This window comes from Corvus kubaryi, unplaced genomic scaffold (assembly GCF_017639235.1).
Source record: "Corvus kubaryi isolate FWS band 111438036 unplaced genomic scaffold, C.kubaryi_AGA036_p1.0 split3-37296, whole genome shotgun sequence".
Taxonomy (NCBI): Eukaryota; Metazoa; Chordata; class Aves; order Passeriformes; family Corvidae; genus Corvus; species Corvus kubaryi.
The window spans coordinates 2,561,467-2,630,051 of NW_024582086.1; the positions used below are offsets into that span (position 1 = coordinate 2,561,467).

Consider the following 68,585-nt stretch of genomic DNA (forward strand, 5'->3'; position numbering starts at 1 on the left):
GGGGCGGGCGGGGCCGCCCCGGAGCGGAGCGCGGCGCAGGCGCACCGAGGGCCCGCGCCCCCACCGCCTCTCCCTCCGCGGCGCCTGCGCAGTGCGGCGGTGCCGAGCTGTGGCGTGGGTTCGGCTGCTCGCCCCGGTGCAGGGGAACACCGCACCCATCACTCGGCATCGCTTGGGTTGGAAAAGACTCCGAGGTCATTGAGTCCAACCTGCGACCCAACATGACCATGTCAACTAGACCATGGCACTACGTCCACTCCTTCACTAAACACCTCCCGGGACCGTGACTATACTACCGCCCTGGGCAGCCCATTCCAAAGTTTAATAACCTCTTCTGTGAAAAAATTCCCCGTAGTGTCCTCCCCTGGCACTGCTCGAGGCCATTTCCTCGTGTCCTGTCGCTGGTTTCCTGGAAGAAGAGACCGACCCCGACCTGGCTACACCCTCCTTTCAGGGAGCTGTAGAGAGCAGTACGGTCTCCCCTGAGCCTTCTTTTCTCCAGGCTAGACAACCCCAGCTCCCTCAGCGGCTCCTCATCAGACTTGTGCTTCAGACCCTTCCCCAGTTCCATTTTCGTTCTCTGGCTTCCCTCCGGAACCTCCGCGTCTTTCCAGCTCAGAACTAAAAGCAGGACTTGAGGCATGGCCGCACCAGTGCCCAGTACAGGGGGATGGTCACTGCCCTGGTCCTCTTGGCCACACTGTTGCTGGTACAAGTCAAGACGAAAGACACTGTCCTTTTTGGCCACCTGGGCACACTGCTGCCTCATGTTCATAATCCGTCGACCGGCACGCCCAGGTCGTTTTCTGCCACGCAGCTTCCTACCCACTCCTCCCCCAGCCCGTAGCGCTGCAAGGTTCAGGGGGGCAGCCACAGGTCAGGGCAGCTGCCACAGTTCAGGGGCCCCGCCATCCCTCGAGGTCCCCAGTGTCCTGCCCTTTCCGCAGACAACCTGGGACAGCCAGGACAGAGGGAGAAAGACGGCCGCTCACCCGGGGCCACCAGGCAGGAGTCAGGGGCCAGCCCCGAGCTGAATGCTGGTCATGTGTCTCTCTCTCCGTGTGGCGCAGCCTCAGCGGTGGCTGTTGCGCTGTCCGTGTCAAAGCTAGACATGTGGGTTTGTAAATTCGCTGAGCCATATGTTAAGGAAACTTCGTTACATGACCGGGAGCCACTCTGGCAGTCACTCCTGCACCACCTGAGCTGGGACCGAGGCCCCTTCACACCCCCACACTCACACAGTCACACCAGGTTTCCTCACCATCTCGACCCCAGGCTTCCCACAGCAGGGTTTCAGACGTCCGCATCCTCTGGGGTGCAATAACTAAACAACAAAAGAACAGCTCGAGCTGGTGCCTCTGAAATCCATAGGTGGGACAGTGGGCAGATGCCTGGTCCCCTGACTGGAGGGTAGAGCTCCTGAGTGATGCTGGGCAAGGCCTCGTGACATACTCGTGGCTGTGCGTGGGTCAAGTGAGCTGCGTGTGCATCCTGCACCCTAGGAGTGGGCGCCCAAGGGCAGGAGGTGCCCTGGAGGTACCAGGTGGAGACATCCGCTTTTCACGTATCTGCAAGGAATTGTGTTCCTCTGGTTATGTCCTGTGTAGGGTGGACTTTGAGGACTTCCCTGAGCTAACTCCTTTTCTGGACTATGTCGTTGAAGAAATGTGCAGCCTCAATCAAATGGATGACAGTCACATGACAATTCTTGAATGTCCTGTGAGTCTGATAGACTTCACTCCTAAGAATATAGGAATATTTACAAGTTTGCTTTTCCCCCACAAACTACAGGAACAAGACAAATCATCATGATCAAAGAAGTACTTTGGGGAGTAATCGTTTGAAAAAAACCCTGAATTTTAGTCATAACACAAGGCTCAAAAATAAATTTTAGACTTAACAGCAGACTCAGAAAAGATTATATTTGAATCAGTTATTATGAGAAAAGGAGGTGAGAATATATATGTATCTCTTTTAGATATTCTAATATGAGAACATACATACACATATGAGAATATGCTGATATATTCATTATTTCTAATGTATTGGAATATATTTTTTATATGTTAGTAATTAGATTTTTTATACATACATAAATTTAAAAATTAAGGATTTTTGAGTCCTTTGAAAGAACTTTTCTTTAGAGGTCAGATTGTGAAAAATGACATACAGTTTCATCCCTTAGCACACATGTTTCTTGTTACAAGTTAAATATACAATGTAATTTAAAAATACTGTAAGGGTTCTCCTGTAATTGCTCTGTATACTATAAAAATAGAAATAAGTGCATTTTGCCAGTAATCTAGACTTTGCTGCCATTGAAGAATGCTTTTAAATTAACTTCAACTGCAATTCACAAAGCCAATAGAAATTTTGATAGATAGTTATAATAGAAAAAGAAAATAAATCCTTTGTGATAGGGCCTGTGAGCTGGTTGCTAACACAAGCAGGGAACAACAGAAAGGAAGAAAACTTTGATCATTCCCTTCCTGGGAGGCAAGGAGTGAAGGGGAGAGAGATAAAGATAATGTGAGGGAAAACACTTCTAGGAAGCAAACTTGAGCTTTGGAAGTTATATTTCTACTTTGCCTGTCACACTTTTAGTTGTGTTTTGTTTGTTTGGGGTTTGAAGGTTTTGTTTGTTTGTGGCTTTGTTTGTTTGTTTTTAATTGGTCTACTTATTTTTAATAATTTAATTTTAATTGTATTAATTTATTTTCTGCTTGCTTCCCTGATTGGTTATGTCTGTTGCTTTTTTTCTCATTAATTTAAACTGTATTCTTCCTGGTCTATGTCAAATTCATGTTTCTTGCAACTTTAGGGAAGTCGTGGTGTTGTGCTGTCCATAAATTAGGTGCGTGTGATTGTGTTGAATGGATGTGTTGTTTCCAGCTGCCTCTTTTATAAGGACATATAAACTGAATGATGGTCTTGTTTACTTTAAAGAGGTATATAGTGTAATTTAATTAAATAGAACTTCGAGGAAGAACAGAGATCTGTATGCACAGATCCAATTATAGCATCAGGGCCTGGGTGCACAATATTTTGTCTGCTCAGCATACAAATACAATTTGACAGATGCAATTAGTCAACCTGATCTATTTTAAACAAACTATGTTTATCTGTTTTTAGCAGCACAGTATTTTACCAAAAATTACTTGTCTTTGATGTTATTCTATCAAGTTTAAAGAAACAGACACCTACTGTGCTTTTCTCCTTCATACGTTATTGATATTGTTGTTGTCCATATTGCTAACATTTGCTTATACTATGAAAACAAACCAAAAAAAATTTACCTGTTTTTCTGTTTTGCAGTTGTGATTATAATTTCATGGGTTGGAGTATTTATGACATAAATTAGTATTTGGCGGCTAAAAGGTGTCTTCTAAGCCACTCTCTGTTCAATGAGGGCCTATTATCCATTTTATGTAGCTCCTGTTTACTCAGAATAATTCAATTCATTGTTGTTTTTCAGGTAATTCTCCTATGAAAACTCCAGTTCTTTGTATCATATTATGTTTATGTAACCAGATAAATTATGTTTCTCAGAATACTACACAGTACCACTTCTAGTAGGAACTTCTTTGTTTAGTTTCCTGGAAAAAAACCCTAAGAGATTTCTTAGCAGGGTAGTCATTGACTAGGTCATTTAACTTTGATCCAGCCTGACAACAAAAGGCTTTCAAGTGGAGACTGTAGCTCAAGAAATAACAGTCCTGATTAAACCGATTTGCTGCAATTTTACCAGCGCCTCAGCTCTTCTGGTGCAACTGAATTGTAAGGTCATTCCACAAGCTGGATTTAAAAAGGTAACTTCCTCCACCTTTTTGGTTAGGATTAGTACACTAGTGTAGCAGAGCAGACATCTGGAGAGAGCTGCCATGGACTTCCATGGTCCAACCCCTCTCTGGTTTACCATGCTCTGTACAGGCTGGCAGCTCCTGGTAGGCTATGGCTACTCCACTAAACTGCTCCCTGCACTGATAGTCAGAAATACAAGCTGCATCTTTGACTCTACTAATCACTTCTGGAGAGAAACTAAAGTAGATGCTTTCTCTGACCAAACCAGTTCCTTTAAGTGAACCACTCAAAGTCACATTTGGATATCATGATTTAAAATTCTGTGTCTTCCACTAAGGGGCCTGATGCATTACAGAAAACTGGGTACAGAATTTTAGCAGAATTTTACTGGCAGCGAAGAAAAGGGAAAAATTGTTTTGCTAAGCTACTAAAAGCTGTATTTATCAAAAACCTGAGTTCAGTTCAGACTGAAATCACTATGTGGCCATGGTTCAGCAGCAGCTGTCTTTGGGGAGGTCTGAGGATGGGAGAGGTTGGTTGGTTTTTTTTCCTGAGATAAACTCCAGAAATTTCTGTTCAGGTGAGTGTGAGAATGTGTTATATGTGCTCTTGCTGTAGTCAAAGATCAAGTTACTATTAAAGAATTTAGCTACACTGTCTGTAATATCCTTACATGAGGAAAACGGTTTTTTAGTTAGGACTCACCTACCATTTGAGACTATGTTTTATCTCCTGATTTTAATGCAGAATCATTCTAAGATCACAGTAAACCTAAATAGCATTTATTGGCAAATGGCAACAAATTAATATATGTCTATCTCATGGAATACACTAACTAAATTACCAGTGTTGGAAACAACATAACTAACCTGTTAACTGTAGCCTAATCAATTTAGTCCAGAGCTGGCAAGACCCTTGGATGCTTTAGCAGGTGGCAAAAGATCAGGTGAGCACAATAAAAGGCTTTGGCAGAGTTTGGATTTCAAGAGCATTGAAATGGTATGTAATATTTAGGAATGGCAGAAATTGAAAGATATTATAATTGTGCCTGTTGGTATAAAATTTTAAATTGTTACCAGACCTTAAAGTAAATACTGATATAAAATCTAGCAAATTTGGGATGTAAAATTACACTCCGAAATCAGTATTTGTGCATAGAACTGACAGAATCTGTAAAGTTTGGAACATGCAGCCCCCACCCCCAGTGAAGTAAATACATTTTGTTTTTAAAATAAATATTTGGCATTGGCCAGTTCAGAGGAAACCCAGAATATCACCCCAAATCCATGTTTAAGCTCAATGGTAGCCATTTGAATCACAGAGAAGAGGATCAGTAGACAAAAGACAGGCACGGAGCAAGAGGAGAACTTGCTCTTTCAACTCTCAGGATAACCATTTCTCAGTGCTGATAAGACAATACCAAACACTTCCTGTTGTGTCTGACCATTTTGAGACACCCTTTGTCCTTGAGAAAAAAAAAGTAGAAAAATTTAATAGGAGTCCACACAGTAAATATGGCAGCAAAGATCTAACTCTTAGTCCTTTTCATTGCCCTTCTCCCAGGATCCAATTGGTATGGATCTTGGGTATGTATGTAATGCATCACTAATGAGGTGGCTGTTTTGAGGGTGCATCAAAAATTTTGGTATGTTCTCACTCTAATACATAATACATAATACATACTTGGAGACAGTGAGGGAATATTACATCTTGTTTCCTATTGCATTTTTATTATGCTGAATTGAGTTACTCACTGCCACCATTTACAAACCTTTTAGATGTTACTGGATGTAGCAGATGGGAGAAGCATTTAAGGACTGTTATTAAGGAGGGCTTGCAGAGGCTGAAGTTACTATCCTATTTGTAAGGACAAGTGGGACTCTTTTAGGAAGCCAAGTCTCTTTTTATCATGGGATGGTCAGGTAGCAGCAAGAAGAGACTGTTTCCCAAAAGAAGGCTTGAGGAGAGCAGCCACAAGGCAGGCCAGGCAGCGCCCTCGGCAACAGAGCACTGTCCCCTGGCACCAGAGGCAGGTGAATCCAAACAATGATTCAGGCACAGAAGGGGCAAGTGTACCTATGATGTAGCTAAACAGAGACTGAAGGCCCAGGCATGAGGTTAAATGGAAGCTCCAGTCTGAAGGTGTAGATGGAGGCTCTGGGAGAGGCTTGTCAGGGCAACCAAAGCCTATTTCTCATCAAGGTTCCTGTCAGGGACGTAGTGGGTGTGGGCTCTCCCATTGACTGTTTATTTCAAAGGCAGAAAGAAGATGGGATATCAAGATGAAGAAAAGCCAGAAGAAAGGTTTTCATCTTCACTAGTGGTGAAGGGCTGTTCGGAAGAAAATTAATGGTCAGAGTTTCTTTTGAGCAGAATGTCTGTTGGAAAAGCAGACATTGCTTTTGAATGAAGAAATATTCTTACTTTTTCTCCCTTGATGGGACACAGAGTAGTGATAGCATCTTCTATTGAAAGAGATTCCGGCCCCAAGCCTTCTGGATAACATCAAAACACTCTGTCTCATGTTTTTCTCTCTTCATTTTTTCCCCAGATGGGGAAAAAAACACATTATTAGCTTTGTATTTTAACAGTACTTAGAGTTATGATGTAGCTAATGTAGCTAATGAGAATATCCTCAGAATGTAATAATTTTGGTAATGAAACTCTGAACACTGGAGATCATTTGGCCTAGGTTTTCTTAGCTGACTAGGTTGTTGACTGAAGAGAAACACCTATCTTGCCTATTTTAACCATCTACTTTTTAGGACATACACTAATTTATTGTACTTACATCTTGACATTCTGTGACATGGATTTCTGGTACAGCTCCTCTTCTGTAAAACTCTGTAAGTTTTCTCAATTTTTATTCCACTGAGGCTACTGCTGTGCCTAATAATGGAGAAATGATCACATCTTTTCCATAGAGAAGCCTTTGTACTTTATTGTGTGAACAGCACCACATGGGTATAACAGGTTTTTTACCTCCTTCATGTGCCTTCCTGCTACATCTTGACATAACACCTGTGTAATAAATTTGTTAGCACCTCCAGGTGCCTTTCTTTTACAGCTTGACATAACAATACCCGCCAGTGGTAAGCTTTGTTTGTTTATAGCATATTTGGAAGTGTCAGGGAAATGGCAGAGCTTCCAAGATGGTTAATTAGCTGGTAAGTGTTAGAGCGTAATATCATTGTCACACAGCACCTTTTTTTTCTCCCTGAAGAATTTTCTTGACATTCTTCCAGTGCTATCGATGAGTTTACAGTAGCAAGTTTCAATAGTGGACCAAATTTCCCATCAGGGCATGGCTCTAACAAATTGAAGCAGATCTTTATTTTACATGTCTAGCACACTTGCATTATTTTTTCTTTCCAAATATTCAAAGAATCTATTTTTGGCAGGTAGCAGCCAATTGCGATTTTCTTACTATGCGTATTGTCTCTTACAGACTTCGATCAATTTGAAAGAGTATCATGTTTACAACTTGGTTTTTTCTATACATCTGTCATTGGTCAGTTGTCCCTTAAGATGCTCCAGTATGATTTTAGAGTTCATTCCCACATTATATTTAACAAATTACTATTTCCAGCTCTACAAGCTTTGTTCCACAAACAGATACAGAAGCACTATCTTACATGAACTTTGTAAATAACTGAGCGTACCAGCATATACATGACTGGGTGAGGAGTTTTAGGCAGGGAAACAACTGCTATGTTTGATTTCTGGACACCTGGAGTAAGGATCATTTGTAACTGCACAGTGTTACTTGTTAAAGCAGTATGTATTTCTTGACTACAGTTAACAATTCTATTCCACAACTCTTTGGAATTACTTGGTACCAAAGAGTTCCCAGAGTCGCAGTTTGAACTCAATTTTGCTCATGCATTTTGATCATATGTGGTCACAAACAGGCCACAGTTTCCATGTGGGCAATTTCTGAGATTCCTGGCATGAAGATTAATCTCTCTACTTGCAGTCCCGTGGGTCTAAATAATATTTAGTTTCTAGACTAAGCTGTTTATGCCAAAACTTTCTAGGCTGTAGCATAGTGTCTGTGTCTTTTATCAGGTCATGGTCTAAATGCCTAGAAAAGTGCTGAAGGACTGAGACCAAATCTGGTAATTTTGTGGTTGGTCTTACACCTCTTCCATCAGAAGAGCTTTTAATTGCTGCTCATAACAGTTTGTACCCTTAGACTTAAACCTAGGCTTTCTTTAATATATCAAACTGTTCGTAGACTCTCCTGAATGATCTTTTGATAAGACCTGTCCTCTCTGCTTAGGGAGCCATCCATATTTTTGGCAGATTTACAGGGCTACATCTGCCTATGTGAAGAGGTATTTCCATTCATAGTTCTCTTCTGCTTTTTTTTAACTAACTGTCGGGTGAAAAAGAAAATTGCAAAATGAACATGAGGAGTTCTTTTGCCTTTTAGGCTGAACTAGAAAATAATATGAAAAAGGTGCCCTTAGTTTTATTTAAGAAGACCGCTTCTGTCAGCTCAGATTAGTCCCATCTTACAAACACTTGACCTAATAGCGCTTAAAGAAAAGGTGATAGTCTAGCAGAGGATGAAGTGAGTGTGGGGAACTGGAACTGACCAATAGAGATTTGGCACAGCTTTTAGGAGAATCCTTTTCCACTCTCTTTTTTCTTTCTTAATCACTCCTTTTTCTCCCATAGTTCTAAGGAATGACTAATCAACTTTGTGTATGACTGTACTTGAACACAGGTGGGATAAGATGCTCATTTGGGAAAGCTGGGTATCTCTGATAATGCTATCAAAAGGTGGTGGACATCTGTCAAAATCATGATTTATAAAAGAGTTACAACAGCTCTTCTAATGACTACATTGTTGGTTTGCTCTTTCATGTACCCAACCTCTTGCTTCTCTTTGGGTTGCCCATTCCTCAGAGCAGGACTAGTCATGCACTCTGTGTTTGCCTAGCAACTGGCCCACAGGACTCAGCCTTTAGTATATTACAGATAAGCAACAAGAGGGAATAGACTAGACTAGACTAGACTAGAATAGAACAGAATAGAATATTTTCTTTGGAAGGAACACACAAAGATCATCCTGTCCAACTGCCTGGCCCCTTCAAGGCTAACCAGAAGTTAAAGCGTTTTGTTAAGGGTGTTGTCCAAATACCTCTTGCCTGGGGAATCTACGACCTCTTTGAGAAGCCTGTTCCAGTGTTTGATGGGATAAGGTAGGTTAGTGAAGCAATCCACCATTCTCCTAACAGATTTTTATTTTTGCTTCCTCAGGAGAACTCTCTGACAACTGAGAAAATTCATCAAGCAGTTGCAGTATGCATTCTCTTTATACGTTTCTTGTGGCATTTCTTTGTGTTCCTCCTTCTGGACAGCTCAGAGTAGGAATACCTGGTAGTATTTATTCCCCATTGTTTTCAAGTACAAATATTCTTTGACATAGTATGAAGAGTTCAGATTTAGAGGAGGTGCCTTATTTCAGTTAAAATATACTGGGATATTAAGAGCCCTTTATAGTTGGATGGAATAAAAAATGTTGTATAAAAGAGTGGCCTACCATATTTGGCTATAAATAGAACTTAAATTTATATAATGCACTGGATAGCAGTAATTTTAGTCTGACTTATGGTAAGAGCAGTACTTTAAGAACCAGAGACTAATTCTGCAAGACTTTTGCACTGATATCCAAGGATTTAATTCAGGCTCTATGAGATACTGGATCGAAGTTACAAAGAGTTAATTTCTGAGTTGGGGACACTGGTCTAAATCCTTAACTGTGTTTATATTTCTGCTTCTGGTTTCAAACTGTGTTTTCAGAACTTGTATAATATAAGATGTGGTTGGTCATATCAGTAGCAATGATGAATTTCCCTGGTTTTGAGAAGTCTTGAAGGGGCATTGTGTCAGAAACAAGTTAATTAACCATAAGTTTGCCTTGTATTATTATTGTAAAAGTGACCAAGAAGTACTTGGCAGCAGTGGGCAGGGAAGGTGACTAAAGCCAAGGTAGCATACAGTTGTAAACTCAGAGAGACAGGAGAAACGTTTATCTTACTTTCTCATGTTCAGGAGGCAACACCTGAAAATGCCTCTTGAAAAACTCCAGCCAGAGGTAATAAGATTAAAGAAACTACTTAAGAGCTTTTTTAACAATAATACTATTTTGAAGACTATTAAATAGTAATACATGGGGTTTTGAGAGAATCCTTACAGTTGTAATTTACTCAGTTCATACTTGTGAGTATTTTAAAATTTAAAACCAGTAAGTCCACATATTCAGACCTTTGTGCATGCAAGAATAATGATCGGTATGTTCAGGGCAAGTCCTGCAAGTCCTGCAAGAGCAGATTCACTGTTCATCTGAAATCAGTTATTTCTTGTTACCTGGCCATTCTTTTAAATCCCCAGTAGAACTATGTGCACACATGCTCACACAAAACAAACAAACAAGCAAACAAACAAACCTGTGTTAAAAAGTTAATGTTTTCAAACCGTGCACACTTAGGGTCAAGTCCAGTTTTCCAAATGTTCAGTCAGTATTACTAAACTCAGTGGGATCTGCAGCACATATTACATGAACAGGACTGAACATGTAGCTGGCCTGTTTCTTTACCTATGAAATTGCGTCCTTCCAAGACAATTGGAGTGTCACAATGATCTGTGCTTCACCTCACTCTAGAAGACTTCAGAATAGAATCAGACCTTATCTGTAGTAAGCACTCTTGTTAATTCCTGTCAGCAAAACCTTGACTGAGAACAAAACCCAGAGTGTGACATCACAAATTGTTACTTTTTTTGTCTAACTCTTGCCAAATTCCCAGAAGGGAACTGGACTAGTCTCAGTGGTTCCTTGGGGCAGAGCACTATAGATGGGCTTATGTGTCTTTGCCAGAGGGATGTACAAAGGAATTGTTCAGGGTGTTTCCAACACTAGTACAGTTCTGGAGTTCTTTTAAAGAGTTTGTAACAATGCTGTAAATAAAACTCTTTCAGGCCAGTTACCTGTATGAAAAGTGATAGGACATTCAGACTTCCTGCTGCTTTGGCAGAGTTGCTTTGCATTGATCTCCAGCATGACACTGAGGGCATGGTCAGACATTCATTCTTACTCTATAAAAGTCATGCTGGTTGAAGGAAGGAAGAGAGGGAACGTCTGTTTCACAACTGCCCTCCAGCCATTAGTTTTCCTTTCCATTCAATATAAAGCTGCATGTCTGCATCTCATAGGCAAAGAGACAGTAAGAGAAGAGAGAAACTGAAGTTTCATCTGGGTGGCAGATCTCTCTGTAGGTTCAAAGCCCAAGCTGGGCTCCAAGACATAAGTTTTAAACATGGTAGCATTTGGGATCAGAAGTTGTTAAGGGTATCATAGCAATTGAGGAGGAACCCTACTCAACCTCGAAATGTTGAAATACACACTAAGCAAGAGAAATAATAATTTTGTGAAGGTGTGAAGTGTATTTCACTTACTCAAGTAACAGATATTCCATCTTGAAAGACCTGCAAAACAGTAAACCATGGACAGATATGCTGCATTACACTACCTCCTTCACAGATGTCAGAATTACAAGATAAATGTTATAGAAAGTAAGCTGTAAAACTGAAGAGTCTTATCCTGGTTACAGCACAACAGAGGAGGGTGCACACTTTCAGGCTTTGAAGTGTTTCTCAGGTAGCTGGAGACATACTCAACTTTTAGTATGCTCTAGCAGCGCAGTGCATGTGGGCACTAATAACATGCCAAGGTAAACCTTGCTGAAGCTAATTTCTGCAAACACTTGTACAGGACAGCAGCAACACTCCTGATAACAATTATTAATAATTAAGCACATTTTGTTGAATGAAGATGTTATTTGAAGCTGCAAGCCTTCTTTTAAAGCTTTGGGAACCTGGTTTTAATACCTTGATTTTTGTTTAAAATTTCTTTCTCCAAAGAGACACTATTTCTCAGCCTTTGTTGAATACTTTTTCCCAAGATTTAGGTCCTTCTCTGTGGAAGTACTCACAGCTTTTTACCGGCTAGCTCTTGTAGTTGAATGCCTTAGAAAGCCTCGGGCAGCCTAGAGAGGTAGCACGGGCAATCCAGAATTTCAGTAGCTCTGAAAGCGGCAAATGGTAGCTGCAAAGCTGATACCACCAGCAGAAGCAAAGAGGGAGAAATATAGGTCTCAGCTTAAGCTACAGTCCTGCTTTCAATAAGAGACAGAGACACACAGATGTTCGCAGAAGGGATGCAAGCCGAAGAGAGCAGGCCCCTTCTTGGGTCCTTCTTTTACCCTGAGAAGGGGAAAGGGGAGGACTGGGGGCGGACCCGGGGTGACCGGCCAATGAGACACTGCTAAAGAGTCTGAGTTACATTTGGCTTTGTCCGCGCTTGGAACAAATGCGTTCAGAGCACGTGGCAGGGACAAGTCCTGGCTTGTTTGACCAGGGAGGGGGAAGGGCCGCTCGAAGCAGGCAGCAACACTTCTCCTATGGACATATTAAAGCTGGTGTGATTAATGGTAATTGCTGCTTTAGAATATTCCTACGCTGTGCTAAAAATGTGGCCCATTTTCACAGATACCTGTCTTGAAACTAGTGGGGGAAAAGGTCTGTCCTGTGGAGTTCACAATACAGATAGATAAAATATGGTAGAGGAATATGCATAGAAATAATTGCCCAAGGTGGCACAGCTGAGCTGGAACTGAAACCCAGCAGTGTCCTTTGTATCTCATAGGCTGTCTTGCATACCAGCTTTGCTTAATCTCACTGAAATAGAGTACAACATTTTTACCTGTTTTGAAATGTCTTTTCTGATATATTCTTCATCAAGAAGTGCATGGTTATATCACAACCCTGTTTCTCCCCAGTGCTGACAGCATGACAAATGCTGAAATCCAGTCCCTTTTCCTATGGTGTTTTTCACCTCATAGATATGCTTCTTTCATCACATTCCTTGTCCATGCTGCAGTAAAGATCCATAGTTTTGACAACACCAGCTAAATAGAGCTGAAGAAAATTACACGGACGGGAACACTAGATGGCTCACAAGGTGTTTAAATAATGTATAATTTCTTCTGAATAAACAGCTACTCATAATCTGATGCTTCAGACTGCATTAAAATAAAATACATTTATTAAGAGCCTGCACAGTTCAAAGCTGTACAAACAATTTGTTGTAGAAATAAAAATGCCTTGTTTTCAAAGGCATTGGAAAGGGAAACAGTGAGTTTTGTGCTTGGCACAGGCGATCTGCCCCAGTCTGCAATTAGCCTCAGCATATCAAATGAAGGAAGAATGCAGCAGGAGTCTTTTTAATTAATCTTCATGTTTACATTGGCCCTTTGGTCCTTTGTATGCTCGAGTATGTGAATGTACAAAGGGGAGGCTGCACCTTAGTTAATATGTTATGTAGTCAGATTTTGCTTTTTTGTCAGCCTAGCCTTTATGCTAGTTGTACTCACTGGTAATTTATTACAGACTTATTAAAAAGCTTCACTTTGAAGAAAGTAATGACTTTATTCCAGCTTTTTGTTTTGGTTTTCTGTGGGCTTGGCTTTCTTAAAAAAATTTAAGATCTGCATCAGTGAGATATCAAACAGAAATAAGAAATTACACGTGGACAGTTGGCTTAGTCACAAATTTTTCTAGCCATCTGCATTTACTCGTGCAGATGTTACAATCAGTGTTCCCCATACATCAACTTATTTTGAGATATGTTACTATGAAGACTATAGCATAGCTGTTCCTTCAATGTTTTTTCCTTGGATTTCTGTATATTGCATACATAAGCTAAACCATGCAGAATCCACAGAGTGAATACAGAGTGTTGCTCTTACCACTGCTGCAACGTGGAAACATAGTCAAAATAGAAATAGCCCGCTCATGAGATTGCCTGTGCTTTCAGTGTGATCAGCATTGAAAAGGTTTTGCTGCCATGAATGATGCAGATTAAGGAATCTGGGAAGATTACTTACCCCTATAGCTGAACATAGCTCAGTTAAATGTAGCTGTACTGGCAAAAAAATTAAATAATCCTTTTGCCGCTATACAGAGACTAACAAAAGGTTTATCATTGAAATGTCTTGCTTGTAAGCAAGAGCTTGCTTTTAGTTGCATCAGTACAGGTCTGAATTGCTTTTACAAAGAGAACCACTGCATACTGCTTTATAAAAAACTTTTCAGCTATGGTCCCATTTCATCTGCTTCACCTTCACACTGTGATATTACAGTAAAACTGCACAGGGCTGTTGGCATAAGACTAGTAATAAAAACCTGTTGACTTCTGTTCACTATCACAAAATATGTGCTGGAAAAGAACAAGTTAACTGGTTCTGAAGAACACATGTTCACTAGCAGAAAATTGTGGAAGAGGCCCGTAAGCACCCTGTATCAATCACCTGAGGAGAAGAGAAATGCACTGTTATAAAAAGGAAGGAGCCAGATTATTTGCCTTCTTTGACAATTTTTATCATCTCAGTGTTGGTAGAGAGAAGGGAATTCTGGTTCTTAGAAGCAAACAGTTCAGCTGTAAGGAAGAACACTGTGCTATAAGAAGTTTAGAGTCATTCTAATGGTTTTCACTTTCTTTTTGAAGTGAAACCAATGAAGCCAGCATGGCTTTGCTGAAAAGCAGATCATGCCTGAAAAATTTGGTGGCATTCTACTGTGGAGTTACAGCAGTTATGGATGAAGGAAGAGTGATTGATATCCTCTACCTTGGAGTGGTGCAAAGCATTTTACACTCTTCCGCGTGACATCCTTGTCTCTAAGCTGGAGTTGATGGATGTTACACTTGGTGGGTAAGGAATTGGCTGAATGGTTGCATTCCAAGAGTTGTGATCACTGCCTCAACGTCTGAGTGGAGACCAGTGATGAGTAGCATTCCTTGGGGATGGGCATTGGTATCTTTGTTGGTGACACAGCCAGTGCACCCTCAGCAAGTTTGCTGATGACATCGAGCTGTGCGGTACAGTCAACATGCTGGAGAGAAAGGGAAGCCATCCAGAAGGACCTGGACAGGCTTGAGAGAGGGGCCTGTCCAAATGTCATAAACTTCAACAAAGCCACGTGCAAGGTGCTGCACCTGGGTTGGGGTGCACCTGGAGATGAGAAAGCTCCAGGGAGAAATTACAGCACCTTCCAATACCTAAAGGGGCCTACAAAAAGGCTGGAGAGAGACTTTTCACAAGACCATGTAGTGACAAGACAAGAATGAATGGCTTCAAGTGGAAAGAGGGTAAGCTTAGGTTAGATACTAGGAAGAAATTCTTTACCGTGAGGGTGGCAAGGTGCTGGAACAGAGAAGCTGTGGATGCCCCATCCCTGGAAGTGTCCAAATCCAGGCTGGATGGGGCTGTGAGAAATCTCATCTACTGGAAGTTGTCTCTGCCCATGGCAGGGGTGTTGGAACTAAATGGTGTTTAAAGTCCCTTCCAACCCAAACCATTCTATGACTCTATGTGTCTAGAAATGCTAAGAAAGCTCACCATCAGCTTGTTTGTGTGTATGGGACTGAGGCATTCTGAAGGGTTTAGGTGTGAACCTGAGGGTTTCAGTTTTCTGGGATTCTTGTAAACAGGTTCTTTCCGCCAGAAGTGGGAAACAGAGGACCTTGGACATGGCCAAACACAGTGAATAGGCAGCTGAACTTCAGAATCCAAATCTCAATATAAGATTATGCAAAAATTAAACTGTAGCTTGGGGAGGGTGTGCGGAAACCTGAAGTTGAAGAGGTCCCAGATTAGAGCCTGGAAGGTGATGCTGACTGAGGATTCAGGAGTGCAGTTCCTTACCAGCAAAGTGGTGAGCGGGTTAATTGGGGGTGCCACCAGGTACTATCACAGGCCATAGTCCCAGCTCAGAGCTAGATCCTTGTGTTAAGATCTTTGGGCCTGCACAGTGTCTGATGGAAATAACTGCATAGACCAAGGCAGCTTTTTCTTATAATAAAACCCACTGAAGCCAGTGGATTCAGATTTTCTTTGGCTTAACTAGAAGTAGTATTTTATAATCTTGTGGTGTCAGTTAGGTAACAAAGAAAACTGTTTTACCAGCTTCTCCTGGGCTTGGGGGTTTTTTGCATTTTGTCCCCTTGTTTTAGATTAATTTTAACACACGTTATGTCTGTTTGTAGACTGATTTTTTTCCACACAATGACGTGCAGAAACCACAATTTTGTACCATCCTTTTGTGTAAGGTTCTGGGTTTATTTTAATAAGCTTAATTACTAATATTTTTGTGAAGGTGTTTGATTCTATCCTAATCCTGTGTATTTGTAAATGCTTATCTTACATTTCTCATGCTCCAATAAATATTTGTTCATCAAGAATACTCATAAACCTAAGTCATTGCTCCAAGCATTAGCATCACAGCTTTTTCCATTCACTGTGTTTCCCTGTGACTTATTATTAACTGACTTCCCTTGTCAAAAATAAATTGTGTTTATTTTTGACACAGTACTGCTGGTATTTGATATTATTTCACTGTGGTAGGGCTGCCCTTATGTTTATTCTAAAAAACAATGTTTCTTAATTTGTTTTGAATTCCTCTCCTCCTGAATTTCTAATTGATATTTTTTCAAGTGGCTCAGCTTATGTCCTTGTTTTGGAAAGTTTTATTTCTTTATTTTATTTTGTGTTTGCTTGTTTTGTTTGTGAGTTTGTTGCTTTGGTTTTTTTTAATTTTTCTTTTTTATTACTGTTTTTTAAATAATGTTCAGATAAGTGCTGCTGACAGCTTAGGACATATTCTAACCATTTTTCTTTGACCTGTTCATTAGAATACCACATAGCTCAGAAGATAGTAATTCTGATTGCTGGCACATTTCCTGTCTTTTCCCTTTGATCTATAAAATAACTGCTCCATAAGATGGCCTCTCAGGCAATTCTTTGTAAAGAAAGTGTGCCTTTCCCCAGAGCGGTTTCTGCACGTATCAGAAGGCTGAAGCTGTTGGCCTCACCCAGTAGAAGTGTTCACAGCCTGAATTTTCTCTGGAACTGTGGCTAGAAGAGTTGATAGCTATAGTAACAGGAAACGTTTGACTGATCAAGCAGTGCTTTGCCTATCACTAGGGAGAACTTTGTCTAGTATTAACAAGAATATTTTCTTCGTTTAGAAACCCCTACTCCTTGCGAACCATTGTTCACCTTCTGCTGCATGGTCCTTCAAATGGCTGTGGGCACTTCACACACAGCATTATGTGTCTCTCTGTGTGTGGAGGGGGGTGTTTCTCTTTGCAGTAACTTGTTTTCACTTTCTTCTAGGAAAAAATGAAACTGGTACAGGCACTGTTTCCTTCTTTGCCAGATGCCCTACCTCTCTAAGGTAATTAGCTTTATTTGCTCAGCTTTGCATGCTCAGAATAAAATTAGGCTATTTATTTTAGTGACAAATGTCAGGATAAATCCTATACTGACCTGTACTTTGCTGAATGCAGTTACTAATTGAGTCACTGGTTGATTTAGACAACAATAGGATTACATAGGATGCCTTTTCAGCATGTAGTATTGCTCCTAATTTTTATAGCGTGAGCAGGAACAAGACATATGTTGATACATAAAAATAAGAACGATCTAATACTCAGAATCTACAGGACCTGCTACAAAGGAGTGATTCCACTAGGAAAAAAAGCGTGTTAGAGACCGACTAGTTTACTGATCTTGCAGCCTTTCCTTGTGCACATATTTTTATTCTCATTCTCATTATTTGGAAGACCAAATTTAAGACAAACACAAAAACACATATATAAAGCACAGCACAAGCAAATGTTTATCTTTCTCCTCACTGAGTTTGATGGCTTGTTCAAGTTTGGGGTTCACTTGCACTCAAGTCTGAGTTTCACTTTCAATGAGGAATTCTCAACAACTTTCAGGACTGGATCTTAACAGGGTTGAATGGTTTGGTAGCTAGCAAAGAGGAGTTTTCCTTTCCCAGTGTTCCATTTGAAGCAGTATAAGCAACAGTAAACTCCAATAATCTAATAGTTACCTCATCCGTGCTGTTTTATATTGAGTAATAAGGCTTTGAAAAAAGGTATCAGCCGAACCAAGACATGCAGAATGAAAGTCTTAGCAGCAGCATCTTGAGGGGAAAGGTAGAAAGAACCTGCATTCTGCTATTTGCACAGTGAGTCTGGTATTATCAGTGCAAATCTGCAGAAATACAAGGAGAAAAGCCAAAATTACGAAGACTGTTACTGTAGGAGCTAAGCCACAAGTATTCTCGTTCATGAATGACTGACTTAGAATTGTTCTGAGTTACTACAAACATTTGTGTTTAGTGAGTGACTCAGTATCGAGTGACAAATTGTAAAGGATTGATTTTGCCTCTACTGCTTAAGGATTTAAGAGTTATATAGGAAAATTCCAGCCCACTTGATGCTTGTGGCAACTTGTTCAGTCACAGACTGAAGCATAATCCGTACATGTCTGTTTTCACTGGATATTAATTCAAGTGACTGGCACACAGACAGACACAGGCAGTAATAGACAGATTGTAAAGTTGCTGAACGGTGCTGTATTTATCTCTGTGTTATCGTTTCAATGTATGGGACCATGTTTCATGGTTCATGGAGATGCTCTACACAGAGATGATCCATGTATGGTAGTTTCCTAGGTAATTTTAGAGGCTGTGTGAGAGAGGGCTGTGTCTGCCACTTAGGAAACAAGCAGAAGTAAGTGGTCAGTACAGTGGGCAGGTTGACTGCCTGAAGAAAAGATGCACTATTCCTTTAGTTTATATTCCTAGCAGGGTAAGGACCAAAAGTTCCAGTGGTACTTAAAAAGTGAAATGGAACATGAACTGTGAGCCGGTCCAAAAAGGGAGCTGTTGTTAAGCTGGAACATTGCCTGCAGTCATTTGCATCCTGTTGGAAAGAAATCACATCAGCTAATGTGCAACTACTGCAGTACAAGGCCCAGTATATTGAAAGTAAACTGTGTGGGTTCAGCAGCTGCTGTGCAAGCAGGAAAGCAAAAGTCCCTGGCCCCTTTACAGAAAACGTGAGGCAGGTGACTCCACGTAGGAACCCTCTCAAACAATCCAAGCTTAGGAAACAGAAATTACAGTTGGTAGGGAATGTTTGAACACATTTGAAAGCTGAGATAATTTCTTTCTTATCAGACAGAAATGATTGCAAGGAAGATTTTAAAATAAATCATCACTGTTTGAATGCAGGTAACTGAGAACAGCTGTTGGAAACATCCCCCTTAAGGCGACTGCTGCCTTTACCCCTCAGCAGAATGTGTGTAGTTGTCTTTACATAAACTCTCATGGCCTATTATTGGTGGTTCAGTGGAAACCAACCTATCTGTATACCTTTACAAGCAGTGCCTATTCTTTGCTTTCTCTTGCCCTTTTTTGCTTGCTCAGTCAAGTGCTTATGGCAGAGATCCTAGATCCTGATGCCACCTGAACATATGGAGGTGCCCATGTCTCCAGCCACAGATCCATGCCGATGTGGCAACAAATGCAGAGAATTCTTCCTACATTAAAAGCAAGGATGATGAGAGTACATCTGTCTGAGTTCAGGAGGCCAGTGGTTTTAAGTTAGATTGATTTGACTGATTATGAGAGACTCCTCAACCCCGCTCCCTGTGAACACCTGCAGTAACAAATCTGCTACAGATGAGACACCCAGTCAGTCATGGATGATGACCCCTATGGCAGGCATACTTGGAGTGACTGGAAAAGCAGCTCTCCTGTCCAGAGGCCTCTTAAAGGGCTACTTCAGGGGCTCCCTTCTTTTCTGAAACACCGCAATGAGATTGTCTGTGTGGAGTTTTTTAAAAAAATGTGACAGAGTAATGCTTTGATTCAGTGCATGATCTGTGTGGCAATAAATATCTCCAACTACCATTAATATTTTTTTTCATCAGAAGGGCAGTGATGTGGGAGACAGGAGTAATTTCCCTGTTACTTTTCTCTTTTAGAGAAGTCTTTCCTTTGGAACATGCCTCATGGTAGTGATTGCCTAAAGAATCACAGTCTGCAGTGCTTTGCTGAACTCCTTTTCAAAGTCCCTTCTTCACTCCACACCACTCAGCCTTCATTAACCCTTTCCTCCACTGAAAATCCTTTAATAACTGAATTACCTTTTCTCACCCTCACCCTTTAGCAAAGTGCAAATAGACTAACTAATCCACATTCATTTCCATTAACATACTTACCAAGGGCTAATAAACCCTATGGAAGTCCAAAAATAACATGAAATGGTGCAAAGATACTACATTTTCATCTTCTCGATTGGGGCCAAACACACCTGCTGAGACAAGGACTAACTGGGACTCAGCTACAAGTTTCTGTTCTGCAGCTCAGCTCTCAGGTGAAGCACTAGCTTTTTATTTAAAACTCTTCATATATAGTTATATTTCAGGAGGACTACAGTCAGTGAAACCAGAATGTAATTCTCAGTCAGGTTTCAAAAACATTTGATAAATACAGCAATATTTCTTGTACGTGACATTTTACAGATTATTTGCATTGTTCCTTCTTTTACAGCCCATAGTTAAAACTGCATGCTAACTGTAAAATATGAATTATTTTTCTAACAGAGATGAGCTAAAGTTTTAAGGTGGCAATTAGGTAGGTATCTCTGGTTCTGATGCTGGAAATGCTGCACAGAAAATATTTTGTTTTCAATGTCCCTGCTTAACAACTTGTAACTTATTATACCATCACTGCCGAAATAAAACACCTGTTAGCAAAAGAAACAGCCTGTAATATATAAAGTTTCTCTTTGGTTCTAGCTTTTAATTTGACTTTGTCTTTTTTTAAGTAAATGATTCATAACATCATCTTTTTGAAATCTTTATTCTTCATGGTACATGTTCTAATTGTGGTTCTCACCCATACTTGAGATCTATTAACCCCATGGAATGACTGATTAATTCTGTTTATGGTACCTATCTTCTCTACTGCTGTGAAAGCTACAATGTTCCATTTTTGTTGTCAATTTCTAATAAATTAGAAGCTTGATTTGCAAGTTATCGAAGAGAAAACTATACAGAGAACCTTTAATGAATCAAATACTCACTTGCTCTCTGTGCTTAGGATGCATAGTAACTGTCATCATAACTTGCTTTTCTAAATTTTAACACAAAAGTCAGATAGTCTTAATCCTTTGTCCAAGGAATGAGGGAGGAAAGCATTGTACCCTCCTCCTTGCATACGTGCCAAGAAGACCAAGGATGCAGCAACTCTGATAGCATTACACTGACAGTTCATTTCAAGATGTAAGCAAAGGAGGTGTTTTGTTGCCTTTTTCAAAGTAGACTCTAATTATAAATGTTAGTGGAATGTTTTGAAGCGAGGTAGCCTTCCCTCACCCCTTCACTCCCTCACTTGGATGTTTCTCTGACATAGCTGACAGTTACGCTTTTGTATGAAGGCTGAGGAACAAATGAGATAAAGTAAGAAACTGGAATTCTCTCTAAGTATTAGAGCAATTTGCTACAGCACTACATTTGTAAGAGTCATCCTTCTATAACAAGTAGAAATGACACAAAAGATCTGCAGCGTGAAGCTGAGATTAGGCTATATATTCTGTACCTGAACCAGAGGCTCCTGAGGACAGCAGTGGCACAAGTTGTGCTCCACCTGTTTCCATAAGTAAACAACCTTGCAGGTGGTACAGGTTGCAGCAACCAGAAGAGAGTCAATTGTGGCCAAGTGCCAGGTTTGTTAATGCAGGTTTTATTTCACAGAAATTTCTTGCTATACATTTAAATCAAAAGCATTCTGCTATGCAGCACATTTTTTACAATCCATTTGCCTGGTGGAATTACAATATTGTTATAAAAGAGGCAGAGAGAGTTGCATAGGAAATGGAAAATGGTAATTTGGACATTTTTTCAAAATGCAACAAAAGAATATCCTATATACGAATTTAGAAAACCTGTAGGAGATGAAGTTGTCAAATTTCTAAGTCTGATAGCAGCTTATCCTGCTATGATTCCTATGAACCAAACAATTCTGTCATATCGGTAAAATGTTTCTTTTCTCATTCATTTCTTATTCAAAAGATAAACTCTCAGCTTTATGAGTGTCTCTGAGATGTTTGAAACACTGGAAGCAAAGATGCACTTAAGTGCTAGCAGGATTAGACACCATGGATGTAGTCTTCATCAACTTGTACAACTAGGACTTTCCTTATTTCCTCTGTCAAAATAGATGATCATCATCTTCATTACAGAATCATGGAATAGTTTATTTTGGAAAAGACTACAAAGCTAGTTCAGCCCCCTGCCATGGTGGGGGTTGTGGCCCTCATCTGGAATTGCTCCAGCAGCTCCTTCTTTTGTTGAGAGCCCCAGAGCTGGGTGCAGCACTGCAGCTGGGGTCTCACCAGAGAGGAGCAGAGGGGCAGAATCCCCTCCCTCACCCTGCTGGCCACGCTGCTTTCGATGAAGCCCAGGACATATTTGGCTTTCAGAGCTGAAATGCAGATTGTTGGGTCATGTCAAACTTCTCAGCTACCAGCACCCCCAAGTCCTTCTCCTCAGGGCTGCCCTCAATTCATTCTCTGCCCAGCCTGGGTTTGTCTTTGGGATTGCCCTGACCCAGGTGCAGCACCTTGCAGTTGGCCTTGTTCAGCTTCATGAGGTTAGCATAAGCCCACCTCTCAAACCTGTCAAGGTCCTTCCAGAAGACATCCCCTTCCTCCAGCATACCATCTACACCACACAGCTCGGTGTCATTGGCAAACTTGCTGAGAGTGCACTCGATCCCACTTTCTGTGGCTCCAAGGATGTTCAAAGACCACTGGTCCCAACACCAACCCCTGAGAAATGCCACTCAATCTTTTAATATGAAATAGTTTTGTACGACTCTTTCCCTACAGGTTTCATGGTTTTAGTCTATTAAAAACAAGAGGCAAAGCCAAAGCACTTACCAGTATATCTTCCTAAAAAGTTTCTCTTGGCTTCAGCCAATACATGCTGAATGAATGTAGCAAGATTTTACCAAAAAGAATACACATCTTACATATTCACCACTGCATTATCAAAGCTCTTGAATGTATGACTCGTCTCCTGGCTTCAAATTAATAATAATTAAGTCTCCCACTAGTTTGTTTTTTTTTTTTAAATAATGGAAGGCTTTCCTTTATCTACTGATTAGTAAGAAAAAAGGAAGAGACTTTGATGTTCTCTCCTTGGAATTGTTGCAATGTTTTCAGCTTAAGCCTCCTGACCTGATTCATAAGTGCTCAAGTCAAGAACGATTAAACTTTTCTCATAACTTAAAAACAGTTCTCTACTGCATGGTCCTTCTGAGATTCTTCTTTTATCTTCAAGGTCAGGTAAAAACATCAAGGGTTTAGAAATATGCTCTATCTGTGAGATAGGTCAAGATGACCTTGTGTTCTCCCCCCTCTCCCCCCCCCCCAAAAAAAGTTCATGTATTTCGTCTTCATTTAAAGCTCAGGCTGAGAAGAAAACAGCACAAAGTGCCTCCAGCAGCTTTAAAACTGATGGATGTTACTTAATTTTCAAGCTGTTTCAAATATCTTTCACTTCTTCCTTTGATGAGTTTTAATAATTAATATTTTTGCAGAATGCTGTTGCTCCAGACTGGCTTCCTCTGTCTGTTGCAAATTTTTTGTTTAGAATTTCATGCCTATTGAGCTATTGGCAAGATCTGCTTTCTGCTTTGCTTAAGAAATCAATAAGGATCTCTTCTGCAGATTAATTCTCTGCTGCTGCATTGTCCTCATTATGCTAGCTGTTAAGGGAACATTTCCTTGTTGCAGCAGTACATACATGAAAGTTAAGATCTTCAGGGTATCTTTGATGTGTCTTGGACTGGCATCCCTAAACTAGCTCCTAATGAAATCAGGCTGCCTCTTCGCTGCCTTCCTCCCCTCTTCTTTTTTTTTTTTTTTTTTTTTGGTTGGTTGGTTGGTTTTGGGGTTTTTTTGTTTGGTTTTTGGTTTTTTGGTTTTTTTGTTTTGGCTTTTTGTTTGTTTGTTTTTGTTGCTTTTTCTTGGTTTGGTTTGGTTTTGGATTTTTTGGTTTTCTTTTATTTTATCCAAGTGATAAAATGTGGTCTTTTACCTCCCTGTTGTAGGTAAAAATCCTCTAGGTGTGACATGGTGTTTTTAAGGGACTGCTTTTCGAGCATGAAGTTGTTACGTCCGTGCTTTCTAGAATACATATAGGCAATCTGGTGATTATTTTCACTGACTGCCGGGTGAAGTCAGCGGAAATCCCTGCACAGCGGGGTTTTACCTGCGAGTGTCCGGCTTCCCGAAACACGCCGACGGCCGCCTCATCCTTGCTACTGACGCGCACCCCCGTGTGGGCAAATTCTGTGTCGTTCCCGCCTCCTCCCGGTTTCCTAAAGTACGTGGGCGAGAACAGAATCGTCTAGCCATCCATCGTGCCATCCTCAGGGGATCTTCACAGTCACAGGATATTCTGAGTTGGAAAGGATCCACACGGGTCATCGAGTCCAACTCTTAAATGGCCCGTGGCTGATTGAACGCGTAACTTCAGCGTTGTTAGCACCATGCTCTACCGAGTCAATCATTGCAGCCCCCTCCCCAGCCTCCATACATCTTCCAGAGCAGCAGCTCCCCTCCTCAAAGCCAACTGCAAAGATCTTTGAAAAAGAAAAAAAAAATTAAACAGCAACCATCGCTCACCCCACGTGCTTCACTTCTTCAGGCTGGTGGTGCGACTCAAAGGTTTTATAAACTTCATTGACTTGCACAGTATAACCAAACTAGATAGAAGAATATGAGAAAGGGGGTCTTGCCTGTAAGCACTGAAGTCATGCTTTAAACAGAAAAACTAGAGAATTAGACCTTAAAGACTGATTCAAAAATTCCCTAGAGAAGACAGAAAACCCTCATCAAAAGTGAATTACTAACACACAGTCTCATATGGCAAGGGAAACTATTACATGTAAAGGCAGGCTTGTGCACTTAACTTGTGAGTATAATGGTCCTTCCATACCTCACCATACTGCACCATACCATGGCATGCCATCCCACACCATACCCATAACCATTACCATGTCATACCATACCACACCACAGCACTCCATATATTCTTCATTCATGCCATTAAGAGGAAAACTGCTTGAATGACAGCAAAAACTTTAATAAGATTGACTGCATTTCCATTTTACAGCTCTTTAGCCTTCTATCCTACTATAAGTTTCGGAAGCTTTCATACGTTGCTATGGAACTTCATTTCTCTCAATCATCAATTCCTTTCCACCAACACCGATTTTAGACTATGGAATGTGTAGAAAGATGTTTCCATAGCAGCAAGATCATAGAAGTCCTTTTTTAAGGATTCAAAAATTGATTAGAATTGATAATGAAATAACTTGCAGTGGAAAATGTGGTTCCTAACTAGATAATGAATTCTGACAGAATTCTGCGTTTTAACTGTCCTTATCCTAACTCAGAATATTTGCTATTCCACATTTTTGTTTGCACAGTAATAGTCACAGGACACATGCAATTAAGCCAGCTGTTTCTGAGGAAAAAATAACTGACCTTGACACTAATCATCCCAGTGTAACAGAGTATCTGAGTCAGCTGCATGGTTAAGTGAGGCATCATGGGCACTGTGGTAGGTTAAAGGTCTTTGGGACAAACGCACCCAGCTGAACATCAGAGGGAGATTCTCAAGAGCAGCAGGTGGCAAGGAGATGCTTCTAGGACAGAGGAGATCCTACAGACAGAAATGCTTTATCCAAATAGTTTGAAATGTCCATTTGAGTAAATTCTTATATGACTAGCTGTAAAGACTTTGCCGACTTCAGATAAATCAGAACCACAGACTGAAGAAGTAATTTAAAATAATGTAGCAGTGTTAAGTGTTGAAGCGGTATATATTCACAGTATATTTTCTGTTCTGCACAAAGACCCATGTATGCCCAGCTTTACATATCCAGCTTCCATTATTTATTTCCTGCTGTTATGGAAAAAAAATTAACTGTCTTTTTCTACTGTTTTGTTTTTTGCTATTTTGTTTAGATTTTGTTGTGTTTTGTGGGTTTGGGGTTTTGGTTGGTTTTTTTGGTTTGTGGTTTTGGGGTTTTGTTGTTTCTTTTTGTTTTTTTTTTAAATTTTAACAAAGTTGCAGAATTTGTATAGCTTAACTTGATGAAAAAAGACTTAATTTCTCTGTTTGGATTTCCCATTCTGGTTCATAGCAGGACCACACAGTTTTACACCAGCACAGCTGAGCCACAGATACCCTTGTGAGTCAGAAGACATAGGAAGAGACTGGGAGTGCTTCAGGTGGCAAGGGGTTGTTTTTCTTCTGGTTGTAGTTTGCAACTATGTAGGAGTAGGAATCTTAAATTGGAAAATAGAAAAATCATGGAGAACAGACCTGGCCCATAAGAACATCAACACTATCTTTAAGTGCCCATGTTTTGTTTCATCTTCTCATCAGATCCCAGATCATGATTTCCTGGACGATCTTCACAACTCCACAGATGACATACAGGTGTCTCTCTCTGAGCCCACAAATACATTTTCCATGACAGAAAGGTCCTCATAATGCCCTGAGTAACACTGCAAGGGCACCTGATAGTGATGCTTTGTGCCACCTTCTCTAAGCCTCCTCATATTTTTGCCTCTGCTCAATGTGATGTGTCACTAAGGGATGCAAAAGATGCATTTGCCTGTGTGTAAAGTAGGTTACTCCCCTTTGTGAGAGCCACGTTGTGGATGCACATGCAGAGCACTGGTGGTCACAGACAGTGAGGAGTAGCTGATAATGATACAAACCTGAACTAATTTGGCTAGACTTTGATGTCATTAACCAGATCAAAGTTTATCTCCTATTAGATAGCTTAAAAAAGACTTGAGCCGGTGGATTTTTCCTTCTTCCTCTATTCTGAAAGGACACTGACATAAGGATAATCAAATACCCTGGACTGTTCCAGGAAAGCCTGGAGTACAGTGTATAGGCAAAAGAGAGAAAAAGGACAGTCTTAGAGCACACACAGTGGTAATGCTGGTGCAAGATGTGAAACCAATATAAGGCCACAAGCAAGGGAGTAGAGATGGGTTATTTCAGTCATCAGTAAAGCTTGATTTCAAACATTCTTTTTATTAAATACATGGAATTCTGACTAACTAGGACTGTAATTTTGGGAGTTTCTCTAAGGTGAAACAGTTGGAACAGATACAAATGCTTGACATGGTGACTAGTCTCCCTCCTGTGCCTGTATCACTGCTAAAAAGAAATCCTAAAAGGAAACACTAAAATGAATCTTGATGAACTGCTAAATGAAATGTGCAAGATAACTTACTGTAACTTATTCATGAAACTGCCTTGGTTTTCCCATTTTGGTAACAGATATAAAACTTTACAATATGCAGTACAAGTTGTTAATATTTTCATCCTTGTAAGCTGAAAATGCAATCTTGCTGTGTTAAACAGACTGTTTGTTAGGGAGTGGTAGCAAATAATACTGTCTGTATAAACAGCTGTTCCACAGAAGATGCTCTGAAGGTAGATACTTGGCTGTTTAAAACATTGATGGATGAAATGTACTGCCATTTGCAAATTCCAGTTCTAAAAAAACCTGCAATCTTCTATAATTCAGTTCAAAGTCCTGATACTGAACAAACAAATGCTGTGCCAGGCACTTGATATCTTAATTTCCTGCTGCTGAATAGTCCCTGCCAGAATCACTGCAGAGTCATTAAAAGCACATGTACTACCCCTGGAGTGGCTCTTGTAGTGCTAGTGGTATTGAATAGACTTCCACTGTCTCTGGAGTACCTGGAAGCCTATACTATACATTCACTGTGGCTGGTGTAATGTCTCTTAAATCAGTAGAAATATTTATTAATTAAATGAGCTTATGTAGGTTTATACCATAAGGAGAAAGTCTCTTAGATGGAAAAGAAATTAAATAACTGAAGTTTTTCTTCCTTCCAGAAAAAAAGTACATTCCAGAGACAGTTTGTTCAGTGGCAAGATGAGAGGAAGATTCAGCCAAAACCTAGTATTCCCCAAAGACATATTCCTAAACAGTGTGAGACAGGTAGTGGAGAAGATTTTCCCATAAGAGTTAATGGAACTGAGTCAGCAGAAGCATGTAAACACATACATTACACACTACTCAAAGGACAGGACCAATGACACCTGAAAGTGTGTTGGGATTGTCACATGGAGGACACACAGTGTTTTCAGAGCCGACTGCTGGCCTGAAAGATCTTCTCACTGTCTTGAGGACACCCAGAGCCCCGCTGACAGTGCTCGCTAGGACCTTGCCCGCCACCTCGTCCCGCACGGCGGCGTTTCCTCATCCCCTGCCCGGGCTGCAGCCGGGTCAGCCCCGGCTGAGGGCTGGCAGTGAGGGCAGCTGGCGGAGGGCGGCACTGGCGGAGCGCGGCACGGGGCGCTGCGCCAGTCAAAAGGCTGATGGGCAAAACACCCGGCCCCGCGAAATTAAACGAGTTGTTCCTGAGCGAGAAGGGCGCACCACCTTCGCCTGCGAGTAGCTGGGGGGTCAGGGGCTCAGCTCCAGGTGAATGCTGCGCCATCGGAGGGAAGGGCATTTGGGAGAGCAGAGGGGTCCCCCCTCGCCAGGACCGCGGGGTTTCTGCATTGTAGAGAGCAGAGCACTGGACTTACTTATTAACAGCAGCCAGCAGTATGCATGCATTATCACCATCAGTTGAGATGTTTGGTTTCCTCCAGAAGACTCTGGTTTCCAGTGCTGCATCTTCTTTCCCTCCTGTCGCATGTACAGCCTTTGCTTCCATGTCCTGGTGTATGCCAAGCACTTCTACTATCCTTCAGCTGGCAGATCTCAGCAGACTGACAGTGCTCTGCAGTCAGCAGGCCAGTAGCCAGGGACTTAGTGGTGACCAATTCAGACACCACGATGGGGGTAGCAAGCAGACACTGCCCAGTGGAGCCTGAAACTTTTGGGCATAGCCCCTGGGACTAGTGGCACTGGTAGCTAGTTAGGGCACGCAGACCTAACAGAGCCTCGGGCTGATGGCTGTGCTGGTGGCTCAGCTGAGCACAGCCGCTGAGCACAGCCCAGTGTGGGGGCTGGACTGGAAGAGGTCACATTACAGCCCACTGATGCTGCCCCCTGGCTAGAGCCACCCTTCGCTGTGCTACCATAATGGCCAACCTGGGGTAAGCCACCTCCTCTCTCTCTCTCCCTCCTTCAGCACCCTCAGCCCCTTGTGCCCGGTGAGAAAGGAACCCATCTTACTGTCTTTCAAGATTCCTGAGACTGAAGGGCAGAGGTGAATTAGTTTTATACCAGAATTCAACTGCCTCACCTCATCAATATCTGCAAGTATCTGAAAGGAGGGTGCCAAGAGCATGGATTCAGGCCCTTCTCAGTGATACCAAGCAATAGGCCAAGAGGCAAAGGGCAGAAACTGATGAACAGGAATTCCCACTTAAATATGAGGAAGAACTTTTTTACAGTGCAGTTGACTGCACACTGGAACAGGCTGCCCAAAGAGGCTGTGGAGACTCCCTCACTGGAGATACTCAAGAACCATCTGGACACAATTCTGTGTAATGTGCTTTAGAACGACCCTGCTTGAGCAGGGAGGTTGGACCAGATGACCCAGTGTGGTCCCTTCCAACCTGACCATTCTGTGATTCTGTGAACTGCGACAAAAGCAATACAGATGTGACCTTCTCAATGCAGGTCATAAGCAATTTTAAACAAGCACAGGCTTTAAAAAGTTGTAAACTTTTGGGCTGCTAAGTTAATTAAGAAATAAATCCTAAGCCTTGCAACCTTCTCATCTTGCTCAGAAGAATGAACGATCCAGATTTGGGGCAATTTTTTGGCCACCATGAATAAACATTTTTAAGATGTTGGTCCACCTGGCTTTGCAGATGCTGTCACATGAAGCTGCAGCCCATGCATGTACTCGGGCACTTACAAAGTGGAGGCATGCATCCTTTTACCACTGAGTTTAAATCTTTACCAGCCAAATGGAAGGAAGGGGAAATGACTGGCTGCAGGAATGTAGGGGGTAGGGGAAGAGAGACAGCACATAAGCATGCATGTGTGCAAGCACACCTTTGCACAAGAAGAAAACCTGTTTATCACTCAGTATGGCTGTGCAGCCTAACTCAGTGCCATACAGAGGTGTGAGAACTTGTGTAAGTAATAAACTAAGGAAAGAAAGAAAAAATGGAGATACTAATTTACCAGGTGAAATTAAAGCCCTGTTAAACTGACTACATTGCTTCTACTTCTAAGCCAGCTTAGTAAATTCTGCATAGCACTTCTAGCACAGATCTGCACTGTGACATGTGCTCTACCCACCTTTTCCATGGGGTATGTCTACAAACAACTATGTGGGGAAAAAAATCAGTTCAGGTGTTCTACATTGGTCCAGAGAAGCAGAAGTAAAGAAAACACCTGGAACCTAAGTGTGTTCTTGGGAAGGAATTAGTTTAATCGACACCTTCTTAATCAGAGTGAGTTATTTCTTCTATAAAAATCTCACATTTTATCAGTATTACTTATACTGCATCAGAAAAACAACGACTAAAAATCTAAAACAGCATTGCAGTTATATATGAAAGGCCACTATTGTGCTAGTATGGGTTTCCCCTCACAGTTTAGAATTCAGCTGTGAAAGCATCTTCTCGAGCTTTATTGCTAGAGCCATGTTTCCTTTAATCCTTAATTTTCCGGACATGAAGGCCAGAGTTGGCTTTAATTTACCTAAAAAGAAGAAACGGAATTATCAGAATATGAAAGGAATTGGAGAAAGCCTGTGCACAGGAAAACATAATGCCACAGTGAAACCTCAGCTGCTACATTGCTACCAAGTCGTCCTGGTAAAAGCAGTGACACAGGAAACACTGCTCAGAGATGCGCAGAGCAGAAGCCCAACACATTGACTGGATTCTTTCTGAAGCTAGCCTGGCTGCTAAAATGTCAGTAGCTGGTTAATAAAAGCAGGGCAAGCTTTTGCACTCTTCCTGCTCACAGGACATGAGAGTGCAGAAAAATCCAAGCAGTTCTTGCCTACCCGTTCCCTTGAGCCACAAGAAGCCGAAAGCTCCTCCAATCCCAGATCACAAAGCCAGAAGCAGCAGAGGCTTTTCTGGGCACCGGTACCTGCGTCCCCTGACAGAGGCCTTTGTCCCTCACCTGTGAACATTTTCACAAAGTCGGCACTCGACATGCTCATAACCACGTCAGCTGTCACAGGAGGCTTTCCGAAGCCAGCGCTCCCACCCTTGGTCTTCAGGTCAATATACCAAGTGCCTCCACCATCACCTGGTGATGAGAGGCAATGATGAGATGATCACCTGGACGAGAGCGAAGCGAGCTGAGAAGGCAGCAAAGAGCGCGGTGCCCTCCCTCTCTGTTGCCCCCGCCGGACGGCCGCAGCCGTGCGCCTTTGGAGCGCTTCCATGGCAGTTCGCACGCCGGCGGATGCTCTGCAAGAAGCCACCTCTTGTCCCCCGTGACGCCCCGAGCACCACGTGCTGGGGACGTGGCCAGGAGAGCCCAGAGGCTGCGCTTGGCTCACAGAGCTGGTGGCAGCTGGCGCTCCTCCCGTGGCCCCGAGAGCGCCCTGTCTGTGGCCACAGCACCCCGGGGCGGGCGGCAGCGCCGGGACAGAGGCTCCGCGTGCGGCACGAGGGGCAGCAGCTCCCGGTGCCTGCCCAAGGGGGCCCGGAGAAGGAGCATCCCACAGAGGGCAAGAGGAGCTGCTCTGCTTGGGACCGGCCTCCAAAGGCTTCTGTTTGAACATACCCAGTGCCTTTTGCCAGGCAAGGCTGCACAAGCGATGCTCTTACCAGATAACTCAAACTGAAAGACACCTTGAGTACTTCTCACATACTCTTCAGTCATTGCCCCTTGAATAACTCTGAATGTCTCTGCAACAGGACCCGATGGCTCGGCTGCAGCGGATTCTGTCTTAACCTTGGCTCCATCTGCTCCTTCCTGCTGAGATCTGCTTAATTTCTTCTCCTCTTGGGCAGCACCTATGAGAAAGATTATTTTTCTCTTTCAAATGCAAACCACTTTAAAAATGAATGTAAAAACATGAACAGAGAACTCCATTTGAAAAGCTTTAAGCTTCAAAGTAGGGAAAATGATTTTTTTACCATTTCAGTATTAACACTGATAAAGGATGCTTTCTCCACCTGGAAATCTGAATAGGTGTACATCACTAAATGTAATTCTGCAATAAATTTTGGTTCCTGATAGATCAAAAGGAAAGTGAAAATATAACCACAGGAAAATTCTAATTCTGACTGTTTACAGTTCATTACAGATGCTTACACAACAGTTTTCTGACATAATCTATACACTACTCCTGACAACATTAAGAAAAAAAATCAGTGTCTTTAATAACCATCGCTTTCATCCCAAAATACTCCTCTCAAGTCTATCTTGTAAAGAACATGCATATTTTCATAAATTCTTCTGCAAAGGCTTCTAAGGTGGAAATCAATTTACTGCTTTGATCAATGGTTTACTTTACCCCAGTGAACATGCACATTTAACAACAAAGGACAGCTTTTGCAATTTACAAAGCAAATCAAGTTGAACAGTCCTAAAAATGCTGTTGAAAGTCTCCTAGGTGTCTTCAGTATCAAAAAATGCTTAGGTCTCTTCTGTGAGTCCCTACAAAATAACCTGCACTGGGAGCCCAGGGAACTAACACCATCCATCCCTGGCAGAATGGCCCTAGGGTGATGCTCAAGGGGTATTTTCAACAGAAAGGAACACTTCCAACTTTGCCTCCTCTGTCCTTGCCTTATCCCTATTTTGGCACTCATATAAAACCTGTTCTGGAGAGCATTCTTAGTTGCTCTCCAACTTGACACACTACAATTCTCTCCTGGAAGAGGGGACCCTGGGGTAGAAGCATGGCCTAGGCACGGGGTCTCCCTGCCCTCTGGTCACATGTACCCTAATCCTGTTCCCCACTGGTTATTTTGTGTTCCCCTGCCGGGGGAGGACCCTGGTTGTCCCGTGATTGCTGAGTTCTTCGGCAGTCCCCGGGCCAGGTGGCTGGAAAATAAAGATTTCTGAAACTTCTATCAAGAAACGCTCCCTATTTCTTTCCATGGGCCCTGCTGTCTAATGCATGTTGCAACAACTGGTAGAGAATGCGGGCAACGTAACGATTCCCTGAAGACAGTGACTATGAAACAATCAAGATTTTGAAGATTCCCAAAAATTCATGAGTAAAGAAACTCCCTGGATTTTCTTTTCTTGCTTTTGTTTTGCTGTTCCATCTCTAAACTATGGAGGAACTGTGGAAAGACTCATGACTGTCCGAGCCACAAACGGACATTTATCTTAAACTTGAAAAGATTCTTGAACAACGGTATGTAAATTTTAGCTTAATTCAAGCTCAAAAAGAACTGAAACATTTCCTTTCATAGTTGTTTAAGAACTTTTTCTACGTTTCTTGGGACTTGATTCTTACCAAAGACTTTTGGAAGAATGTTTGGACACTCAGTTAATTTCTGAGTCAACATATATGCCAAGGGAAGAATATTTCTGTGAATATTATCTAATTACGGAGACTGTTGAACAATATCAGCTGTGTCTCTGCGAAGGGAAACGTCCCTTTCCTATCCCGGCAGTGGACAATGGAGTCCACCGTGGGGCCACGTGGTCGAACGGCGCGCGTGTTACAGTGAGCTCCTCCGCTACCGCCCGGCCCAGGCCGTGTGCACCGAGCGCTCTGCGAGCAGCAGTGAGGCAATTCCCGCGCACGGGCGGGCCAGCGCGAGCTGCAATGTCGGCAGCAGAGAGAGGCGCAGCGGGAGCGGCGCGATGGAGCGGACCCAGCGGTGCCTGCCTGGCCCTGCGCAGCGCGTGATGGTGCGAGCCCCGTAAATGCCTGGTCGAGAAAAGCGGAGCGCGGGCAGCACCAGGCAGTGGCAGCGCAGCTGTTGCCAGAACTGGAGGCAGCAGCAGCAGCAGCGCGCAAGGAGCTGAGCGGCGCGGCCCGGCCCGGCCCGCGCAGTCCCGAACGCGACCCTGAGAAGTCGAGAGTCTGCGGCGAGAGCGCGCAGACACGGGCAGCCCTGGCAACTCCAGCAGCTCCAGCGAGACGGAAAAAAGAAAAAATTATCGTAGCTAAGGTTTTAGGAATAGTAAAATGGTATAATGTTAAAGAAAATTATGGTTTTATAACGAGATGTGACAACCTGGAAGACATATTCGTTCATCGTACTGCCATTATGAAGAATAAGCCCAAAAAATATATTCCAATCTTAGGAGATGGAGAAGTGGTAGAGTTTAAGACTATACAAGGAAGGAAAGGCCTGCAAGCAGCAAATGTTACCAGGCCTGGTGGTGTTTCTGTGAAAGGCAGTATATACGCTGCAAGTCGTAGTCACGTCAGACAATATCCCCATTATAAGCAACCCATACAGTCTCCCTTTCTCAATCTACCTTTCCCTTTTATCCCATATCCTGTTATCCCCAGTGTATTCCTAATCCATTCTTTCACTCATGGTTTCCCTCACAAAACCATGCCTTTACCAATCCGTTGCCCAAAAATTCCTTTCCAATGCTGAGTGGGGGATGACAAGGGGAGGGAGAAAGAATTACCTACTGTTGTTTAAAGTTCCAACAGGTACAAGTAGAAGAAACCCTCTCCTGCCTCACTTTCCCCACAAAGCATGTTCAGAGAGTCCTAACTCCCTCCTGCCAGCCCTAAAATGTTCCAGAGAAAAAATCTGTTTGGACATTTAGAGAATCAAGAGGGTGGCTTGTTTTCTTTTGAAACTGTTCTTGTTATCTTATGTTTCTCCAGTTGTTTCCAATGTTAAGTTTTAAACCTCTTTTAGTTAAAATAAAAGGGTGAGGTATTGGGGTTCCTCCCCCCTGCCATGGGGTCCTGGGAGAGGGGACCCTGGGGTAGAGGCACGGGGTCTCCCTGCTCTCTGGTCACATGTACCCTAATCCTGTTCCCCATTGGTTATTTTGTGTTCCCCAGCCAGGGGAGGACCCTGGTTGTCCAGTGATTCCAGAGTCTTTGGGCAGTCCCCGGGCCAGGTGGCTGGAAAATAAAGATCTCTGAAACTTCTATCAAGAAACGCTCCCTATTTCTTTCCACGGGCCTCGCTGTCTAATGCATGTTGCAGGAGACCCCACTGCAACAACATTTCATCCAAGAGTTATTTTAATTGTGTAAATTGTACACATCTCATCTAAGAAACCATGGAGGCTTTATGTCATATTCTTTTGTATAAATTAGCAAGGCAAAGGAGATATTCCTGCAAAATACGCAGTTTGAAGTCAAATTTCTTTTTCCAGCAATATTTACCTGTGACCTCCCTACTACCACAATTCAGATGTTTAAAAAAGAATTTTTCAAAATAATGTATTGACTTTACACCATGAAAGTCCTGCAGGAGAGACTATTTTCTCCCCAGTTTTAAGTACACAGTCACTTCCATAAATTATCCAAATGAGAAAAGGGTTTTTGCTAAATAGCTTGAGTCCAAATTCATAGGAGAAAAATGAAAAACAGAAGGCATTCATTATTGTGAAGTGAAATTCATTATGGAAATAATGGACTTGTATACACAGTGCTTTCCCTACCGTATCTTTCTTGCTTCATAGCTGTAGTGTCAGTTTCAACATCTAAGAAGAAGTCAGGCATCAGAGGGTGACCTAAGAAGGAGGAAAAATATAATAGTAAATCCAAGTAAAGTTGCACAGCAGGAATCCATTTCATCTGAAACTACAGTCAAGTAGTACCGTACTTCAGTTTATAAGTAAATAAACTACAAGTTGCAGGAAAAACATAGCATGAAATAACATGTTTAGGGTTTTGTTCATTTAAAATCTGACTGAGAAGGCTTTTAAGGTTGCAGTGAAGAACATCAGAGAAAAAAAAGTTAAAAATCTATGAGCTGTTAAATAGTAATACATACACCTACAATGCAGGTAGGTTTTCTTTTCATTAAAGAAGTTCTTGATTTAATTTAATAGGCATTTAATTATTAAACTCCCAGTGGATCCATATGGGCTTTCCAGTAAGACATGCTCTCAAAGCTGAGGCAAACCAACTTCTTTTACAAACTAATTTAAGAGCCCTTGGAAACAAAACTGTATTAATATTCTCCATATGTCCTCCCCTCCTTCCTGAATTTAATTCTCACCTTAAAGATCTCTTTTACCTGGTGCAATTGCATAAACATCAAAATCCTTAACTCCTTCTTCTCTCAGCAGAACTTCATCAATAATGAAGTTTCCAGTGAAAGTTTTTGGTTTTGTCAAAATGCAATATGCAGCATCTGCCAGGATGTCCGTTTTCCTGCACTGTTTTTCTATTCCAGCTCCTCCCAGCATATCCATAGCAGCTGTATGTATGGCTAGAAAGTTTGAAGGGTATGAAAACAAAGCTTTAACACTGATGATATGGAATTCTCATTTCTTTCGTAAGTAAACAGACTTTATTTTCCTTTCAGGCAAAAGGAAATTCTAGGAAGACAAAAGCTGTGAAATACTACCAATCATACTACCAATTCTTTACAATCAACAATAAAAACCCAGGATACTATTACAGGAATCAAAAAGGCCAGAACATTTTATGACATTCACATCCCTCTATTTATTTATCATCCCACCTGGATTTCTGTGGGGTATGCCCAGCCCCTGCCCTGAAGGGATCTCTGCTGAGATAAGAGATTTCGCAATCGCCCAGCAGGACTCCCTGGAAAGGCAACCACTTCTTTGGTCATGGCAAGAAAAGACAAGCCCACAATCCTTTAGGAGACCCTATGCAGATCCTTCATAACCCATTGGTCCCCACCCATCCCCTGTATCCCTATAAAAGCAAGCCCTCTGCCCCTGTGCAGAGGGTTCTCGTCCCTGGCTCTCCCCTTCGCCGGAGCGGACCCACAATAAAGCTCCCTTCGTGTGGAACCAGCCACACGAGCCTCTCGTCTCTCTCTCTGGTCTGGCTTGGCCTGGAGGCTGCCCTGCAGAGCTGAGCTGGAATCACGAGCTGATATCACTAAAGAGCTGACAGTCTCTGCAAGGGCCCTCCTGCCAGCAGCTGAGGGAAGACACTGGGCCTCGGGAAGGCAATTCCTTTCAGGACCATCTCCCCGGACCGGTCACCTCTTCCTGGGTCAGAGCTACTGACCCCTCCACCAGCTGCAATAGATTTCCACCAAGTTATTCAGCCCATGAAAAACTAACAGGACAACTGTCTTCCTCAAAGTGGATGTATGACACATCAGTTATAAAGAGGCATTTGCTTTGGTGATTATCACACTGAAAGTTGATGCTCAATTTTAGTCTTTTGATAACTCCCATGAGCTACTAAGGTGTTTCTCCTAAGTTAATGAGAAACCAAATAACATAACCTCACATAACTTGTTCAATATTTCACAGAAAGGCTGTGTTAGACCTAAGAATAAAATCCACATCTCCTTGGCTTCTGATTCTTTTATTAAGCAGTTCTATTACTTCTGTGCCATTCCAGTAGTCTTCTTTATGTTTCTCCCACGGAAGCTACTAACATCGTGGCATGTTGCTGTCTAAGCCTGTGATTTGCTCTTCCAGGCTGAGGTATCCATTCCATTTTTTTCATCCTATTCCACAGAAAGGCTGTCTGGTTGTAGCTTTTGACATTTGCCATCTTACTGTTTTTCCATCATATGTTCTGCTTCATTAGTTTTTCCCATCTGCTGTTTAAAACTCAGTGCTCTATCCCCAAGTTTTGAGACAGATTCACAAACCCTTTCCTACATATGGGGCCAGAAGATCAGTGAGGCAGAAGGATAAACCAAATTTTTGTCCTCCTTTCAGTGCTTCCATTCCACGCAAAGTAATTTTGATACAGAAATGATCCCAACATTCCTTAAATAGCAAATAAACAGGCACTGTGCAGGACACACATATCTTAGCAGGATCATTCACCTTTCAAAGTAGGTACTGGGAAAAAGGACAGAAGTCTTCAGCACTGGCCTGACAGCTCCTGTCCAAGTGTCTTCTACAAGAGTGCCCAAGTGTGTAGATGTCCTTGTTGACTTCATTACTTTAGTCTTCTGTGATGAGAATTACTGTCTAGGTTTCATTTAGCTTTAAGCAACCTCAGCTTCTTTTTTTTTTTCAAATTGAGTCAATGGCTATAAATACACATCAAACTAAAAAGTGACAAATAGATATACTGTACATACATGTAGGTCTACCTAGGTCTTTTTCTCATCTTTAAAAAAGTCAATAAATTTGCCTTTTTTTTGGTCTTCTAAAATGGTATCTGCCCTGCAAGATTTTTTTTTTTTAATAACTACCAACAGTTCAGAGAATATTTCTCTCAAACACCATGATGAAATTGATTGAGTTATGTTGATGTTAATATATTTATTCTAAGGATTCATTAAGCTGCTCACTTTTCGTGGCCCACAGGTCTGCCACTTCTCTGTTACTGGTAACTATTATTTTTCTGAGCACAATCAGCCTATTTGCATAGATTGAAGCAAAAAGGTTTCAAACAGCACTGCCTCATAGTCTGGCTGTACATTGTTACATTAATTTCATATAAAGTGATGTGGGTTTGCCTCTAATGCACATGAAGAGACTTCCAGTTCTGTCCCAGGACACCTCAATTATTCCTCTGCACTCTTAGTGATGGGATTGCCCCTTGCCCTTTTGATAGACATCCTCTTTCACTTTTAGATAAATGGAGAACTCTGGCATCTTATTACCAACATACCTTCACATGTTTAAAGAACCAGGTTAATGAACAGATCTGGCATCCATACTAACACTGAGGGTAAACATATTTGTATGAGATGATAGTGGACTTTTAAATCAGGAACTCTGCAATTGTATTTCAGACACTGTGGAAGTCTGTAACACTATCTGTCTAGATGACCACAATAAAGAAGTTAACTTTCTCACTTTTGGAAGATAAACCTTTCAAAAGCATATTTTTTTGTACTGGAGAATTCACATATTATGATCTTCTTTTATACTTGATGTCACATCAGTTTTCATGGAGGGATTACTGAATGAGCAGGCATGATTTCTGCAAATAAAAAGCTCTGCTTGTATACCTTTGGTTGTATAGAAAGCCTAATTACTTTTTAAAATTTCTTTGCAGCATCCCACAGAGAGAAATCTTTATTTAAAAAAGCATTTATTAGAATATCTACTGTTTTCATCTGTAAAAGGCATTTTCCTGCACTTCCAAGCCTCATGTTTTGCAGGATCCAGTGGGGAACAAGTATTAGCTGCACTCTGTAACCAGTACCAGCTCCCACAGTGTTCTCCTCTTACTTTAGCAGGTATGGGTATGTTACCAAGGACAAGGCAGCACTGTAATGCTCAAGAGAAAGATACAACTTTATTTAGTTTGGGTTTCCCACTTCCCCACATAAGAATGTCAGATTTGGTAGAAGTTTTATTAATACAATTATAGACATTCTTTAATACCAGACCACATCTGAGACACTGGTACTACTACTGATATTTGGAGTCCTGCAGCCTAAGCCAAAACTAGAAAGAAATAATGTATTCAACTATACAATGTAAGACTTAATGTAACTTCTGCTTATAAAGTTAGCCACCCCTCTGAAAAAATTTCCATTGTGAGTGGGTGGAGAAATTCTCCCAGGTTCTTCTTTTCCCTTGCCATGAAAAAAAAAAAGGAGGTCAAATTATTCACGTGAGTGGGGGAAAACACCACATTGCAAAATAAATACCTAGTATAACCAGCTGGTCTCTGCAGAAAAAAAATCTTTAGCTTTTAACAGGACCCATAAAGCCACTGACTCATTTCCCCAATAGTAGTGGATGTTTTTTCCAGCACATCCAGAGCTGCGAGGGATGCACATAATGTGTCTATGCAGCATATGAATATGTGCATTTACAGGACACAGGTAATCTTGTAACAGCCTTTCCATGAAAAAGTAAGTCAAATTGGTTGTCTGCAGTTTCATACCATATCTCTATCAGAACGAGACACTCTGGATTAATTCCTTTACTGTCCCTAACTCTCACAGGCAATATACATTGTTAAATCAATCAATGACAAAAAACCACACAACGATAGGTAAAAGGTCACCCTCTGTTAATGAGAAACCAAGTTACTCCCACATACTGGATTCCGAGAAGATATAAAACCCATTTAGCAGTGCCATTTTAAAGACAAGACCGGGGAAAGGGTGGGGTCTAGGGAGCTAAAGACCAAGAATCAGGTTTCTTGGTTCTATTGCAGATGACATAGACCCTGGGAAATCTCCACTGAAAATGTTTTGAGGTTTTCCTGCGGCACTCAAAAAGCAAGTATGCAGAAACAAGTGCATATTTCTTTTAACTGCCTCAGAAATAAAAAAAATACAACACACACTTGAAACCTGAAAGGTGGACTTTGACTCCACCAGAAGGCAATCCAGATTCTGAAGTTATGCATGTAGTTGCCTTCAGTACGTCACAGAAGACGACCTTACTCTCTTCACCATAGTACAGGTTTTGTGATGATGTAATTATCATGAATGATATAATTTTAATTTTAGAAGTCAATCTCTTACCAAAATATTTCTATGGGTAGAATGCACAGAGTGAGCAGAATTATGAGGCATCCATTTACTAGAAGAATTTAAGATGCAAGCATCCAGACCAATGAAAAAGGACCAAGTCTGTCAGGCACACCAACCCAACTGTTCAACTGATGATCACCTACAGCACTTAAGCTAAGAAATTTGGCTGATTTTGTCTGAAATAGTTAAGTTTTTCTTGTATTTCTCACTTTAGAGAAAGTAGATCAGAGAGTTCCAGTTCCCATTAGAGTTTAAAAGGGACCTGCAGCTCCTAACAGGAAAACACTGAAAACTGTCTGTGTACAAACACTTCTTAAACTGGATCACCATCCTCAGAAGAGGATCTTGGTTCATATTTTTATCTCCTCTTCCTTCTTCCTTGCACTAGTTAAGGAAATAAACACAATGACTGGGCTTACACCACTAAAGGGCAGGATTACCCTCTGTCTGCTATTGATTTTAACAACAGTATGATTTCTGCCACAGATGTATTTGGGGAGGAGAGACCAGCCTCCTTGGCAAACAGCTGGCCAAACCTCAAACAGCAGCCCTTATCCTCAATGACCCAGAGAAAACAAATTGAAGCTAATAGAACATGGGAGCATTGAGCCATTTTTCTTCCAGAGAGCTCTTTAATTTCCTGTAATTTGCAATCAGATGGTTCTGTGAACAACTCTTCACAGAACTGCACTGTGCCAAAACTTCTAGGAATAGGCCTTTTAAAAATTATTTCCGCATGTACAGAGGTATCTATCTTGTCAGTAAGCTCTTGCAATTTAACTAGCAAGGAATTCTAAATAGTACTACATACACAGATGTTCAATTCCCACTCATGAAAGCACAATAATATTTTTGTGATTCTGTCCAAACCAAAACAATGGGTGCATCAGAAAAAGCCTAGGCAAGCCAAACACTATACATATGCTTCAACCAACTGTGTGGTTTCAAACTAGCTGAACATGAGTTTAGATCAAAGTGGCAATAGTCTAGTGACAACTAGGAATGAAAACCAGAACCCATGCAGGATGAAAAAAGAATATATAAAAGAACTGCTCAGTCACCTGAAGCTATTCCAGAAGAAGTCTGAAGTATATTTAATGTCAAGTAAAACAAGCTTTAGCAGACAAAACACAGAAAGTCAGTATTTTAGTAATATTAAAAAAAAAAAAAAAATCACCTGTTTTAGGCCATAAGGCATTGACAGCAACTTCTCCTCTAAATTCTTCTGCCATTCCCAAGACACACATGGACATCCCATATTTAGAAATAGTATAAGCTAAGACAACAAGTGCAAAAGAATAGAAGTTTACACTCTATGTAAAATGTAATTTTAATAATGAAAGGAAGATAAAATAGGTAATTGGTTCACATGGAAAATTCAGGGCTTTCAGACAGAACAGTACCTTCCTAGAGTCCCTTCGACCTCCCACCCCTGTCAGATACAAACTGTACTCTGATGTCTTTTCATTGCAAAGAAAATGAAAGCTACACATGTTTTGCCAAAAATAACTTAAGCCTAGCTGCATGGTGATTTTGTCATGTTTTTATAAACAGAACACTGACAAGAGTGATCAATTTTTTTCAAGATGCCTAAGGCATACTAGCTGTTAAGGACCAAACTAGCATCCTACAGAAAACAAAAGGGTGGGACACAGGAATTCTAAATCCTTGTTACTTTGAGAAGGGAAACTTTTTTGGGGAAAGAACTGGAACTTGCTGGAGTTTAACACAACAAGTGTCCAAAATAGAAAGTTTTTTCTGCAGTTTTAAAATGAGCAACACTAACTTCAAGATTACATTGGAGTTCTTTTCCCACCTCAAAGTAATTTCCATATTAAAAGACAACATTGAGCTTTATCCATAGTAAAAAAAGTGAAGCTGAATCAGTAAGAAAAGAAATTTTGGATTTCAGTCTCTATTTGGAGAAAAAAATATTATGTAACCCTAAAAATTCCCATAGAAAAGCACAGACTTACCCTAAAACCAAAAAGGATGGATGATGCCATGAAACCTGCCCTACATTTTCCCACAAAACAATTTCTTGTAGGTCAGGTACAAAATGCTCTGAGGAGCCATTAGTGCCACTCTGTATATAGTGCTAAAGATACATGATCTGTCATTCTGCTCAGGCACTACTGCACACTTTACCAGGTACTTACATGTTTCTCACAACAACAAAGGCTCTGAATGCTACTCACCACAATGATTTTTGAACCACATGGGATTCAGATTCATAGGTGGGCTAAGGTTCAGGATATGGGGGTTCCTACTCTTCCTCAAGTGGGGAAGGCATGCTTTAGACCTGAAAGATAGATTCAGACATATCAGTCTCCTATTTTATGGAACATCAATAACTACAGTAAAAACAATACTAGTAGACCAGTATTTTCATAGAGAGCCCAAGACAAACCCTCTCCTCATATCAAATATTTAAATGATATAAAGAACAACAAAACAAAATCTGTCCCAGATCACTTATCTCAGGCCTAGTATTCATTCCTGCAAACTGAACCACATTCTCCAACCAGTGCATCAGCTTTGACTAAAGCTAGTTTTCCAGATACTCAGAAACCATTATCTCCTTGTAATACTTCTGGTAGGGGCAACAAAACACTACAAGGCAACAACCAAAATTAACAGTGAAGAGCATCATTTAGTCATAAAAATATTCTCTTCTGATCCCATACCTATTTCTTCTTTAAAACCATGTTGAAGAAATAATACTGCATAGCAGAATACTATTATAAATATTTAGAAGAAAACTGAAAAGCTATTCTCTGCTGAGAGAATTCTACTTTGAATTTACACATCTCTGTAAATCAGAGCTTTTACTTTACAGAAATTGTCTTTTGACTTCACTTCTAGAACTAGGGTACATGTTTGTATTTGATCTCTGCTTGAGAATTTTTAATCAAGCTTCACAAGGTGAAAACATCACCACACTAGTGATCAACTATTCACCTATTCCAACAGGACCTATGCATACTCTCAGCTACAAAGGGAACAACTTCAACACCTTCAATAGCAAAATCACCACAGTAGTAAAGTAAATAATTTACCACCTGCTTAACCATCCTAGGGTCTCAGCTCTTTTCAACGGCAGTTCACTAACAGATGTCTCAATTTCTTAATGCATAGGAACCAAGAAACCTAGCTGCCATTATTGAAACTTGGTGGGATGAATCCCATGACTCGACTGCATCCACTGATTGCTAGAGCCTACTCAGAAGGGACAGGGGAAGAAGGAGAGATGGAGGCGTTGCCCCCTGCATCAAGAGGCGGATTGAGTGTGACGAGCCATCTCTGAAGAACAACCTGTGAACTGAAGATCAACAACAATGAGCAGGTAAAAGCCTGTGGGTAAGAAACAGAGACTGAGGCAACAAAGGGAGTCTTGTTGGTGTTGGTGTCACTAAAGGTCCCTGACCAAGGGTAGCCTATTGATGAGACCTGCTTGCTCCAGCTATAGGAAGGATCACACTCGCAGGCTCTCGTCCTGCTGGGAGACTTCAGCCACCCCGATATCTGCTGGAAAAGTAGCAGAGAAAGCTGTAGGCAATCCCAGAGATTCCAGGAATGCATGGAGCATAACTCCTTAATCCAGGTAATAACCCTAACAAAAGGGACACCATACTGGACCTGATGATCACAACCCTAAGTGAGCTAATCAGGGACACCATGATGGGAGGCAGCCTGGGCTGCAGAGATCATGCACTGGTGGAGCTCACAGCCCAGAGGGAAATGGGTCAGGCAAAGAGCAAAGTCAGGGCCCTGAGCTTCAGAAGAGCAAAATTCCAGTTCTTCAAGGAATTAGTCAACAGGAACCCTTGCAACACTGCCCTCAGAAACAAGGGAGCAGAACAGAACTGACAGATCTTTAAGGACGCCTCCCACAGAGCACAAGAGCTAGTCATCCAATGGCACAAGAAATTAGCAAGGAAGGTAAGAGACTGGCATGGATGAGTACAGAACTGCTGGTCAAACTAAAGGACAAGAAACAAATGCATAGCCAGTGGAAGCAGAGACAAGTATCTCAAGAAGAATATATGGGCACAGGCTGGTTGTGTAGGTTTGGGGTGAGGAAAGCCAAAGTGAAGCTGGAGCTGAACTTCACGAGGGATGCAAAGAATAACAAGAAGGGCTTCTACAGGTGTGTCACTCAGAAAAGGAAGACAGAGGAGGTGTACTGACACACATCCTGGGATAAGCAAGGCTGGAAAACTGGTGACAAGTGATGACAAGAAGGCTGAGGGACTCAAAACTTATTTTGCCTCAGTCTTCTCTTCCCACACCTCTTAAGTGGATGGACAGCAGGATGGGGATTGGGGGAGCAAAGTGCTTCCTACTTTAAGTGAAGATCAGGTCTCTGACCATCTGAGGGGCCTGAAGATAGTCAGTCCATGGGGCCTGATCAGATGCATCTCACAGTTCTGAGGGAACTGGCTGATGTAGGTATCAAGCCACTCTCCATATCTGAAAAACTATGGAATCAGGTGAAGACCCAGGTGTCTGGAAAAGGGGAAACATTGTAATAATGTTTAAAAAGGGTGGACGGGAGAACCCTGGGAACGACCAACCTGTCAGCCTCACCTCTGTGCCTGGGAAGATCATGGAACAGATCCGCCTAGAATCAGGAGGTGATCCTAGGACAGCGAGGCGATTTGGGACAGTCAGAGGGTCTTCAACAAGGGCAAGTCCTCCCTGACCAACCATAAGGCCTTCTATGATGCAAGGACTACATCAGTGGACAAGAGAAGGGCTACAGGTGTCACTTAGTCTGTATAGCTTTAGAGAAGGATCCTCATAACACCCTTCTCTCTAAACTGCAGTGAGAAGATTTGACGGGCAGACTGTTCAGCGGATAAGGAATTGGCTGGACAGTGCCATCCAGAGGGTAGTGGTCAATGGCTCAGAATCCTGATGGACATCAGTGACAAGAGGTGTCCCTCAGGGGTTGGTATTGGGACCAGTGCTATTCAATGCCTGTATCAATGACACAGATGAAGGGATCAAGTGCAGCCTCAGCAAATTTGCAGATGATCCCAAGCTGAGTGGTGCTGCTGACACACCTGAAGTTCAGAACTGCCATCCAGAGGGACCTGAACAAGTTTGAGAAGTGGGCCCATGGGAATCTCATGAGGTTAAACAAGACCAAGAACAAGGTGCTGCACCTGGATCAGGAAACTCCCAGTACCAGCAAAGGCTGGGGATGAACAGATCAAGAGCAGCCCTGTGAGAAGGATTTGGGAGTGCTGGTGGGTGAGAGGCTGGACATGACCCAGCCATGAGCACCCACAGCTCAGAAAGCCAAATGTGTCCTGGGCTGCATCCAAAGCAGTGTGGCCAGCAGGGGAGGGAGGGGATTCTGCCCCTCTGCTCTGCTCTGGTGAGACCCCACCTGGGACACTGCATCCAGCTGTGGGGTCCCAGCACAGGAAGGACATTGGACTTTTGAGACAACTCCAGAGGAGGCCACCAAGTTGATTAGAGGGATGGAGCAGCTCTCCTGCAAGGACAGGCTGAGAGTTATTCTGCCTGGAGAGGAGCAAGCTCTGGGGTCACCTTACTGCAGCCTTCCAGTACCTAAAAGGGCTACAAGAAGGTGGGAGAGGGACTTTTCACAAGGGTGTGGAGTGAGAGAACACAGGGAGATGGCTTTAAACTGAAAGAGGGTGGGTTGAGATTAAATATTAGGAAGAAATTCTTTACTCTGAAAGTGGTAAGGCAGTGGAACAGGTGGCCTAAGAAATTGTAGATTCCCCACCCATTGAAGTGTTCAAGGCCAGGCTGGATGGGATTTGAGCAACCTGGTCTATGGGAGATGTCTCTGCCCATGGCAGGGGGCTTGGAAGTAGACGATGTTTTACGGTCTCTTCTAGCCCAATCCATTCCATGATTCAAAAATTCCATGATTCAACAATTCCACGATTCTATGTCAACAGGTATACTCTGTCAGATGGGACATCTTCCCTACCACCACCTTTACACAGGCAAAAAATCCACACCATTTCAAGCTACTGCAATTTTTTGAACATTAAACTGAAAGTAGGTCTCTACAAATTACAATCAGAATCAACATACAAAGCAAGGAGAAAGGGTGAAAATCCTTCACTAGGTTTTCTCAATTGAGAATTACAAAAGTAATGACAAAGACCACTCCCTTGAGAAGCACTGATTTTTCTTATGCTCTTCCACTTGGAGCACACAGAATCTGATTTTTAATCTTTTCAAGGCAGAATAGGACCAAACATACACTTGAAAATTCTCCATTAATTTGGAATAGCAAGATGTAACATCAAGAAAATCACTGTTGCTCTTGGGTGGTGAGGAGAAGATGGAACTTGCCACAGCAATACAACTGAATCCATTCAGCGATTTACCAAGAGCTGGCAACCAGACTGATTCTCTCACAAAGGAGAATGACAAACACTATTCTAGACTGGAGGACTGGACTAGATGACCTTTAAAGGCCCCTTCCAACCCAAACTATTCAATGATTCTGTGGTAATACTTTGATACAGAACTTTCTGATCACACCAAGCAACATCTGAATTTAGAGAATCTGCATCATCCTAGGGTCTTTTTTTTTAAACCCTGTGATAACCAGAGTCTTCATTTTAAGACGGTACTTTAAATGACATCCTGTAAATGTAAAGATGATTCAACCTACTAAATCCACCTCCAAAAATGTGCAAAATAAGGACCCCGGGAATTGTGAAATCAAATATTGGTATGTTAATTTAAATAAATAATAGAGTTGATAAACTGAAAGTAGGTGAAGAACACTTTGGATCATTAAGTTATATCTTTAACACTTCTCTTTTAACTACAGTGAGTTAAATAGCATCTCTAAAGATGAGAAAGACGCTTTTGAGAAAGAAACTGACAAATAAGATACTGACTTGATGTAGGCATAAATTTAGTCATTTTGGTTGAAATGAAAGAGCATCAGCATTTAACAAAGCCAAGCTGGGGCTTCATTTGAAACAAAGTAGTTTTTTCTCCTTCACACATAGAGGGGCTTGTGAACATTTAATGACTGCAGTAATAAGGTTCCTGTTCACTCCAACTTGCAAATAATTCTTGGAAACATTAGTTTATATGAGTTGACCAATAACTGACCAATTTCCTGTGAGCATGTGCAGAATATCTGCACTTAAATTCTAGGGCAGCAAGACAGCTACAGAATTTCTCAGAAAAGCTGAAATAACACCATACATTCTGTTACAATTGCTTTGCTTCCTTCTCTCAGCACTTACGTGAGATAGGTTCCTCGTACATTGACATCCATCATAAGATTGACTTTCTTCGTTGCTGTTTCCAAAGTGCCCGTCAAAGAGATGGCGCTTGCATTATTCACCAAAATATCAATCCCTGGTTTTAAAGTAAGCCATTTCACATTAGCATTTGAAGACAAAATTCATAGGGCAGGCTGTTCTTTTTTCTTTTTGTTTGAACAACCTGCCCATTAATGTCTCCCCTACACCTTAACTTACCTCCAAAAGTCTTCACAGCTTTCTCCACGGCATTAATGATTTGCTGCTCTTCCCTCACATTAACAATGCAAGGCAAGGCCTTTCCTCCAGCTGCTTCAACTGCATAATTAAAAATTTAAACATTTAAAAATTTACTCTCAGATGGGACTAGTATGAAGCTTCTGAGAATCTCTCAGGCAGTGACATGCTTCAAGAAGCCACTGAAAATCACACTCTCAAATTGTGACCTTTTCACATGTTGTATGAAGAACAGGGAAGCCAAAACCAAATCTTAACACTGCGAATGTTTATTTCATATATCTCAAGTAGAGTAGCATTTTTACATTTATATACACAGACCCATCTTCCTTACAGTAACATTACAGCATTCCTGGGAGGCAAGAGAAACACTAAGATTATTTTAGTAAATGTGAACTGAACTAAGACAGTCTATGCATTTTTCCACTCAGATATGATAATTAAGCAAGGGTATACATCCAGCCCAGCACCTTCATTTGTTACAACTTACTTTCTTCAGCAGCAGTGTAGATAGTCCCTGGAAGAGTAGGATGGGGCTCAGCTGTCTTGGCAGCTATCACAATGTTGGCACCATCCTTGGCAGCTTTCAAAGCAATGGCCTTGCCAATGCCTCGGCTCGCACCTGTGATGAAGAGAGTGCATCCTGCCAGTTTCCTAAAGGTGAAGGGGGAAGTGGAGGGTAAAGAAGAGGAGAATAAAGCAGAAGCTGTTAATAATTTGACTTTTTTCAGACTCGAAGGGCAAATGTAATTTGCACAGTCTCCTAACCTTTTACTAAGAAAACAGCCTGGGAACACAAAAGGGATGACTACAGCTACAGAAAAGTACCACTGAGGTACCACACCCCAAGTCTGCAAACACTATAAAGGAAGAAGGTTACACAGGTCACCCAGTTACATTTCTCCCTTTTTGTAAAAAGACCCAACACACTGATTTACAACAGAGCTGCTATGTTCTGCAACAATGGAAAAGGAGTAATTTGTAAAAACAAAGTGCCAGTTTCTAACAAGACACACCTACGCAGGATCTCTGTAACCTATTAATCACAGTGCCCTAAACACAAAAAACTGATGTCTCAATGTGGTACAAAGTACCGAGTCTGGAACCACAATGCCATGCGCAAATGCCAAAACCTTTATTTTCAGAAATAGCAATTTTTCTCTTATATCTTCTACCCTCAACACCTTCCCAGTAACTGCATGTAGTCCAATGGGTCCTCCAAACAAACAGGTCCAATCAACTTAGAGAAACTAACATGTTTTAGAGCCTAAGAAGGATGTCTGGCCAACACAATATCACTGAATTTTTGAAAAGAGAAATATCAACTCCACAAAAACATTCAATGATAAAGCCTTTTAGACAACAGGCTTTTCAAATGTAGGAGTGCATGTTTCAGTGCTGTGCATAAAGCTCATGTTGCTTTTTGTAACACTGTGGCAAAACCCAAGAGGTTCAGGTTTTTAACTTCAGTTGAAGAATTAATATATACTATGTGCAACAGTGACTTCACCTTTTTGCTCGCACCACAAATGTCATAAAAGTTTATGCTCTGAGCTTCCATTAGTTTTCCTTTCAGACTGGGCCAAACTTTGTATTGTTTCTCCCCCACCTGTTTCAGATGTGCCTTTTTCCCCTCTAACCTTAGAACATCCATCTCATAAACCCTCTCTAGGAGGATGTTTGCTTTCAGATGGCAGAAAATTGTAATGGGGCAGAAAGGGGGAGTGATCTCCCCCTGCAGAGGCAGGGCTAGGCATCTACAGGATCTCAGAAAGTCAATCATGTCCTGAAGGTGCCATTTCAAACAGCTTTTATCTACAAAATTGAGTCTCAGAAAGGCACAGGAAGAAAAATACTCTAAACAGAACAGTGAACCGCAGAAACCTAATGCCATGAGTTTAGTCACATGCACATTACACTATGACTGGAATACATAGTCAAAGTGTAAAACTCAGTAAAGTAAGGCCAGAATCTAGTTTCTACCTTCAGCCAACCAATATGAGGTCAGCAGAATTCACCTTAGTCATGGAAGAGCTAAATGGGGTCCAGCGAGAGGCAGCTCTGGAGGAGAGAGCAGCACAGAAAAGCTGATGGGGCTGTAAGCCCTGCCTGGGGCTGGAGTGGTCTACTCAGGAAAACAAGCAGGTGTACCGGGAGACTAGCAGAGCTATGCAGGGAACTTGTGACTCAGCTCCCAAGAAAGGATACAGGGAGTGGGAGCAAAGACAGGCCACAAAGAAGGAATTAGAAACATTACCAGGGCATGTTGGGGTGGTGTCAGGAAAACCAAAGTTCACCTGCAGCAGAAGCTTGTGAAGGGCATCAAGAGCTCAGAGACTTCTGCTACACTGGTAGTAAAAGCAGGCCCTTTGCTCAATGGAGTGGGTGAATGCAAATCTTTCAACACCATCACAATATTTTTGCTTCATATTTAAGACATGATGCTATGATCTGGATGCGTACGCAACCTGACAGGTAAAAAACTGGTTGGTTGGTCAGGCTCAGAGGATGGAGATTAGTTAGTCATGTTTGGAAGACTAAGGATTTATTTCTTAATTCACTTAACAGCCCAATAGTTTAAAGTTTATAAAGCATGTGCCTGTCTAAAATTTCTTATGACCTGTATTGTGAAGGTCGCATCTGCATCACTGCCAGGAGAGTTGAATTCTGCTAATAAGACAGAAAACATCAAATTCACGTCTGTGCCCTATGGTCTTGGGAATCTTCATTAAGATTGGTTCCTTTCCCACCACAGATGACTGCCAATAAAGACCTTCAGGTCACATCAGGGACACTTTTTACAGCTTACACAGACACTAGGAATTTAATAATCCTGTTTATAACACACAGGAACAAATAATAACTTATCTTCCCAGCTGTCAGCAGTACTGGCTGCTGAAAAGCCAAAAGGCAGAAAAACACTTCTAAATTAAGATCCTATACCAGATGAAAATTTGACTGCCAGGTAAGACAGTACTAAAATACTATAATACTATATAACAACAACAGCAATAGTAGTAATAATAATAAGTAATTATACTTTATATAAATGTTCTATACAAAATTACTGATAAACTGCCTGATTTACATTAAAGTCCTCCAATAACTGTTTCCCTTGCAAAAGGCGCTGTTCAAGCCCACGACACGCCCCGAACTGCTCGTCCCGGGTCTCTGGTGCTGCCCGGGGCCCCTCGGCCGGCCCGACCCCGCAGGCCCGCGGGGACACGCGTGTCCTCCGCTACAGCCCCTCGCTTTCGGCCGGCTGCGGGTCCCGCACGCCCCGCAAGGAGACAGCGCTCGGGGGCATCGAGACAGCGCTCAGGGGTGTCCGGCGAACCCCGCGGCGGCTACCGGCCGCAGCCCGCCCAGCCCGCCCGCCCCGAGAGCCCCTGGGCAGCGCGCAGCCCCGGCGGCCGCGGCGGGGGCACCTTACCCGGTGTTGGGCAGCATGGCGGCGCGGGGCGGCGCGGGGAGGCCGGGCCGGGCCCGCTCCGCTGCGCAGCCGCCGCGGCCGCTCGGGGCGGGGTAGGGGCAGCTCCGGGGCCGCTCCGGGGCCGCTGCTGCCGCCGTTCTGCCCCGAGGAGCGAAGGTGGCGGGCTCGGGGGTTGCGAGCCAACCCGAGACTGGAAAAAGGCGTACGCGGGATGAAGGGTGGAAGTGGGACGCTTCCTGCATCCTTTCGTTCTCCGCCGGATGCGTGAAATTTTGCTTTGGTCTCTTGCCACTCGCACTCAAATCACTGGAGCTTTGCCTCCATTTCATCTGCCGGAGTGCTGTGTCCTGTTCGAGTCTCCTCAGGACAGGAGAGACAAGGAGCTACTGGAGTTAGTCAAGTGGAGGAGCACAGAGATTATCTGGGGCCTGGAGCATCTCTGTCATGAGGACAGACTGCAGGAGCTGGGCCTGTTCAGTCTAAAGAAGATGGGATCTCCTTAATGCATATAAATATCTCTAAGTTGGATGCCAAGACCATGGTGCTAGAATCTTTTCAGTGGTGCCCAGAGACACCAGGAGCAGTGGCTGTAAACTAAGCTACAAGAAGTTCCACTTAAACATGACGAAGAACTTCTTTATGTTGAGGGTGACAGAGCACTGGAACAGGCTGCCTAGGGAGGCTGTGTGATCTGCTCTAGGTCACTGTGCCTTGACAGGGTGGTTGGAGTAGGTAACCTCCAGAGGTGTCTTCCAACTCTAATGATTCTGTGATTCCCTGTTCGTTAAAAAGCCTGCAGTAGGATCCTCTGTCTTTGTTCACCCAGCCACACCTATCCTCTCCTTCAACCTCTCCCCTAGTCCCTCTCTTGTTTCACAATAACTGCAAGGTCAGCCCTCGCCTCCACGCCCTGTACATGCAACTTTTCCTCCTCCCTCTGTTGCCCAATGAAGACTCTGACCTCCTCCCGTCCTTGTCATGCTGCCCACCTGTTACTATGGTTGGAAAATCTTCCACCAGGTTCCACCTTTTGTCTTTTCCCCCTTCAGCTCTCACATAGAGATTCTGTGCAGCACCCTGAGAGGGCTTCAGGTTTCACTGGGAACTGATGGCAGAAGGGGAGATCACCTGGTAGGTCTGAACCTGCTGGAGGAATTGAGACAGATGGTTTTACTGACAGAAATCAAACTGAGCCTGAGCAGATGCACTAGTCCTTGTGTATTGATATAATGGTGGTTATTACTTTGCTTCATAGCAGTTCACAGTCTCACAGGGCTGCAGACTCCTGCAGGACTGAGCCACGAGCAGGCTGGAGGGGCCAAGGGCTGTCTGAATGCTTTGCAACTATAACGTCTTCCATGCCGCCTGCTTTCCCGGTTGACATCCTGCACAGATGGAAGTGAAAGTGCTTTGCTAAGGTCTTCAGGCATACTTTTCCTTCATTCTCCCGGCAGCCACTCGGCCTGAATGACCAAGGCAGGGCTTGACTGCCATAGCTGCATGCCCAGACTGTAAGCCTCATGCCTGCAGTGTGCTCCATGGAAGTGAGCCATTGTGTCTGTGTGTAGAGAGCTGCCGCTTTCAACCATGCACAGAAGTACCTGCAGGAGAAGCCCCTGGGCATCATGGTTCAACCTTCTTTCCCTCAAGTGTTGTTTTTTTTTCCTTCTCTTCAGTACGTAATAGGGGGAACTGGAGTGACGGCGCTTTTTTCTTTGTCAGGAGGGTCAGTTTACCTCCTCGAAGGTTTTTGTAGCATGAGGGGCAGAAAGCATTTGAACAGCGCTACAGAAGGTGGAAGGCTCGAGCGCTGGGTTTCAGCAGTGTTGCTGGTGCTCGGTTATGCGGCAGCCCCGCGGCTCACCCTCCCTCACTCCGGGTGCTGAGCGGGGGAGCACGGGATTGCCGTGGGCTGAGCACCCCTGCTTGCAGTCCAGTGCTCTGCTCTCTACAATGCAGAAACCCCGCGGTCCTGGCGAGGGGGGACCCCTCTGCTCTCCCAAATGCCCTTCCCTCCGATGGCGCAGCATTCACCTGGAGCTGAGCCCCTGACCCCCCAGCTACTCGCAGGCGAAGGTGGTGCGCCCTTCTCGCTCAGGAACGACTCGTTTAATTTCGCGGGGCCGGGTGTTTTGCCCATCAGCCTTTTGACTGGCGCAGCGCCCCGTGCCGCGCTCCGCCAGTGCCGCCCTCCGCCAGCTGCCCTCACTGCCAGCCCTCAGCCGGGGCTGACCCGGCTGCAGCCCGGGCAGGGGATGAGGAAACGCCGCCGTGCGGGACGAGGTGGCGGGCAAGGTCCTAGCGAGCACTGTCAGCGGGGCTCTGGGTGTCCTCAAGACAGTGAGAAGACCTTTCAGGCCAGCAGTCGGCTCTGAAAACACTGTGTGTCCTCCATGTGACAATCCCAACACACTTACTGCCTCACTGCAAGCCTCCCGTGTTTTTGAGTGACATTTAACCTTTTAGCATCGCTCAAGTCTTAGAGCACTTCTTTTAATGAATATAGAAATAGGTAGAAACGTGAAAAGTTGGGAAGGGAGGTAAACTGAGGAAAGCCACTTGTGCAAGATCACACAGCACGCATGGGGCATAGTTCACTGGTATGCCCATCCCATGGTCTGCATGAAATTGTTTCCCCCGTTCATTAACAAGTGTGCACCCTAGTGAATATTGCTGTTATTTCAACATATTAAGAAGATAGTTTTTAGCAGGAGAACCATTGTAGTTAAAATACTAATTTTAAACTCACCACTATTTGATTGGAACATTAAATAACATTTGGATATCTAACAACTAATGTTAAGGACACTCATGGATATACTACTAGTAAAATCAATTCCCAAGTTTGGCGAAAAAATAAGAATTTATTAGAAACAAATAAGGCTTGTGAGGAAGAGTTGAGGTGAGTTTTTGTTTATTTCTTAGTAATAAAATAATTACACAGTTATATTAAATGATAATTAATTAAATTGGTTTAAATTCCCCATCTCATAACTATTTCTTTTTTTACTACATACCGGCAAAAGTCATGGTTTCTCAACTTCAAACTTTTTTTCTTTGCAACTTTGAAAGGTTTCTAGTTTTGATGGTAGCAGTGAATATAGAAAGATGTAGTAGGAAAACCACTGTATATACAAGTTGATCAATTCTGGTGATATGGAAAGCTCTCTGGATTTCAAGTGGATTGGTTTGGTTTTTCTCTTGAAAAACGAAGAATTTTCTCTTGAAAGTCCAAGAATTTGGACTCCATTCAAGCTATTTGCCAAAATCTCTTTTCTCATTTGGAGGGTGAGATATATGGAAGTGGCTGCAGACCCTATGTACTTAAAACTAGTGAAAGAATGTTACCTATCACTGGACTTTGAAACATTAATGGTTTATGATCAGTACCTTATTTCGAAGAATCCTTTCTTATAGTGAAGGTCACCGGTGAGTATTACTGAAAAAGAAATGGAATGGAAAATAGCACATTTTGCAGGAGAGTCATATGATCTGTCTTGCTGAATTATATCAAAACCAGTCTGTCTTGCATCCTAGATGAAATTTACATGATTTACAGTCTCTTAGATGAAATACAGAAATGTTTTGGGTTTTTTTTTTAAAGCATTGCTTTTGCTTTTTCAGAGTTGCAGTGTGTCAAGTTGGAGAGCAACTAAGAATGCTCTCCAGAACAGGTTTTATAGGAGTGCCAAAATAAGGATAAGGCAAGGACAGAGGAGGCAAAGTTGGAAGTGTTCCTTTCTGTTGAAAATACCCCTTGAGCATCACCCTAGGGCCATTCTGCCAGGGATGGATGGTGTTAGTTCCCTGGGCTCCCAGTGCAGGTTATTTTGTAGGGACTCACAGAAGAGACCTAAGCATTTTTTGATACTGAAGACACCTAGGAGACTTTCAACAGCATTTTTAGGACTGTTCAACTTGATTTGCTTTGTAAATTGCAAAAGCTGTCCTTTGTTGTTAAATGTGCATGCTCACTGTGGTAAAGTAAAATGCTGGTCAAGTTGATGTATTTAAGCAGAATTCTCTGTATTTTAAGTAGAATTCTCTGGATCTTTAAGCTCTGAGTCTTGAAGCAGAATTTGCTATCCCTGTCCCTTCTTTTGATCTCTGTTGCAGATGGAAGTTGATGATATCATTCTCCTCTTTAACCCCTCTTTTATATGTCAAAAGATGCTATCAGGTGGGTTAAACAGATGTTGCTCAATGTTTGTGGGAAGCTTTTGTATTTTATGACCTGCCTGGCAGTTGTCTGAGAAGATGACATCTTCTCTGACACTCAGCCTGAGGTTCTGCACGTCCTGAACTGAACTTTGCTTGAAACTGAGTAGGGGGCATCTCCCCAAACCACCACCAGGGACCAAGCACTAGAGAGTACTGAAGAGGCCCATGCAGGTGCAGTGACACGTACTGCATAAGGTTGCTCAAGTTAAGCAGTTATGCAGTAGAGAGGGGCTAACTATGTATTAGATAGGCAGGTTTATGTAGATTTCAATGTGTGAATTCTCTCACGTTGACCTTACCTCTTGTCCCTGTTTATTTAGAGAGTTCCAAAAGTTGGCAACAAAAGCAGTAAATTGATTTAGAGTTTAGAAGCCTTTGCAGAAGAATTAATTTCTTGGAGGTGCTGCCCAAGCATTCAAAGAGGAGAAGAAATTAAGCGGATCTCAGCAGGAAGGAGCAGATGGAGCCAAGGTTAAGACAGAATCCGCTGCAGCCGAGCCATCGGGTCCTGTTGCAGAGACATTCAGAGTTATTCAAGGGGCAATGACTGAAGAGTATGTGAGAAGTACTCAAGGTGTCTTTCAGTTTGAGTTATCTGGTAAGAGCATCGCTTGTGCAGCCTTGCCTGGCAAAAGGCACTGGGTATGTTCAAACAGAAGCCTTTGGAGGCCGGTCCCAAGCAGAGCAGCTCCTCTTGCCCTCTGTGGGATGCTCCTTCTCCGGGCCCCCTTGGGCAGGCACCGGGAGCTGCTGCCCCTCGTGCCGCACGCGGAGCCTCTGTCCCGGCGCTGCCGCCCGCCCCGGGGTGCTGTGGCCACAGACAGGGCGCTCTCGGGGCCACGGGAGGAGCGCCAGCTGCCACCAGCTCTGTGAGCCAAGCGCAGCCTCTGGGCTCTCCTGGCCACGTCCCCAGCACGTGGTGCTCGGGGCGTCACGGGGGACAAGAGGTGGCTTCTTGCAGAGCATCCGCCGGCGTGCGAACTGCCATGGAAGCGCTCCAAAGGCGCACGGCTGCGGCCGTCCGGCGGGGGCAACAGAGAGGGAGGGCACCGCGCTCTTTGCTGCCTTCTCAGCTCGCTTCGCTCTCGTCCAGGTGATCATCTCATCATTGCCTCTCATCACCAGGTGATGGTGGAGGCACTTGGTATATTGACCTGAAGACCAAGGGTGGGAGCGCTGGCTTCGGAAAGCCTCCTGTGACAGCTGACGTGGTTATGAGCATGTCGAGTGCCGACTTTGTGAAAATGTTCACAGGTGAGGGACAAAGGCCTCTGTCAGGGGACGCAGGTACCGGTGCCCAGAAAAGCCTCTGCTGCTTCTGGCTTTGTGATCTGGGATTGGAGGAGCTTTCGGCTTCTTGTGGCTCAAGGGAACGGGTAGGCAAGAACTGCTTGGATTTTTCTGCACTCTCATGTCCTGTGAGCAGGAAGAGTGCAAAAGCTTGCCCTGCTTTTATTAACCAGCTACTGACATTTTAGCAGCCAGGCTAGCTTCAGAAAGAATCCAGTCAATGTGTTGGGCTTCTGCTCTGCACATCTCCGAGCGGTGTTTCCTGTGTCACTGCTTTTACCAGGATGACTTGGTAGGAAAACAACCTGATTTTTTTCATCTCCCCTGAGTGATCGGAGTCATATTGTCTTTTCTTAGTTAAATCAGTCATAATCTAATAATTTCATTAAGTAACAGCATACAACATCTGATGTAATTCATTCCTCTTATGGAGTGTTTTCTCATTCCAGAAAACGTATTTACTGGTTAAGTTGGACTGGAGTCAATGTCAGAACTTTCATGATGTTAAATTGCTACACTTTTTTGTAAGTGTGACTTCCACAAGTATCACTATTCAAAACATCTCCAAACCTTCTTTAACAAACTTCAAAATGGAGTCAGAAGAGAACAGATCAGTCATGAAAAAAAAGAAGTTATCCATTAAGTTAATCATTATAACCAAGTCCTCAGAAATGTTTTTATAAATGGACTGGAAAAGTAAATTCTATTTCCATTATCAGCCTCCTCCTTTACAGCAAAATGCTTCCATATTATGAAATATAGATAGATACAGGTATATGGAAATACCTTGTAAAATTCAGATATTGGAATTGTAGGACATTTAATCACAGAGTCTGATTTAGCATTTTTATCACGTGGATAAAACTGTAAAGTGTATTTCAAAACAGAATTTCAAAAGAACTCAAAAATCTTAGTCTAGGGATATTATTGTTTCCTGTGCACAGCCTATGTCCTTTTCATTTTCTGATGATTCTGTTTCTTCTTTTTAGATGAGCTAAAGCCATTCATGGCTTCCACATTAGGAAATTCTACTATTATAGGTGAATGGTGCTAACATTGAGTCTTGAAAAGATGCTGCTATAGTTAAATTTTTATTTGTTAAATAAACACTAGCAAAATACTGGTTTTTGTTACGTAACTACAATGCTGTTTTAAAACACCATTTTTCATTGCTGCAGTTCATTACAAATCAATAGATTTTGTAATTGCTACAGAAGTCACAACTCAGGTTGATTACAATACCCAACAGCAAACATGGGGTTTTTAAATAACTTGCTGTAAGACTTAAAAGAAAAATTATGTCCCAAAATTCTGGTGTTTCAAGGACAGCTTTCATCATTTTCACTTTTTTTTTTTCCTGACTGCAAACTGTCCTGTGTTACTGTGAGATGTAAACCTAATAGAACTTTATTTCTTATAATGTTTTCTCTACTATAAATTACCTGATATCTAATGAGATGTGAGTTCTGATCCCAGGATTAGGGGATGCTCACCATGTTTCTGGTGTACGGTAAGAGCTGAAGTCAGCACTAACTTTTCCTCTGACTGGGAGACAAACAGCATTTTTTCTGTCCTGTACTGGTTTTCACAAAGCTTGTATGAATTGACCACCCCTATCAGATGTTATTTTAAAAGGCTGATGATCTTGAACTATTGAAAAAAGTCCGCTGTGCACTGTTAGGACAAGACCTACAATGGATGCTGTAGGAGAAGAATTATTGCAGATATTTGCCTTTTGCGTAGGATTTTTACATGAGGTCAGAAGTGTTTTTCTTTTTCTCTATTGCTCATTTCACCGATTTTGAGGCCCATAAAAATGAAGTGACTAAAAAAACTGTGACTGTTTTGCTACTGTGAGTAACTGGAGAGAAAGGTACAGGTTTTCTTGGGGGATGATAAATGAATAGAACAGCTCCAAGCTGTACATAAGAGAGACACGATCTGAAGGCTGCTGACAGTAGTGAGCAGGACTGATGGCTCATTGTACTGCGAAAGAAATGTAACCCTCATGTGCTACAAGGGCTCCGTTTAGATGTCTTCTCTTCCACCTGTTCAGCAGTTCTGGGTCCTCTGCCGGAGTTTGGAGCAGGCGGTGCCAGCAGAGGGAGCAGGCAGCACATCGGAGTGTGAGATAAACAGGTTTGCAGCAACTTAAAAATCTGTGTCTGTGCCTTGCGGCCTCTCACATCTCTTCCCTCGGTCCTGGTATAAAGACCCTGCTCCAGAACAGGAATGAGGGTGTGTACTTCTAGGTGATAGAGCACCAGGACCTATCATATTTATTTGGACCACTGAAATAATCAGAGGGCACGATGCTTTATTGTCAGGGAGAGACTTGGTTTGGAAGAAGGTTAGCCTGAACACTTAAAACTTTGACAAAAATCAAACCCAGTGAATCTTCATATAATCTCCATATAATGTCCATATAATCCATATAGTCCATATAGTCCATATACTGGAGTGTTGCTTAATCTTAGTTCAGTGCAGCATTCTGTCCTAGAATCAGATGGTGCTTTGAATAGCAAAGTTAAGCTCAAACTAACTAAATATAGCAAGCTCAAGCAATAATACATAGAGTCAGTGTCTTTTATGGGGGAGGGGAGGGGAACTGTAGCTCTGCTTCCCACCATTTCTACCAGGGGCTGAGAATAAGACCTTGCCAACTGTTTGGGGACAGTATCATCACACCTCTTTGAGACACATTTACCTGCACAGAGTTTTTTCAGTGGGGTCCACACGTCAACTTCAAGTTACTGTAGGAAAAAAGAGAAAGAGAAGGAAGTGCCTGACAAGTGGCCAGCCAAGAAGTGAAGCAATGTGGCCCCCAGAAGAGTGTCCTTTCCAGAGTCAGCAAACAGTGAAGATGAGGAAAGTGACTATAATTATTCTTGTCAGTCTTTCTCCTCTGTGAACTCTGCCCTTGGTTTTAGGACCCAGCTAGGCTCTTGGTTGTTCCTGTATATGATGCTGTCAGTGTTGACAGTATCACATTTAAGCAGTCACAGGTGGTATGTGTCAGTCACTCCACTTCATGCATATTTATGGCTGGTAATGCTTACAAGTTATTTACATGATTATTATCTGCTTTTCTATTTGATAACTTTTGTTTTTATCCTTATACAAACTAAAGTTACCAAACAGATAGGAAACACAAGAGGAAGAAAGAGGAGATTCTCAGACTATGAGCAACTGCTTTCTATGAGAACCTACTGAAACTTGCCCAAGTGGAAGCCCAAGGCAACAGCATAGGAAGGAGAAGGGAGAAAGACTGACACAGCAGCTTGGGTGGAAGGCTGCAGGGCTGCAAGGATAGCTGAGCCCTGAAGGGTGCACAGAAGGCACTTGGCATTGCAAAGGTGAAGTCACTTGTGCATGTCTGTGTGCAGCAGTGGCATTTGCTACTCAGTGCTAAAAGAAGTATTATGCAATGAAATTGTGATAACAATTACACATTAAAACCTAACAACCAAGGAGGCAGAAAAGTGTGCACACTGTTTCGGCATGGCATGGTTGAGCTCAAGCTCTATGGTTAGCTCACTAGACAGTGAAACAAAGAAGAAAAAGTGGGTTCTATCAAATTTCTTACATGTGAACAGTAATTTTGAGCTTGTTTCCCTGTTCTCACTTTCTCTCACTGATAGGAGCCACATGGCATAAGAAACAAGTCTGAAAGCAGACCTTTTCATCAATGGTTAAATTTTTAGCTGGGTGGGGGATAAGTACAATATCATTAGCTTCAGTCATGTTCTTTGTCACAACTTGGATTGTGAGTATGTGTGAGATGTGGTATTGGGTGAATAAATAACACAAAATCAGTGTGCTGGGCGGTTTTTTACCAATAAACATAATTCATACTTTTCATATTATTCATATTCATATGTTGTCAGTTATTTCTTTATATATATAGCTTACTATTTCTACTAAACAAATTAACTTGACAAAGGGGAATTTTGAGAACCAGACTTTACTGTAAAAGCAGTGTCTAGATCACATCTATTCACTGAAATAGGTCTCTCAAACTTTGAAAGTTACCAGGCCAAAAAGGGAGGGAAGAAAATAATACCATGGTTGCTTCAACCCAGGTTAGGAGGAAACACTGGCTCAGTTGGTTATTTTGTTTTCCAGAGGAATAAATGCTCCTGTGACACTGACAGTCAGATATATCTTAAGTAAGTAATTTCCCATCTTCATGTTTACAACCTTGTCTGCAGTTATTTTCTTCTCTTAGAAGAAAAAGAGATCCCCCCAAAGACACAACAAATGAGACTCTGCTACAGATGGGCAATTGCATGAGAGATTGGAAATAGCCCCAGGATTTCTGTGGCAGAGCAAAGACTCAGCTCCCGCATGACTCCAGTCCTGTCATTGCAAACATTTCCCCCACCCTCCATCTTTTTGTGTTTGCACTGTGAGCTCTGTAAGGCACCCTGTAAAACAGGAGTTCTGCCCTCACAACCCAGCATTAAGAGGGGAACAGAAATGGATGCACTGCGGGTCAGCTACAGCCTTCATATGTCATTTGCAGAGAGTCACCCACTTTTGTGAGCTCAGGAATTCATAGCTAGCAGTGTGAGTTGGGTGAAGAGCATGATCCAGTTATGTTTTAAAGCCCCTCTCTGTGTTCTAAAGGACATAAGGGAATAACTTGAGGCCACAGGCCAGAGACAAAAGCACCATGGTTTCTTAGACAGAAACGTCCCATTTTCCTTATCCTATGTAGAGAAATTACACACTGTACATTCGGACAAATCTCCCTCATATAATTAGCACATACTTGTAGTGCCAAGTCTCCTGCTTGCTTTCAAGTGGGCTTCTTGTTGAGCTGTTATTACATACTTTTACGATACTCACAATTCAGGCTTTTGTTTAAATTGCTCTTCTTTACCTGTATATTTCATGCAAGAGCTGACACGCACCTGCTGTTGCCACAGATATGTCCTGTTCCACCAAAACTCATAGGAATTTAATACAAAACAGAATTCTGTGGTGACAACTCTGAAAACACACAGACTGGATTCTCAAGGGTGTTTCAAGCCTCTGGTGAAGCAGTATAGAATTTCCAAAGGCACCTTGGGGACTGATCTTCATATACCTTTTTCTGTGTTAACACTAATTGTTAGTTGCAGCCTAGCAGCAAAACTAACAAAGGAAGGACCAGCAGTGAGTTAGTTCTGCTCTGATATGCTTGGTTGTAAATCACAAAGTATCCTTGTGATATCTGCACCGCATCCTTCAGCATCATGCACAGGTGAAGGAAAGGTGGCTGCTAAATGTGACTATCTGAGGTTCTCAGTGGAGAAAGCTAACAGGTAGTTCTGTCAGGTTGTTAGCTGCCCCAGACAGGGTATGAAAAATTTAGAAGTGACCCAAAGGCTGGGTATTTTTCCTGGGCATTACCATGTCTCTAAGATTTCATAAGCTGTTATCTGTTTTGCATTTAATCAATCACACTCTAACTCGCTTTGATCCTAGCTCTGACCTGAAGTGAGGTATTATTTTGTACTGTTTGGGTTTTTTTTAAAGTTGATGAATAACTGCAGTCATAAAAAATCCAGGGACTGTGAGTTGGGTGGTCTTTAGTGCTGGTACTTACTCCCCCACGTTCCCTCAGGATATCCAAAGAAAAATGAGCATACCCTCATGTGTGCTATAGGTTGGGTGTTGAACCTTCAAAGGGAGTTTGAGAAGGGTAGGAGTTTTCTGGTAATCAGTGATTACTGGAAAAAGACAAAACTTTACAGTGCACTGTGATGCCTGAATCCCTGCTACTCAGGTTCTCCCACACAACCTTCTACTTCAGAAACAAGCTGGTCACCCCTTTTAATTCAGCCTGTTGTTTCCTACATGACCAGAAAAACGCCTGCTTGAGCACTTGTGTAAGTCTGCCCTACCCTGGTCAGGCAGAGAAGTATTTGCAACACCTACCCTAGCAATCCAGTAGAGGGATTGCCAGCAGTCCAGGCAGCTGGAGCAGAAGGCCACTCTCCTCAAGCTTTCCTGTGTGAATCAGGCTCCTTGTGGGCTTGTGTCCCATTAGTGTCCCAGAACAAACCATGCCTTCCTCTCTTGTGGATCCTTCTAGTGCCCTTGTTTCTGACCTATGGAGCAGGGATGTCGGATCAGTGTTAAAAGCAGGATTACAAATGCTGAAATACTGTTGAGCAGGATGCAACTAGATGCTGTGGTGAACGACTGACAGAAATGAAGGACCATGATCTACTAAAAGTGAGTTTGTTCTGAAATCTTCTCCAAAAGTGACAAAATCTTATGGCATCATGCAGTGCCCCTCACAAGTAATTTTTGGACTGGCAGATAAGTGAAGGACAAATTAACCATCAGCGCTTTGCTTGGAAATATTTTGTGTATTTAATGACAGGTGTTCCAGGAATGCAGATATGATGCCTCACAGATTCTGCTTTTAAAACCTTTCCTTACATCAAAAGAAGTTGTCGAGTGTGAGGGAGAAGTTGCCTGCTTGGTCTTTCTCTTTAAGGACCACTGTTAAATAAATGCATCATCAAATGGAGTGTGTTCTGATGCTGCTTTGCCATGCCTTAGTAAATGAATTTGCTTTTCAAACATTACAGTTCCAGTGTTTTGTACAGGAAACTTAAAAAAACCCCAAACTAACAGACAAGAAACTTATTCACTTCCATATTTATTTGCAATTTTCCAAGGAGCTTCCCAATAGCAGCATACCAGTATAGTGCCAGAAAGCTGGTGTCCACAGAGGTGCTTAATGGCTTTTACTCTGATCCTGCCTAGACCAGTGCAGCTCTGCTGCACTGCTACTGAAAACACAGGGATACAAAGCCCTCTGCATGGTCATGAGAGAAGGACTCCTTATTTACTAACCACCAGCATCCTAGGAGTGTGTTGTAATACCCCAGCTCCACTTGTCACACCAGTTCTCTGCAAGTCAGACCACTTGTCTTCCTGCAGTTATGGAGGAAACTACCACCCAGCCTGCTGTCCTTGACTTTGAGTCCTCATAGCTGGGTGTTTGTAAGTTGCACTGCCCCACAGACCCACCTGTTGCTCTGCCCTTCCAGAGCACTGATGTCCCACGAGGGGACCAGCCCATTAATACTGACTTGCATACACCTGTTTCTCATCAAGCACTTTCGCCCAGAGAAGTGTCAGCTAAGTGGGTCTAGCTCACGCTTAATTCCCTGAGAGGGGACCGCAGGAGTACACCAGACTGACACACAGGCTTTTGGGGTGGGAAGCTGGCTTCCCAGATTTTTTGTGCTCATTCCTTTGCAATAGATGTTGAGGTGGAGGAAGCCTCAGGGAAGAACCAGCTGTCTGCCTGCATGTTGGAAGGCTGCCTGAAACAGGCTTCCCTCACAGTGTTACAGAGGCAGTGTGGGACACCACAAGGTTTGGCCAGGCACTGAGCTTTTCTAGGAGTTTCTGGGATCTTCCAAATACTACTCTCTCCATGCTCCAGCTAATGATGGGATAAAGTGTTGCTTAGGTCACAACAAATGAAGTGTAAAAAGGAAGATGAATCTTTTAACTCATACTGCTTTTTCAAGGGGCTGCCTTTTTCAGGACGATATTGGTTGTGCCAGGAATTTTTCCTGACTCAAAAGTGGTTCCAGCTTAACTTTTTGCACTGCAGGTGATGCCTTTTCCTGGTCTTAAAATCAAGAGTCAAACACAGTTAGAAGGGAAAAAGGGGTTTTACCTCGGTATTTATTTTAAGGATCCTTAGGTGCACTACATCCAGGTCAAATGCACCTCAATGCACACCACAATGCACACCCACAATAGATCAGGTATAACATTATAGGTCTTACTAATTAGCATATCTATCAAAGATTCCCCAGTGAGAAGCTCGAGTGAGCCCCCCTCCCCAAGGAACCTTCCCCTGGATGGTTCTATCTTGGTTTACAGGATGTGTTCTGGAGAGGACCTTCGGGTCTGGGGCACACTGATCCCTAACTATGAAGCTTCTAAAGTGTTTAGTCTCTCAGCTTGACAAACAAGTCCAAGAATATAGGCAAAAAGCACTAAGAATACAGAAGCTGTAAAAGGTATAAAAGGCAAAACAAAAGGCAAGAAAATCATCATGGCATCACAGGAGCTAGTTTGGTTGGGTATATGTTCCTCTGAGAAACAAACCTTTGAAAACTAGTTCATGATATGCATTTGGGTGGTTCCAGCCATGATGAGCAGCCCTTGGAGCAGACATGCTAATGGCAGTCTGTGAGGAACTGCTGCAAAAAAAACCCTGTTGTGGCAGTGGCCTGATCCTGCCCTTCTTCCTGTGACACAATCAGTTCTGATTTCAAACCTAAATAGTCAAACAGACCATTCTTGGCCTTTCTCATTTTTCTTTCTCATCCCAGCTGCTCTAGTGGTAGGTCCTTATTGTATGGCCAGCTTTCTGATAAAAATGTAAATATTTTCTGATCGTGCCTGTCTTCCTCCCAGCCTGTTCATCACCTCCCAGGGCAGGTTCCCTCCTGCTGTGAGGGCTGAGGGATTTCACTTAGGGGCTGTTTCACCTTTTGTGCTTCCGCTGGCAAAGCTTCTGGCAGGTCACGCTCATGACTGGTGGTGGGGGCTGATGGAGAGTCTGTGTGGGTGCTGGCACACCCTGCTCAGCTGGGCAGGAGAGAGCAAGCATGGCCAGGGCACAGACTGCAGGGGTGTGGCTCAGCTTCCCGGCTACTTGGGTCAAACGAAGGGCAGAGCTGGGCAGCAGAAACAAACCACTCAGCAGAATCCCAGATCACCTGTCAGTCCTGCACAAAAGGGGAACTGGCCCAGTCCCAGTCGGTGCGTGTCTTATCTCATGGAGGACATCCCTGGGAAAACCCAAGCTTTGCCCTCTTCCTGTTTGACTGATTTGGTGCTGAAGGGATGCTGGGGAAGCTGAGCAGTTCAAAACAAAGCCATGTGGTCACTTGGTGTCTGCACATTTTCTGTGAGCTGGTAGAGGCCGTGCTCTGATGTTGCTTGCCAGGACCTTTGGGCCTCTCTTCAAGCAGACAGTCAGGTGTTCCCAAACAGGAGGACAGAGATTCCTTTTCCTTCTGTTTGGCAGCTTGTACACCCTATTTCACAGCCAGTGTTTCCCTGCAGAAGGCTCAGTTCTTGTGGGATCTGCGATGCTTTTGGTTTTGCCCATTGTTTTTGGTCTGCTGGTGGCATGGGTGTTAATGAGATGGCAGGCTGCCCAGAAGTACTGGAGGGGAGAGCACAAGCTTCCACTGAGCACCATGAGCGCTAGCTTTCCTGGCACTGGCATGTGGAGTGAGAAATTCATCCTTGCCACACAGCCTGCTATGGCTGATAAAGGGTCATAGCACACAGGTTAGTGAGTTGCCAGAGGTCACAGAATAAAATCCATGCTAGTTCTGGGATGAGGTGATACACTTTCTTTCTCAGCCCACTGCATTAATGACAGGACCCTACTGCCTCACCCAGACATGTGGACCATCTATAGAGAGATGCTCAGCACCTCCAGAAGGTGTCCATACCAACCAAGTCAGACTTCTGCTTGGACGTGATTTATTCCAAGTGAGGAATAGGAGAAGAAATGACCATCAATGACCATCCTCAGCACAGCAGTTTCTCAGCTTTGCAGAGGCAGGACAGTCTGTCTGTCTGTCTACCCTGCAGCAGCCAGCACAGTCCTGTCAGGTCAATATCAGCAGCTTTCCTTCTTGGAGAAAACCTTGCTTTCTCACTTGGGAACATTGGTGCACACAATTGCTCCCCTCCCAACAGTTACTAACACAGGCAGTGAGGTTAAACAAGCTCATCCAGAACTTCAATTCTGCGTTGAAATGCTGGTGATGTTATACTAGGCATAGCATATGATATGAAACAGGAACCTCTGTGATGCAATTACAGCCCTGTGTAGCACCCTGTGATGATAAAAGGGCACAATAACCAAGCAATCATGTCAGAAGTTAGTGAAGTATTTTCAAACCCTCTTTTAAATTAATGAGTACAGATACTGCATTGACCTGTGGCTGCTCCTAAAAATGAAGAAGTGAAGAAGGAGTAGAAAGAGGTGGGAGGAGGGTAGGCTTGGAGGCTGCTTTGTCCTGTAGCCACTGAAGAGCATGAGAGAAGTAGGGAAGAGCAAAGAAAAAGAATGCAAAGAAGTGAACAAGACTGAAGACCAACTGTGAAGAGCAAGCCCCTTGTGTTGCCTGACTGCAGATGATATGCTTGATTGTAGGGCTTCCAGAGATGAAGAACGTTTGTTTGGAAGTCAGTCCTCCTCTTCGGGAATTCCTTATTGTCATTTGTGAAAGTGTAACTATTTGGTTGTGAAAAGACAGCTCAGCAGCCCCGTCTCGGAGGCAAACAGAGCACTGGTTTCAACCAATACAATCCATGCAGCCTCTGACCCAGGAGGTGTGTTTGATGGCCTGTGTGGTGCTGTGGGAGCATATTCTTGAAAATCAGCCCATTCCTGTCCCTGGAAGGATTTCGTGGGCACAGCAGAGTCCAGGGTGGTTGTGGTCTTTTTCTTAATGTTGCCAGTGCTTTGATTACAGGACCCTGCCTTAAAAGCAAGATGTGAAAGCAGGGTGTCATGTATTTGATCATGATGGAAGGAGACATACTCTTCCTTCACTCCCTGGAATAATTATTCCTTCTGTTCAGGGTTCTCCATCTTTAGGAGTCTACCCCTGAAACCTTGATTAATTAAGTATTACAGACCTCTGCTCAGTTGCAGCAACATGACCATGACACCTTACTGAAAATAACAATAGCAGAAGAGATGGCAATCTTCCCTAGGCGAGGCTAATGCTGCTACCAAATTCCCCTGTCACACCCCAGGCAAACCTGGAAAGAGCATTACTTTTGGCATGAATACACTTCCAGATTATACTCGATGTAAGCATTGTTGCCATTTTAGCTAGTAGCATGTGTTAGCCCATTCAAGTTTTGCAAATGTTGGTTGGCATAAGGAAGATGAGGAAAGGAAACCTCTGGGCCGTGAAGCAGCTGGCTTAGAAGGCTGATAGCCAGGCCTGTCTCCTTCTGGAGTGATGTAGGCTGGAAAAAGCACAACTGAGGAGATGAGCAGAGTTTGCTTTGGCATGTGCCTTGCTTACTGTGGGAGAACCAATGCCCAGAGAAAATGCTGCAAGCACACAGTGAGCCCTCCTGTGATTATTTGCAAAAAAAAATCCCAATATGAGTAAGGTTGCTGACAAGGTCTCTAGTTGCAAGCAAATCAAGAAAGTTGTTGTTTTCACAGCAGATAAATTGCAGGTTTTATTGTCTTATATGCAGGTGCAGTGTGTGTGTAGATACGTGCACGTGTATGTATATAGTCCACATAAAATTAACACATCGTGCCAGATACCTATTAAAAAAAAAAAGTAACAGTAAATGGCATGTTTCTGTATCTGCACAAAACAACGGAGCAGCAGCTTGGAGTAGCTCAGCTGCAGCAAGTCAACAGACCCCCACCAGAATAATGAGAATTATATTATGTTAGCTGAGAACATGTTCCTTAGCGCAACATCCCTATTTCACACGCATGCATTTCTCCTTGTTTTCCCTTCTGCCCACGGCAACGCAAGGAACGCAGCTCCCGTTGCCTGTTTCCCCGCAGAGGGGCACGGCGACCCCCCCTCCTCTGCCCCACGGGAGTCTCTGCCGCCCTGTGCTGCTGGCGTGGGAGGAGCGGGTGTCCCTTGGGTGTCCCTCGGGTGTCCCTCAATGTCCCGTGCCTGGGGCTGTGCCGCTTCGCCCGGCGCGGTGCCTGTGCGGTGTCCTGTAGCACACTGCCTGCGGTGCTGTGCGGTGTGCGGTGTGCGGAGTGCGGAGTGCCATGGCACACTGCCTGCGGTG

General features: G+C 42.9%; 2 protein-coding genes and 2 long non-coding RNA genes across 5 annotated transcripts; 3 read left to right on the plus strand and 1 right to left on the minus strand.

Moving 5' to 3' along the window:
* Positions 1 to 11,935: 11,935 nt before the first annotated feature.
* LOC121658400 lies at positions 11,936 to 25,383 on the plus strand. Its single transcript, XR_006013945.1, has 3 exons — positions 11,936 to 12,193; positions 13,451 to 13,452; positions 25,373 to 25,383. It is a non-coding gene; the product is annotated as an uncharacterized LOC121658400 (long non-coding RNA).
* A 4,791-nt stretch (positions 25,384 to 30,174) lies between these two features.
* Positions 30,175 to 51,340, minus strand: HSDL2 (hydroxysteroid dehydrogenase like 2). Of its 2 annotated transcripts, none has more exons than XM_042015289.1 (11): positions 51,240 to 51,340; positions 48,297 to 48,460; positions 47,789 to 47,887; positions 47,552 to 47,666; positions 42,491 to 42,594; positions 41,470 to 41,568; positions 35,919 to 36,113; positions 35,338 to 35,409; positions 31,560 to 31,748; positions 30,904 to 31,032; positions 30,175 to 30,471 (listed from the first exon to the last, which is right to left on the minus strand). In XM_042015289.1, exons 1-11 carry the CDS (start codon positions 51,254 to 51,256, stop codon positions 30,359 to 30,361), a joined length of 1,296 nt encoding a protein of 431 aa, XP_041871223.1. In that variant the 5' UTR covers positions 51,257 to 51,340; the 3' UTR covers positions 30,175 to 30,358. The 2 variants fall into 2 exon arrangements, with proteins under 2 accessions (XP_041871223.1, XP_041871224.1); XM_042015290.1 differs by lacking the exon at positions 51,240 to 51,340 and adding an exon at positions 50,895 to 51,121.
* On the plus strand, positions 33,218 to 55,870 carry LOC121658401. The gene is made up of 4 exons (XR_006013946.1): positions 33,218 to 33,344; positions 39,469 to 39,471; positions 55,632 to 55,643; positions 55,861 to 55,870. It is a non-coding gene; the product is annotated as an uncharacterized LOC121658401 (long non-coding RNA).
* Positions 55,866 to 56,954, plus strand: LOC121658399 (hydroxysteroid dehydrogenase-like protein 2). Its single transcript, XM_042015294.1, has 2 exons — positions 55,866 to 56,058; positions 56,586 to 56,954. The coding sequence occupies exons 1-2, from the start codon at positions 56,004 to 56,006 to the stop codon at positions 56,936 to 56,938; spliced, it is 408 nt and encodes a 135-aa protein (XP_041871228.1). The 5' UTR covers positions 55,866 to 56,003; the 3' UTR covers positions 56,939 to 56,954.
* The last annotated feature ends 11,631 nt before the right edge of the window (positions 56,955 to 68,585 follow it).

Coding starts and splice junctions, on each gene's coding strand:
- LOC121658399 (XM_042015294.1), top strand. CDS start 56,004: ATGACTGAAGAGTATGTGAGAAGTACTCAAGGTGTCTTTCAGTTTGAG. Junction 56,059..56,585: donor CTTTCAGTTTGAGTTATCTG/GTAAGAGCATCG, acceptor TCTCATCACCAG/GTGATGGTGGAGGCACTTGG.
- HSDL2 (XM_042015289.1), bottom strand. Junction 41,569..42,490: donor GTGGTTCAAAAATCATTGTG/GTGAGTAGCATT, acceptor TTGTTGTCTTAG/CTTATACTATTTCTAAATAT. Junction 31,749..35,337: donor TATGAAGCAAGAAAGATACG/GTAGGGAAAGCA, acceptor TCTTTCTCATAG/GTGCTGCCCAAGAGGAGAAG.